Source organism: Dendropsophus ebraccatus, chromosome 15 (assembly GCF_027789765.1).
Source record: "Dendropsophus ebraccatus isolate aDenEbr1 chromosome 15, aDenEbr1.pat, whole genome shotgun sequence".
Taxonomy (NCBI): domain Eukaryota; kingdom Metazoa; phylum Chordata; class Amphibia; order Anura; family Hylidae; genus Dendropsophus; species Dendropsophus ebraccatus.
Window position 1 is genome coordinate 12,915,734 of NC_091468.1, and position 72,089 is coordinate 12,987,822.

The following is a 72,089-nucleotide window of genomic DNA, read 5'->3' on the forward strand; positions in this document are numbered from 1 at the left end:
CTATTATGTACTATTAGTATTATTATGCACCATGGATTAGTCTGAGATTAATGGGCCAAAGTGTCCAAAAATAATATCACCATCTATACTGTGCCAAAATAATACCGCCATATATATTGTGTATATATACCATGAACAAATTCTAAGACCATGTATACTGTGCCCAAATAATACCACCATATATATTGTGCCAAAATAATACTGCCATATATATTGTGTATATATACCAGCATGAACAAATTCTAAGACCATGTATACTGTGCCCAAATAATACCACCATATATACTATGTACAAATTCTAGCACCACATATACTATGCACAAATACCACCACCATCTATATTGTGCCCAAACAATACTACTATATTTACTGTGTATATATACCGCATATACAAATTCTGGCACCATATATACATGCACATATACCACTTGTATATTCTACATACACACAAAGTCTACGACATATATACTGTGCACAATACCTTCATATATATAATGAACAAATAATGCTACCATCTATATTGTGCACAAATAAAACTACTGCATGTACCCAGCACAATTAAAGCAATATATAGAAATAATTGCATCATATATACTATACACATATAATACCAACATACTGTATACATAAGGTACTACACACAAGCAATATTACCGTATATACTATGTACCAAGACTTTAATCTGTCATGAACAAATACAACCATACACTGACTTTACTGTGCATAATTAATACCACTTTATATACTGTGCAGTAATAACACCATACAGTATATACTCTGCACAAATAACACTTTCACATGCAGAGTGTACAATACTACCATATGTATCATGCACAAATACTACCGTATATACCATGCACAAATAATACTACCGTATATACCATGCACGAATACTACCATATACAGTATACCATGCACAAATAATACTACCGTATATACCATGCACAAATAATACTACCGTATATACCATGCACAAAGAATACTACCGTATATACCATGCACAAATACTACCATATACAGTATACCATGCACAAATAATACTACGATATATACTATGCACAAATAGCACTACCATATATACCATGCAGAAATAATACCATATATACCGTGTATACTGTGTGTATATTACCACTGTTTAAACTGTATACAAATAACATCACAATATATAAAATGGGTGAATAATACTACCATAGACAACGCTACAGTCCATACCACGTACAAGTAATACCAACACATACTGTATACTGTGCAGAAATAATGCTACCATATATACCATGTACATATACCCCCATGTATACGGGAAGGGTGTTGTTATTTTTGATAGCTGGCCCAGCAGACAAATACGATATGAAATCATACAGAATAATATCAATATAATGAAGCCAAAGGGCGCTGACATTCCCATCTCCAGTCAGTCTATTATTTCCAGCAGTCGGTCCTGCGACGGCCGCCGCTCTTCTTACGCCTGATTTCTGGTGTAACCTTTACAAGACGCGGCAGCTGCTGCACAGAGGGAGCGAAACGCGTCTCACACTTCTCTCCCCCAGCAGAGTATACAGCCAGCCGCAAATACAACTGCTACCAAGTGTATAGAGCCGGGTCTGGTCGGATGTGAGGAGGCTGCAAGGACTGATGATCCTCCAATCAGCTCACACCACACTGCTGATCCTCCAATCAGCTCACACCACACTGCTGATCCTCCAATCAGCTCACCACCACACTACACTGCTGATCCTCCAATCACCACACTACACTGCTGATCCTCCAATCAGCTCACACCACACTGCTGATCCTCCAATCAGCTCACCACCACACTACACTGCTGATCCTCCAATCACCACACTACACTGCTGATCCTCCAATCAGCTCACACCACACTGCTGATCCTCCAATCACCACACTACACTGCTGATCCTCCAATCAGCTCACACCACACTACACTGCTGATCCTCCAATCACCACACTACACTGCTGATCCTCCAATCAGCTCACACCACACTGCTGATCCTCCAATCATCTCATAACCACACTGCACTGCTGATCCTTCAATCAGCTCACCACCACACTACACTGCTGATCCTCCAATCACCACACTACACTGCTGATCCTCCAATCAGCTCACACCACACTGCTGATCCTCCAATCACCACACTACACTGCTGATCCTCCAATCAGCTCACACCACACTGCTGATCCTCCAATCATCTCATAACCACACTGCACTGCTGATCCTTCAATCAGCTCACCACTACACTACAATGCTGATCCTCCAATTAATACACCATTGCTCTACACTACAGATCCTTCTGTGGCTCTTCAGATGTACTACCAGGGACTTACTGTCTGCTTGTACTACCAGGGACTTACTGTCTGCTTGTACTACCAGGGACTTACTGTCTGCTTGTACTACCAGGGACTTACTGTCTGCTTGTACTACCAGGGAGTTACTGGCTGCTTCTTTATCCCCATTCGGTGGCAGTTGCTCCGGTCCATGCGGCAGCACTAGGAGCAATCACATGGGGGGAATCACATGACCTGCCGCACAAGCTTCATGTAGACCCTTCAGCCTATCAGTAGTCTGTGATACTGAGCCAAGCAGGGCTCTGGTCTCACTCCTGACATTTATTCTGTAATGGCCTCCACACTCCACCTGTCAATCAAATCTGACTTATTTAATTCATTATATTCTATAGTGCAAATCAGCCAGATCTTGTGGCTGGTCAGGGAGTGAAGTGCCCTGCTGAGTGCTTCACCCAGCTCCTGATTGCAGTGGGTCTCTTTTCTGTTGCCCCTCTTTTGTCTTTGGGCTTTGTTTGTACCTCTCTGTCAGTCACTCAGTCACCGGGGTCTCTGGCAGCAATGTTCCCCCTGCCTTGTGAGGCAGATATATAGTGCACAGCGATGAGACCAGTGTAGCCCGCTGATAATGGAGTTCCCCTTAAGTAGCATCCCCTAATGTCACATTGTTATGGCAATCTCTCACTATTGCTATGGGAGGGACCCAGTAACAGCTCCCCGGGGGTCACCTGTACCAGACTATATACAGGAGGGGGGAGGCCGCAGGGACCCAGTAACAGCTCCCCGGGGGTCACCTGTACCAGACTATATACAGGAGGGAGGAGGCCGCAGGGACCCAGTAACAGCTCCCCGGGGGTCACCTGTACCAGACTATATACAGGAGGGGGGGAGGAGGCCGCAGGGACCCAGTAACAGCTCCCCGGGGGTTACCTGTACCAGACTATATACAGGAGGGGGAGGCCGCAGGGACCCAGTAACAGCTCCCCGGGGGTCACCTGTACCAGACTATATACAGGAGGGAGGAGGCCGCAGGGACCCAGTAACAGCTCCCCGGGGGTCACCTGTACCAGACTATATACAGGAGGGGGGAGGCCGCAGGGACCCAGTAACAGCTCCCCGGGGGTCACCTGTACCAGACTATATACAGGAGGGGGAGGCCGCAGGGACCCAGTAACAGCTCCCCGGGGGTCACCTGTACCAGACTATATACAGGAGGGGGGAGGAGGCCGCAGGGACCAGTAACAGCTCCCCGGGGGTCACCTGTACCAGACTATATACAGGAGGGAGGAGGCCGCAGGGACCCAGTAACAGCTCCCCGGGGGTCACCTGTACCAGACTATATACAGGAGGGAGGAGGCCGCAGGGACCCAGTAACAGCTCCCCGGGGGTCACCTGTACCAGACTATATACAGGAGGGAGGAGGCCGCAGGGACCCAGTAACAGCTCCCCGGGGGTCACGTGTACCAGACTATATACAGGAGGGGGGGAGGAGGCCGCAGGGACCCAGTAACAGCTCCCCGGGGGTTACCTGTACCAGACTATACACAGGAGAGGGGAGGCCGCAGGGACCCAGTAACAGCTCCCCGGGGGTCACCTGTACCAGACTATATACAGGAGGGAGGAGGCCGCAGGGACCCAGTAACAGCTCCCCGGGGGTCACCTGTACCAGACTATATACAGGAGGGAGGAGGCCGCAGGGACCCAGTAACAGCTCCCCGGGGGTCACCTGTACCAGACTATATACAGGAGGGGGGAGGCCGCAGGGACCCAGTAACAGCTCCCCGGGGGTTACCTGTACCAGACTATATACAGGAGGGGGAGGCCGCAGGGACCCAGTAACAGCTCCCCGGGGGTTACCTGTACCAGACTATATACAGGAGGGGGGAGGCCGCAGGGACCAGTAACAGCTCCCCGGGGGTCACCTGTACCAGACTATATACAGGAGGGGGGGGGGGGGGGGCCGCAGGGACCCAGTAACAGCTCCCCGGGGGTCACCTGTACCAGACTATATACAGGAGGGAGGAGGCCGCAGGGACCCAGTAACAGCTCCCCGGGGGTCACCTGTACCAGACTATATACAGGAGGGAGGAGGCCGCAGGGACCAGTAACAGCTCCCCGGGGGTCACCTGTACCAGACTATATACAGGAGGGGGAGGCCGCAGGGACCCAGTAACAGCTCCCCGGGGGTCACCTGTACCAGACTATATACAGGAGGGAGGAGGCCGCAGGGACCCAGTAACAGCTCCCCGGGGGTCACCTGTACCAGACTATATACAGGAGGGGGGGGAGGCCGCAGGGACCCAGTAACAGCTCCCCGGGGGTCACCTGTACCAGACTATATACAGGAGGGGGGAGGAGGCCGCAGGGACCCAGTAACAGCTCCCCGGGGGTCACCTGTACCAGACTATATACAGGAGGGGGGAGGAGGCCGCAGGGACCAGTAACAGCTCCCCGGGGGTCACCTGTACCAGACTATATACAGGAGGGGGGAGGCCGCAGGGACCCTGAATTCCCCGCACACCAGTCTGTTATTATAGGGGGCTCCCGCAACCAGTGCAAACGATTCCCATAATAACAAGATATTAAGTAATTCATTAAGCTGCTAAGTGCTGCCCGAAGCTATGAAGAAATCTACAAGAGGTATACAGTATAATATATATACTATACAGTAATATACACTATATACAGCATAATATATACTATACAGTAATATACACTATATACAGCATAATATACACTATATACAGCATAACATACACTATACACAGCATAACATACACTATATACAGAATAATATACACTATACAGCATAATATACAATATAGAGTATAATATACAGCATAATATATAAAATACAGTATAATATACAGCATAACATAGGATATAGAGTGTAATACAGGATGTAACTCAGGATCAGTAATGTATGTACACAGTGACCCCACCAGCAGAATAGTGAGTGCAGCTCTGGAGTATAATATAGGATGTAACTCAGGATCAGTAATGTAATATATGTACACAGTGACCACACAAGCAGAATAGTGAGTGCAGCTCCGGAGTATAATATAAGATGTAACTCAGGATCAGTAATGTAATATATGTACACAGTGACCCCACCAGCAGAATAGTGAGTGCAGCTCTGGAGTATAATACAGGATGTAACTCAGGATCAGTAAAGTAATATATGTACACAGTGACCCCACCAGCAGAATAGTGAGTGCAGCTCTGGAGGACAATACCGGCTGCAGCTCAGGGTCCATCTCAGTGTGGTGGACTGTGGGTGAATGATATTTTGGGGTTCTCTTGTACATTATTACCAGCAGCAGGTCAGTAAGATCCCTCCTTATATCTATAGTGTATGATATATGGGCTGTATACCTCTCCAGGGACGGCCGTACATACACTGCAGGACTGGGCTGTGCACAGAGTATATACATGGCCCCTGTAGCCTGTGGTAATGGGATGGGCATGTGTCCCAGCTCTACAATGGTGGACAGTGCTGGGTAACCTGATCCGTCCCACATCCAGCAGTAATATAACTCTGCTGCTATTCGGAGGTTACATTACTGCCGGATCCTGTATCACAGCTGCAATCTATTAACCCTGCGCGCTGACTCCATAAAAACTCTACAGTAAGGGGCCATGTGGGCAGCAGCTATAGACCCTCCTGTATATACTGCAATGCATGCTGTATACACCGCCCTGGCTGCTGCAGAACATCTTGTGCTGCACAATGCTCAGCTATGTCCCTATACAGAACATATATATATAATATATACAGTCCATGTGTGGGGAGGCAGCCAGATATGAGGAAATGTGTCTCCTATTACTGATGGCGACCGGTGAGATTTCCCATCAGCAACACCAGAGCTGCCATCTGCACCATACTGGTGGGCAATCCCCCAACCCGATCACCAGCTAGTGTAACACTACAACTCCCATCATGCCTAAATAGCCAAAGGCCGATACATCCAGAGCCATGTGTCAGATACATCCAGTCATCTAGGAGTCGGATTAGATACATCCAGTCATCTATGAGTCGGATACATCCAGAAATCTATATACTGGATACATTATTATTTATATGTTGGATACATCCATTCATCTATATATCAGATACATCCAGTAATCCCCATCTTGGATACATTGTTATCTACATGTTGGATACATCCATTGATCTATATGTTTGATACATCCAGCTCTCCCTATCTCGGCTACATCCATCTCTCCCTATCTCGGCTACATCCAGCTCTCCCTATCATGGATACATCCAGCTCTCCCTATCTCGGCTACATCCAGCTCTCCCTATCATGGATACATCCAGCTCTCCCTATCATGGATACATCCAGCTCTCCCTATCTCGGCTACATCCAGCTCTCCCTATCATGGATACATCCAGCTCTCCCTATCATGGATACATCCAGCTCTCCCTATCTCGGCTACATCCAGCTCTCCCTATCTCGGCTACATCCAGCTCTCCCTATCATGGATACATCCAGCTCTCCCTATCTAGGCTACATCCAGCTCTCCCCATCTTGCATACATCCAGCTCTCCCTATCTCGGCTACATCCAGCTCTCCCCATCTTGCATACATCCAGCTCTCCCTATCTCGGCTACATCCAGCTCTCCCTATCTTTAGGCAGGAGTTGCTGATCGCCCATCACACAGCTGGCACACCCCTCACATGGCACAGACATGGCAGCTATAACCTTGGCAGTGACAGGTGAGGGGCTGGTCCAGCCCGGGGTGCAGCTCTGTACACTGCGATCCTTGTGCCATCTCTGTGCCCCCGTATTGTGCTCCCGTATTGTGCCCCCGTATTGTGCCCGCACCTCACAGAATGGGGATTTATAGCAGTGACAGGCGGCTGCTGTGTGAGGACTGCGGCATCCCCCGCCCCTCTCCCCGGTGTCTCCCCCGGTTACCTGCAGTCAGTGTGTGTGGCCCCGGGCCCCCGTGCCCCATCCTCGTCCGCTCACCGCTCAGGACGTTACATTGTATCAGTGTCACCCGGCAGCAGCAGCAGCGACGTGCTACTCACCGCTGATTGGCCAGCACAACAAAGAAGGGCGGGGCCACAGGAGACAGGATGAGCGGAGAGTGTACTGGGGAGGGGCGGGGCTACGGGCTGGGAGGAACAGCGGAGACGAGTCTGTAGTAATGGTCACATGACTATCAGATAGCGGCAATTTCCTTTCTTAAAGGGGCGCTCCTACCTTATACGTGTATGGAATAACCACAGGAGATGTACACCTCTGGGACCCTTAACTTAAAGGGATATTCCTAGCTCATTGCTAGAGGACTCTGCCCCCACCTTAAAGGAGTATTCTTATGCACACACACAATTTAAAGGAGTATTACTCTCTTATTGTTTGAAGATGGCATCAAATTATGACCTCTGCCTTAAAGGGGTACTCACATAAAGAAGCCAGGCTGTGCCATCCCCCCTAAGTAGTATTTCTATCTCATTGCTGCGATATAACCACCACTTTAAAGGGGTATTCTTATCTAATATGCTAATTATGACTCAGAAAAGGAGTATTCCTCTCTCATTGCTAGGCTATCACGTCAGTTTATGACCCCCACCTTAAAGGGGTTATTTAGCGCTACAAAAACATGGCCCCTTTTCCCCCTCTGGATCACACCTAGTATGCGCTTCTCCCACTCAGACCCTCTAAATCACAATGCCCATTTAAAGGGATATTTCGATCCAAATATGTTCTGTTTCAGAAATAACGTTATTGAACCCGGGAGCCCTTTAAGTCCCATGACTATATACTGGGAATAGTGGTTTATGGCCAATGTCTGGGGTAGGAGTTCACTTACCCACCTACAACCAGATATGCAGATAGACAAGGTCAATATTTAAAGGGACTTTACACTGAAACCTGAAGCTGCATGTAAACAATACGGGAGCGGGGGTCGTGTTGTCGCAGTCATGTGACATAGTGGGATGAGCGCATCATCAATCAGCGCATTCATGTGTACGTTATGTCACAAGTGACCATTGGTTCAGATGGTGGTTTATGTTGGACTACCCCTTTAAGAGCAATATGCCATAACATTAGAAGATGGGAAGAACTTTGCATTTATAAGTTTGCAGTACAGCATGACTGCCCCCTGTAGGCAGCAAGTGGAATATGAGAAACAGAAAGCAGATCATCATTACTGCAGGGAAAACAATGAATTATTATGATGCTGCCATTGACTTTAATAGGTGATCATGGTCCTCAAGGTATATAGCCACCCTGTATATAGCAGGGATATGGATGGACTGGTGTCAGGACTGACAATGGCGCAGAATCTCTGATACACAGGGCTGCAGCCAATGGTGGGAGAGAATCTCAGAGTTGTGGCCCCCACGGTGATTGCTGGATGCACATACACACTTCCTTAAAGGGATTGTCTGATTATACTCAAAGGTGCTTTCCCACAAACAGCACTTATCACTTATCCACAGGTGAATAGAGTTGTCAGGGGGCCTGGGCCTAGGGCGGCAGTTTTCCAGCAGGGGTTGTCCAGCAAAAAAATTTTTCTTTCAAATCAACTGCTGTCAGAAAGTTATATAGATTTGTAATTTACTTCTATTAAAAAATCTCAAGTCTTTCCATACTTATCAGCTGCTGTATGTCCTGCAGGAAGTGTTGTTTTATTTTCAGTCTGACACAGTGCTCTCTGCAAACTCAGGAACTCTGTCTCGGTTTTCTATGAATCCCCATAGAAAACCTCTACTGCTCTGGACAGTTCCTGTCTCGGCCAGAGATGGCAGCAAAGAGCAGTGAGTCAGACTGAAAATAAAACAACACTTCCTGCAGGACATACAGCAGCTGATAAGTATGGAAAGACTTGAGATTTTTTAATAGAAGTAAATTACAAATATCTGGCATTTTCTGGCACCAGTTGATCTGCTCTTAGATCTGTTATCTATATATGAGGATGGAGGGAATACACAGTGTCCTCTCCTGACTCCTCCGGGTGCGGGGAAGCCCAGCGTGTTGTAATGTGATGTTACTGAAGCAACCAGTGGAAAAGAGAAGCAGCTTCTTCCACATGTGGGATGAGCACATTACCAAACACTGTTACTATGACCGTAACTTCTACCGGGCTACTGTAACCTATGGGGTGGGCATGCCTCCCAGGTGCTAGGAGGGAGCAGGGGCAGATACATGCTAAAACCAGAGGGAAAAGCAGTAAACTTATTCTATGTTGTACCCACCGCAGCTAACATGCTGAACCAATGTGGACTCTTTCAGCACATTAAATCCTAGCAGATTGTGAGGTTGTAATTACACACATTGCAAACTAGGAGGCCCAAGAGCACATTCACATCCTAGCTGATTGTATGGATGTAATTACACACATTGCACACTAGGGGGCCCTAAAGCACATTCACATCCCAGCTGATTGTATGGATGTAATTACACACATTGCACACTAGGGGGCCCAAGAGCACATTCACATCCTAGCTGATTGTATGGATGTAATTACAAACATTGCACACTAGGGGGCCCAAGAGCACATTCACATCCTAGCTGATTGTATGGATGTAATTACACACATTGCACACTAGGGGGCCCAAGAGCACATTCACATCCTAGCTGATTGTATGGATGTAATTACACACATTGCACACTAGGGGGCCCAAGAGCACATTAACATCCCAGCTGATTGCATGGCTGCAATTACACACATTGCACACTAGGGGGCCCAAGAGCACCACTTTTCTGTTAAATGGGATTTAGTAACAATGTACAAACTTTGAGGCTGGATTCACACATGGCAGTTGTTTTTTTTGTTTTTTTTTGGAAACTGTCATAGCAATTTTTGATCCCAAAGCAGAACTGGATTCAAAGTGATGGGTAAAATAAAGGAAGCGCTTATATGTCTCCTACAGGCCGGATCCGCTCCCGGCTGACACCCGATGGCGGTCATAGGGTAGCTTCACATGTACTGAGTTTGCAGTGTATTTCACACTGCAAGTTACACAAGTTACGATACTCTACACTGTCATTGCCTATGGCTCCACGGAAGATTTTCACTCCGATGCAGCCACTACCACTTAAAGGGGAACTATCAGCAGGTTAGATTAATCTTACCTGCTTATATCCCCCTATTGCGCACAGGGTGCTGAGGAGGAAGATATGTCTCTTACCTTCCTCCTCGGTACTGTTCCCATGCTGTTAGCAGTGTAATCCTTGGTCCGGAGCACCATTAGGAGCACTGCCCCGCCCCCATCATGCACTCACAGATCAACACTCTGGGGGCGGACCCCACTAGTCGGATATATTTACTCCCTTCCCTGTGGATAAGTGATAAAGGAAATCTGACATCAATTCTTGCTGCCCCCAATATAAGAGCTGCATCATATCTCATGTATCTCATCTTCCTATATAAAAGCTGTATCATATCTCATGTATCTCATCTCCCTATATAAAAGATGTATCATATCTCATGTATCTCATCTCCCTATGTAAAAGCTGTATTGTATCTCATGTATCCAATCTTCCAATGTAAAAGCTGTATCATATCTCTTGTATCCGATCTCCCAATATAAGAGCTGTATCATATCTCTTGTATCCGATCTCCCAATATAAGAGCTGTATCATATCTCTTGTATCTGATCTCCCAATATAAGAGCTGTAACATATCTCATGTATCCGATCCCCCAATATAAGAGCTGTATTGTATCTCATGTATCCAATCTCCCTATATAAGAGCTGTATCATATCACCCATTCTAGCTCTGATCACCCGATATAGGGTGACTTTTTGGGGGACACTGTACATCCTCTGTCCCCCTATAGAGCTACATCTTCTCAGGGTCTGAATACAGCAAACCCTGCTCCTCCATAGACTTGCTCATATATCTTCCCTATGTCCTGATAATGATAATGGAGACACCGACAAGGTCACTGAAGGAGAAGTCATCATAATGTGACACTGACAGATCCAGCACACAGCGCTCTCCATGCATCTCCATTACCCCCCTCCCTGACCCCTCACATCTTATGTCTGACATTGGGGGATGATAACAATAACACTGCCTCTGCCCCCCTGCATCATATCAGCTCTGTCTCCTGATTGTGTATGTCTCCTTGATTTCTAAATGGCTAAAAATACTGAATAGACTGTACATATAGGGGATGTATAGACTGTGTATTGTAGGCATGTATGGACTGTATATTGTAGGGATGTACAGATGTTGCTATTGGTTACACCCTTCGTAAAAGCCTGTGCTTTTAAGTGTGAGTGGTGATGTAGTAGTACCAGAGTTTCGCCACAAGATGTCGTTGTTGCAAGTATGTATACTCAGTTATTACACAGCTGTAGTACAGAAGGGTAATTGTTTGTTTTTGTACCACATGGATCTGTAGGCCAATGAGAGTTCTTTCTTCTTCTCACCTATCATCTCTCTTTACTTCTCACATACGCACTCCTCACCCACTCACAGCACACCTTACATGCGCTGTAGGAAGGAAGTCACATGGGTAGAGGAAGTGTAGGGTCTTTTGTCTTTAGACTCTGTAGAGGAAGGACACAAGCCAGAACGCGCTCTACAGCGGTCCACTTGGGGGGAAGGGACATCTATAAGGGGAGAGGGGTCCATCTATAAGGGGGTGGCAACATAGGGGGAGAGGGGGCCATCTATAAGGGGGGCAGGTGAAATAGGGGGTGAGGGGGCCATCTAAAAGCGGGGGAGAGGGGGCCATCTATAAGGGGAGGGCAACATAGGGGGAGAGGGGGCCATCTATAAGTGGGGGCAACATAGGGGGAGAGGGGGCCTATAAGGAGACAACATAGGGGGAAAGGGGGCCATCTATAGGGGTAAACATATGGGGAGAGGGGGCCATCTATAAGGGGACAACATAGGAGGAGAGGGGACCTATAAGGGGACAACATAGGGGAGAGGGAGCCTATAAGGGGGGGGGCAAAATAGGGAGCCATCCAAAAGGGGACAACATAGGGGGGGCCTTCTATAAGGGGGACAACACAGGGGGCCTTCTATAGGGGACATGCATAGGGGACAACACAGGGGGGGGGGGCATCTATAAGGGGACAACATAGGTGGCCATCTCTAAGGGAGACAACACAGGAGGGCATTCTATTAGGGGGACAACATAAGGGGGGCATGTATAAGGGGGACAAAACAGGGGGGGCATCTATAATGGGGATTACATGGGGGGGCGTATATAATAGGGCATGCATAGAGGGGGACATCTACTATAGTGGACTACACAGAGGGGCCATCTATAAGGCGGGGCTACAGAGAGGAGGGCCATATACTATAGGGGATGCACAGAGGGTGTCATCTTCTATAGTGGGACTACACAGAGGGGGGCTCTCAAGTAGATGCACATGGAGCCATCTATATGGAAGACTGAACAAGGGGCCACCTATAAGGTGGCTACCAAGAGGGGGGCATATACTATAAGGGGGTCCCATAGACTCAGCCTACCCACTAAATGAGGGTGTAAAGGGGCCAATACAGATGTGCAGTTTGTATAGAGATGAGGATGGTGCAGAGTCAGGAGTCTAATATGTCTGTCTGGCAGATTCTGTGGATTTGTGGCTCGGAGAAGTTCTCATAATGGCCCAGGGCAGATGGAGAAAATGAAAAGGGAAGAACGCCGATCAGAGAAAACGTCTCCTGTGAGTTACCTGATATAACTGCACTGTAATTTATATGGTGTACAGAACCTGTGTAGAGCTGGGTCTACCGGTATATAACTATATGAGGTGATATTGGTCTTTTTGAAGTGGATTTTATTCAGTAGCAGTGGCGACATTAGTCAGTATGTGGTGGTATTAGTCAGTATGCGGTGGTGTTAGTCAGTATGCAGTGACATTAGTCAGTATGTGGTAGTATTAGTCAGTATGCGGTAGTATTAGTCAGTATGTGGTGGTATAAGTATGCGGTGGTATTAGTCAGTATGCGGTGGTATTAGTCAGTATGTGGTGGTATTAGTCAGTATGTGGTGGTATTAGTCAGTATGCAGTGGTATTAGCAAGTATGCAGTGGTATTAGTCAGTATGCAGTGTTATTAGTCAGTATGCAGTAGTATTAGTCAGTATAAAGTGGCATTAGTCAGTATGCGGTGGTGTTAGTCAGTATGCAGTGACATTAGTCAGTATGTGGTAGTATTAGTCAGTATGCGGTAGTATTAGTCAGTATGTGGTGGTATTAGTATGCGGTGGTATTAGTCAGTATGCAGTGGTATTAGTCAGTATGTGGTGGTATTAGTCAGTATGTGGTGGTATTAGTCAGTATGCAGTGGTATTAGCAAGTATGCAGTGGTATTAGTCAGTATGCAGTGTTATTAGTCAGTATGCAGTAGTATTAGTCAGTATAAAGTGGCATTAGTCAGTATGCGGTGGTATAAGTCAGTATGCGGTGGTATAAGTCAGTATATGGTGGTATTAGTCAGTATGTGGTGGTATTAGTCAGTATGTGGTGACATTAGTCAGAATGTGGGGGTATTAGTCAGTATGTGGTGACATTAGTCAGTATGTGGTGGTGTTAAACCCAGCACGGTGACCGGGGCCGGAGGCAGTCTGCCTCTGTACACTGTGTAGTGATGACAACCTGTAACTGCGGCTCAGCTACACAGTACAGAGACAGAAGCTTCTGACCCCATTTACTGTGTTATTATCTATAATTCCACTCATGGCCGTGATGATACAACATGTAGCCGTGCTGCGCTCACAACATCCTCTCATAACTTATCACCGCGCGGCGAGTGGGCCTGTGCGCTCTGGAATGCCAGGGCTGATTTTCAGTCCCAGTCTGGCCCTGATTTAGGGGATGTATGGACTGTATATTGTAGGGGATGTATGGACTGTATATTGTAGGGGATGTATGGACTGTATATTGTAGGGGATGTATGGACTGTATATTGTAGGGGATGTATGGACTGTATATTGTAGGGGATGTATGGACTGTATATTGTAGGGGATGTATGGACTGTATATTGTAGGGGATGTATGGACTGTATATTGTAGGGGATGTATGGACTGTATATTGTAGGGGATGTATGGACTGTATATTGTAGGGGATGTATGGACTGTATATTGTAGGGGATGTATGGACTGTATATTTGAGGGGATGTATGGACTGTATATTTGAGGGGATGTATGGACTGTATATTGTAGGGGATGTATGGACTGTATATTGTAGGGGATGTATGGACTGTATATTGTAGGGGATGTATGGACTGTATATTGTAGGGGATGTATGGACTGTATATTGTAGGGGATGTATGGACTGTATATTGTAGGGGATGTATGGACTGTATATTGTAGGGGATGTATGGACTGTATATTGTAGGGGATGTATGGACTGTATATTGTAGGGGATGTATGGACTGTATATTGTAGGGGATGTATGGACTGTATATTTGAGGGGATGTATGGACTGTATATTGTAGGGGATGTATGGACTGTATATTGTAGGGGATGTATGGACTGTATATTTGAGGGGATGTATGGACTGTATATTTGAGGGGATGTATGGACTTTATAATGTACATTCTTTTTTTGTACTGCAGGAATTCTTCTGTCACAGCATTAGTTATGTGTACAGTTTGGTGAAATGTTATGTGCTGTTTAGTGGCATTAGTTTCATATATGGTGGTGTTATTTATGCGTATAATATGGCATCATTAGTTAAAGGGGTAAGAAATTATTCACAAAAACACACACTACAAAGTTATACAACATTGTAATGTATGCTATGTATGTGAATGGCCCCCTTCCCCGTGTTCCCCGACCCCGCCCGTGGACCCGGAAGTGTAGTGCAATATATATACCTGATTCGTGTCGACCCCCGTCCGCATTTCTTCTGACAGTGATGTAATCTTCGGGAGGCCGGCCGACCCGCTCCTGCCGTCCCCCCTCTGCCGCGTCATCAGCTGCTCAGCCGCGATTGGCTGAGAATAACTGTGCTCAGCCAATCGCGGCTGAGCACAGTTATGACGCGGCAGAGGGGGGACGGCAGGAGCGGGTCGGCCGGCCTCCCGAAGATTACATCACTGTCAGAAGAAATGCGGACGGGGGTCGACACGAATCAGGTATGTATATTGCACTACACTTCCGGGTCCACGGGCGGGGGTCGGGGAACACGGGAAGGGGGCCATTCACATACATAGCATACATTACAAAGTTGTATAACTTTGTAATGTGTGTTATTTTGTGAATAATTTCTTAGCACTACACTACCCCTTTAAGTGTACAATATGAGGGTAATATTTACGCACCTAAAATATATCATCATTCTGTGTACTGTATAGTATAGTTAGTCATGTGTACAGTATGGCAGTATTATTATTATTCCTGTGTACTGTATAATAGTATTAGCTGTGTACTGTATCTCCTACTTAGTGTACTGTTTGGCTGTTAGCTATGTATATAGTATAGTGGCATTAATCATGGGTACAGTATGGCAACAGTATTTAATTATACTGTATAGTGACCCTATATATTCACTTATGGACTTACAGACTTATGACACCCCCATCCATTCACACAATGCAGGGTATGACCCTGATACTCACCGGGGTGCTGTTACTGTGCACGTTCCCTGCTCTTCATCAGGTACCCTCCATCTATATAAGATCTGCTGTGAAATCCTCAGGCGGAGAGAAGGTACAGCAGGATAAATGGTGGTGTTGTGTCTACAGGTCTGTTACCAGGCTGTGCCCCGCGGGGAGATCTCCAGCAGCAAATGTTTTATATGGAAGGATTGTAATTAGAATATTACAAAGGAAGATCCATTCTCTGGGGAATCTCTGATTGTTATGAATATTTCCTAATAAAGTATAACAATAAATAAAAGCTGAGTATGGCTATGTTCACATGATGTTTTTCCTTTCTGTATTTTAGTTTTTTAAAGGACGTCCATCATTTTGAGCTTTGTACGTCCGTCATTACAACGACGGATGTTGGTACATTATTCTGTTTCAGATAGACTGATTGCTGTTTGAATGTCTTTTATTAAAAGTCCATTGAATTCAATAGTAAGGACGGTAAAAAAAATAAAAACTGTGTGCAAACAACTAAAAAGAAGCGTTGCAAAGAACATTTGCAAACTAGATTTGCATTTCCAGGAAAATACATAGTGCTTGAAAAGAGCGCACCTTTACCAGAGAAACTTGGGTCCCATACCTTTAAGAGCGACTTGGGTCCCTTTAAGAGTAACTTGGGTCCCGTCCCTTTAAGAGCTACATGGATCCCTTTAAGAGCTACATGATCCCTTTAGGAGCGACTTGGATCCCTTTAAGAACGACCTGGGTCCCTGGGACCCAGGTCGCTCTTAAAGGGACCCAGGTCGCTCTTTAAAGGGAATCATTTCGCTCATAAAGGGACCCAAGTCGCTCTTAAAGGGACCCAGGTCGCTCTTAAAGGGACCCAGGTCGCTCTTAAAGTGACCCAGGTCGCTCTTAAAGGGACCCAGGTCGCTCTTAAAGGGACCTATTTCGCTCTTAAAGGGACCTATTTTACTCTTAAAGGGACCCAGGTTGCTCTTAAAGGGACATATTTCGCTCTTAAAGGGACCCATATTGCTCTTAAAGGGACATATTTCGCTCTTAAAGGGACCCAGGTCGCTCTTAAAGGGACCCAGGTCACTCTTAAAGGGACCCAGGTTGCTCTTAAAGGGACCCATTTTGCCCTTAAAGGGACATATTTTGCTCTTAAAGGGACCAAGGTCACTCTTAAAGGGACCGATTTAACTCTTAAAGGGACATATTTCGCTCTTAAAGGAACCAAGGTCGCTCTTAAAGGGACCGATTTATCTCTTAAAGGGACATATTTCGCTCTTAAAGGGACTGATTTTGCTCTTAAAGGTACACATTTAGCTCTTAAAGGGACATATTTTGCTCTTAAAGGGACCAAGGTCGCTCTTAAAGGGACCGATTTTGCTCTTAAAGGGACATATTTCGCTCTTAAAAGGACCCAGGTCGCTCTTAAAGGGACCCATTTTGTTCTTAAAGGGACCCAGGTTGCTCTTAAAGGGACATATTTCGTTCTTAAAGGGACCCAGGTTGCTCTTAAAGGGACATATTTCGCTCTTAAAGGGACCCAGGTCGCTCTTAAAGGGACACAGGTCGCTCTTAAAGGGACCTAGGTTGCTCTTAAAGGGACCCATTTTGCCCTTAAAGGGACATATTTCGCTCTTAAAGGGACCAAAGTCGCTCTTAAAGGGACCGATTTTGCTCTTAAAGGGACATATTTCGCTCTAAAAGGGACATATTTCGCTCTTAAAGGGACCCATTTTGCTCTTAAAGGGGCCCAGGTTGCTCTTAAAGGGACATATTTCGCTCTTAAAGGGACCCAGGTCGCTCTTAAAGGGACCCAGGTCGCTCTTAAAGGGACCCAGGTTGCTCTTAAAGGGACCCATTTTGCCCTTAAAGGGACATATTTTGCTCTTAAAGGGACCGATTTATCTCTTAAAGGGACATATTTCGCTCTTAAAGGGACCCATTTTGCTCTTAAAGGGACACATTTAGCTCTTAAAGGGACATATTTCGCTCTTAAAGGGACCCAGGTTGCTCTTAAAGGGACCCATTTTGCCCTTAAAGGGACATATTTCACTCTTAAAGGGACCAAAGTCGCTCTTAAAGTGACCGATTTTGCTCTTAAAGGGACATATTTCGCTCTTAAAGGGACATATTTCGCTCTTAAAGGGAACCATTTTGCTCTTAAAGGGACTCAGGTCGCTCTTAAAGGGACCCAGGTCGCTCTTAAAGGGACATATTTTGCTCTTAAAGGGACCCAGGTTGCTCTTAAAGGGACCCATTTTTCTCTTAAAGGGACATATTTCGCTCTTAAAGGGACCCAGGTCGCTCTTAAAGGGACCAAGGTCGCTCTTAAAGGGACCCATTTTGCTCTTAACCCTTTAAGGACATGGCCCATTTTCGTTTTTACGTTTTCGGTTTTTCCTCCTTGTGCATAAAAGGCCATAGCACTTGCATTTTTCCACCTAGAAACCCACATGACCCCTTATTTTTTGCATCACTAATTGTACTTTGCAATTACAGGCTGAATTTTTGCATAAAGTACACTGCGAAACCAGAAAAAAATTCAAAGTGTGGTGAAATTGAAAAAAAAAACGCATTTCTTTTATTTGGGGGAAATGTGTTTTTACGCCATTCGCCCTGGGGTAAAACTGACTTGTTATGCATGTTCCTCAAGTCGTTACGATTAAAACGATATATAACATGTATAACTTATATTGTATCTGATGGCCTGTAAAAAATTCAAACCGTTGTTAACAAATATACGTTCCTTAAAATCGCTCCATTCCCAGGCTTATAGCACTTTTATCCTTTGGTCTATGGGGCTGTGCGAGGTGTCATTTTTTGCGCCATGATGTGATCTTTCTATCGGTACCTTGATTGCCCATATACGTCTTTTTGATCGCTTTTTATTAAATTTTTTCTGGATTTGATGCGACCAAAAATGCGCAATTTTGCACTTTGGGATTTTTTTGCGCTGACGCCGTTTACCGTACGAGATCAGGAATGTGATTAATTAATAGTTTGGGGTGATTACGCACGCGGCGATACCAAACATGTTTATTTATTTATTTATTTGTTTACTTTTATTTAAAACCTGGGAAAAGGGGGTGACTCAGACTTTTATTAGGGGAGGGGGATTTTTACTATTAACAACACTTTATTTTTTTTTTTTACACATATACTAGAAGCCCCCCTGGGGGACTTCTAGTATATACACTGTGATCTCTCATTGAGATCTCTGCAGCATAGATATGCTGCAGAGATCCATGAGATCGGCACTCGTTTGCTTTCGGCTGCTGCAGCCGAAAACGAACGAGTGCCGAGCCAAGGACGGCGCCATCTTGGACGCGTCCCCGGCCGGCATCAGTAACGGAGATCGCTCCTCCGGGACAAGGTCCCGGAGGAGCGATCTCCCCCACTAGACACCAGGGAAACGTTGCCTCCGGTAATCGGAGGCAGCTGTCAACTTTGACAGCTGCCTCCGATTAGCTAATTAGCGGGCACGGCGATCAGACCGTGCCCGCTAATAGCAGCGGTCCCGGGCTACACGCGGCACCCGGGATCGCGGCACTTCAAAGCGGGGCCGTCGCGCGGCCCCGCTTTGAAGTGCAAGTGAGGACATAGGACGTACCGGTACGTCCTATGTCCTTAAGAGGTTAAAGGGACATATTTCGGTCTTAAAGGGACCAAGGTCGCTCTTAAAGGGACCGATTTTTGCTCTTAAAGGGACATATTTCTCTCTTAAAGGGACCCAGGTTGCTCTTAAAGGGACCCAGTTCGCTCTTAAAGGGACATATTTCGCTCTTAAAGGGACCCATTTTGCCCTTAAAGGGACATATTTCGCTCTTAAAGGGACCAAGGTCGCTCTTAAAGGACATATTTCGCTCTTATAGGAACCCAGGTCACTCTTAAAGGGACCCAGGTTGCTCTTAAAGGGACATATTTCACTCTTAAAGGGACCCAGTTCGAGCGAAACGGGTCTCTTTAAGAGCGAAATATTTCCTTTAAAGGGACCCAGATCACTCTTAAAGGGACCCATTTCGCTCTTAAAGGGACCCAGGTCACTCTTAAAGGGACATATTTCGCTCTTAAAGGGACCCATTTACCCCCTCAAGGGACCCAGATCGCTCTTAAAGGGACCCAGGTCGCTCTTACAGGTACTTAGTTTGCTCTTAAAGGGACCTATTTAGAGCGGCTTGGGTCCCTTTAAGAGCGACTTGGGTACCGTTCCTTTAAGATCGGCTTGGATACCGTCCCTTTAAGAGCAGCTTGGATCCCCTACCTGCTACATGGCTGCCTTAGCTCTGCTATTTTACTGACTGACCTCTGCTACTTATAATGGTAAAGACAATTGCTCGGTTACCATGACAATCTTCCTCATGTCAGGGAGACAAAATGGTTAAGGACCTTCCATATATTATATCTTCTATTGGCCAATAGTGGACATGTGACTGTGGATGGTGTGATACAATGCATGACGAGACCTTAGAGTTTCTATTGGCTGCTATATTTCAGCTATTTGCATATGTGCTGTGATTGGCTGTCAGTGGTTAGAGTGTGGCCATTATTTGCAATGGGCCATTATTTTCTATGGGAAATTTGGGGTCTTTAAACGTAAATTTCTTAAAAACGACAAATCCGATCGAAACGAAAAATAGATAGCACACCACACACCGCCGGGGGCTTCGAAACGCAGTTTGAACGGAGTCTGTGCGCAAAGCGGTTCGGGCTGTATTACGCGCAGAAAAATGGCTGGAAGAAGAAACGGAAGAAGAAGAAGAAGAATACGGATTACAATATAGGGATTTTCAAGCACTATAATAAGTGTCATGAATTATTTTGAAATCCGCGCAGACATATCTGTAATTTAATACAGTGTGCATTAGGCGGCCGTCATTTCATTGACTTAAATTAAAATGGTAATAACGGACGTCACTTTAAAAAGAAAAAGCATACGCCTTTTCACGTTTCTTTTTTTTTTTTTTTTTTTTTTTAACTTAGTGTAAACGTTACCAAACCTTTAAATGCCATTAAACCTTTCAACATCTAAATCAGTAGGGGGTTTGATATAAAGTGTGTCTGCCATTTACATTTATTATTTTTTTTCCAGTTATCATACTTTATAACAAAGCTATACTTAATTGTAACCAGGTCTAGTCTCCAGAAGGCAGCTATATACCAGCTATACTTACTGTATCCAGGTCCAGTCTCCTGAAGGCAGCTATATAACAGCTATACTTACTGTATCCAGGTCCAGTCTCCTGAAGGCAGCTATATAACAGCTATACTTACTGTATCCAGGTCCAGTCTCCTGATTGCAGCTATATAACAGCTATGCTTACTGTATCCAGGTCCAGTCTCCTGAAGGCTGCTATATAACAGCTATACTTACTGTATCCAGGTCCAGTCTCCTGAAGGCAGCAATATAACAGCTATACTTACTGTATCCAGGTCCAGTCTCCTGAAGGCAGCTATATAACAGCTATACTTACTGTATCCAGGTCCAGTCTCCTGAAGGCAGCTTAATAACAGCTATACTTACTGTATCCAGGTCCAGTCTCCTGATTGCAGCTATATAACAGCTATGCTTACTGTATCCAGGTCCAGTCTCCTGAAGGCAGCTATATAACAGCTATACTTACTGTATCCAGGTCCAGTCTCCTGAAGGCAGTTATATAACAGCTATACTTACTGTATCCAGGTCCAGTCTCCTGAAGGCTGCTATATAACAGCTATACTTACTGTATCCAGGTCCAGTCTCCTGAAGGCAGCAATATAACAGCTATACTTACTGTATCCAGGTCCAGTGTCCTGAAGGCTGCTATATAACAGCTATACTTACTATATCCAGGTCCAGTCTCCTGAAAGCAGCGATATATCAGCTATACTTACTGTATCTAGGTCCAGTCTCCTAAAGCTTTTCAGTCTTGTAATAGTTGAAAAAAAAAGAGACTAAACACAGAAAGTCCTTGCCATTTGCGCACAGAGAGAAGGCAGTCATGTGATTGATGGACACATTGAGCCGTGACTGTCCGTACTGCCCGAAAATCCTGTGTTTGGTCTCTTTTTTCATACAGCACAAAACTTTGGGGGCATTCACACATTCAGTAAAACATGGAACCTATGGAGGGGTAAGCTGCGTAGTGAAGTGAATCAGAACCATCATGTATCAATATGATGCCGGCAGCAGGGAAAGTGTTTGAGCCTTCGTGGCACTGTAATGACACTGCTATTTTTCATCACACAGAGCTGCTCCTGTCCAGGGTCTGTGTCTGGTATAGCCGATCAGATACACTCAGGTCAATGGGTCTGAGCTGCAATACCTGACTCCTCATGAGCCTCCTCACACGTCATACACAGCTCCGGTTTCTGTGTATTGCACCTACAATGCATTCAGAAAATATTCTGACCCTTTGACGTTTTTGCAGATACAAATATTCTAGTAAAGTCTTTGGTCATCTCTGAGATGTTTCTGCATTTTGGAGTCACCTGTGGTAAATTCAGCTGATTGGACAGGATTTGGAGAGACTCTTTCTATTTATAAGGTTGTAGTGTCCAGGAATCCAAGTTTCACTGATGGATTCTTCTCCTAGTTCAGTCGGCCCCTGAAGGTATTTTTTTGTATTGGGATCCTGTATTATAATTTTAAATTTGCTGTATTCACATTTGCCCACAAGATGCCACCACTGAGTATTGCCTTATTCTGCACAGTATCGCCTTATGCTAGCTTTATTCTAGAAAATTCCCTCCAATGAGATGTTGAGTCACCTCACAGTTTCTCTACCAATGGGGAATTGGCCCAGGTTTAGCCATTAAATAGGAAAGTGTTTAGTCAGTCTGGGGCTTAGTCTGTAAGTTCCGAAGTTGTCAAGTTCTGCATTCCCAGAGAGAGTTTACCTCAGGGCCTGGTACCTTTTTTTATCCAGTTTCTACCAGTGCAAGCCACAGAAGCATGTATTGCTAAAACCCTAAGAGGGGCAAATACTACCCAAGGGACCTAAGTTCTATAAAAGTATTCATCAGGAAGTCCTTCAGCTGTCCAGCCTTTCCCCAGTGGTTGGCAAAGAGCAGTTAAAGCCGATGTACCCCACTGAACCTTTGCTCGATCTCCTCGGGAAGCCTTGAGGGATTAGCTACACCCAGTTGTTCAAGCCCGGGGCCCATGTTCCTGGATCTGGCACTTCATGATCTCTTCCAGCATGAAGCGATATTCTCTAAAACTTGAGTACGGGTTTCTTCTATCAAGTCTCAAGTAAAAGGGTCCCGTTGGTAGCCCCCTATCAACTCTACAAAGTCTTCTAACTAAAAACCTACCAAAGGGACTGTCCTTATTCAAGCCTAACCTATCCAAAGTATTTTAAAGGGAACTGGCAATCACACTCAAGCGCAGACAGCTTATTCTAAACTTGTGCAAAGTATTAAGCTGTACTGTCACTTTAAGAAACATTCCAGTAAAGTGTGCCAGTGGTTAAGCGGTACTATTACCAGCCCTAGCTACCACCACCTGACTACCCTGGGTTACTGGGGAAGAAGAACATTGGCAAGAGAGGAAACCAAGAACCCAATAGTAACTCTGAGCTCAGAGCAGATGGGAGATACTTCCAGATGATCAGCCATAAGTGCAGCCATATGGATGTAATGGTCCAGAAAGAAGCCGCCCCTCAGTAAAAAATGGCTGAAAGCTGCCGGGGGGTTGCTAAAATAGAAAGTATGAAACCAAGATTGAACATTTTGGTCTTAATTCTAAGCGTCAAGTCTGGAAGAAACAAGGCCCTGGCCATCACCTGCCAAATAACACCCCTACAGTGAAACATGGTGGGGAAAACAATGTATTGGGGGGTTTAGGAGACTGGTCAGTGTTGAGGGACAGCTGAATATGGATATTCTCAATGAAAACCTGATCCAGAGGGCTCTGGACCTGAGGCTTGGTTTAACTTTCTACAAGACAATGACCCTAAACACACAGCGGGGACCACACAAGTCTGTCAGTGTCCTTCAGTGGCCCGCATACAGCCCTGACCTGAACCCAATGGAATATCCCTGGAGAGTCCTGATAACGGCCCTCTCCAACCTGACATGTATATGGGACGCATCTGATTTTACCAACTAAGCTTCATGGGAAAACCCTTTTATGTACAAGAGAAAACATTTTTTAATAACTGACTTCTATGCAGGATAGGATTGACTGAAGTTACAGGCCCAAAGCCTGAGGCTCCACTACTGAGAGATTGTGATGACATCCAATTTGTTAGATTTAGTGTGATGGACCCAAATAAGCATCTGCATCAATATTAACACAGTACCTGGCTTAAATACAAGGGACACCACAGTAGAACCCAGTATATAAATATATTTGCTGCCATATAACCCATTACCCCATAACGTTCCAGTTCCGGGTCTTTGTTGGGAGATGTCCCTTCCCGGCAGTGTAATCTCAGCATGACGTTCTCTTGTCCTGTAATCATATTCCATGTAATCTTTATTGAGGTACAATGTGATATTTACCCTCCACCGTGTACTGTATCTATGGACTATGTCATGCTGTAAACCTGTGTAATGTGGACAGAGTCCAATGAAGGAGACCTAAAATCATTGGCCTCCAACTGCGCATCGCTATGTGTAATAGTGATGCGCGGCCGACGGCTAATGATTCAACAAACAGTGTACATCACCTATCCACGCTCCCGGTCTTCTCCTGCGCTCTGCTTCCTCCCTGGTCCTGCGAGCTGCAGCTTTAGAGCAGCCTGTCTCAGCTGACAGGTCACTCAGCCAATCACTGGCTGTAGAGCGGGATCGGGGAGGAAGCAGAGAGCAGAAGACCGAGAACATGGACAGGTAATGTAAACTGTTTGGGCAAAGACTGCATGGACATCACTAACGATGTCCGTGCAACCCTTGCTAAGTGATTATCGGGCCATGTAATAGGCCCAATAAACAAGCTCGTATACAGTATTGATTGGGCCTTCATCGGAGCCTATGGCTCCGTTCAACCTTGTTTCTATTGGAGGTTGTGACCCTCACCTAGCAGGCATTTCCACCTTCCTGGTGGTATATACAGTACACCAGTTGACCAAATAAACCAAACTGCGTAATGTATATACCGTTTATATTAACCAGCTTCTAAGTAATTGTCACAACGCAAAGACGTTCCAGCTCACTGACCAGGAAGCAGAGATGGAACCCGCCCTTTAAAGGATAAGGGGCAGCTTTAAAAAGCTTGACAGACTGCATTTCCATCACAGTAGTCAGCGGAGTCCATTGGACAGAATGAAGAACGCATCTGTGCTGCTCGAAACGCTTCACTGTTAACACTTTTTTTTTTATTTTTAATTTCTTAAAGGAGAAGTTTTTAAAATCTGGCAGCCGGCAGGGGCGGGGGGAATTTCGATCAGAAGTATGAACATATATCTCCCGGTGCCCAGGGTAAGCAGTGGGACTGGCCTTGGGGCTCCCACCAGGCTCCAGGATCTCTGGCGCTGACACATCATGACCCGGCTGATGGACTGGCTGCTCAGCCAATCACTGACTAGGGCGGGATGCTGCTCCAGTCACTGATTGGCTGAGAAGCTGGTCCATCAGCTGGGACAGGCATTTTCGTCATCGCAGTTCAGGGTAAAAAGCCTTACAGCGGGGGTCCCGAGGCCGGTCCTGACGGTCACGGGGAGAGGTAAGTTCATACTCCGGATCAGATTCCCCCCTGCTGGCTTCCAGATTTTAAAAATGCTCGGACTTCTCCTTTAAAGGATTTTCTACGAGTGCTGGATACCTGTTTCCGAACATGGAGTCTCTTGGAGGCCATTGGTGTCCATCATGTGATGGCTGTGATCACACCTGTGTTGTGCCCTCCAGCAGCGCCGGATCCAAACGTTGCGGATCACAGACTGTTTGTCCCCTTCTGGTCAGGGATATATTATATCAACACACAGAAGCCACGTACATTCTAGGGAGGCGCAGATAATTTGTTTTTGCAGGAAGGTCCTGAAATTTATCAAAGCATAAAGTGGAAAAGCGTCCAACGAAGAAACACAATGTTATCTAACAGGAGCCAAGGGGGCATCGCAACGCAATAACACTCACATCGCATCAGGTTACAGCCATGGATCAGTAGATGGGATGCTGGCAGCAGAGGGGAGCCCATAGGGCAATGTACAAGTGCGATGCTGGGAAATCACCAGTAGAATAAACCGAGATAATCCAGTGTCGGAAGTGATTAAACCTTCAGCCTCTCATCTAGAGGCGTCTGACAGGAGCCGCGGCTCAGAGCTTTGTTGTCGCATTCTCTTCTGCTATATATTAGGTATCCCAGTTCTGGAAGCAGAGGCCTAGCGAAAGGCCGGTGCAAAGTACGGCCCGTTCCATAGGACAAAATCTCTTCTTGTATTGTGTATATTACACAAGGACACAGCCAAATCATATATATGTACAGGGTGGTCCAAAAGTAGGTGGACAGCATGTGTAATAGGGTTATGAAGGGGGAGATTTATCAAACTTGGTGTAAAGTGAAACTGGCCCAGTTGCCCCTAGCAACCAATCAGATTCCACCTTTCATTCCTCACAGACTCTTTAGAAAATGAAAAGTGGAATCTGATTGGTTGCTAGGGCCCATGACTCATTGGTCTCTCTTTTTAACACCCGTTTTCCCAATTCTCTCGATGCGACTCAGTGACCCCAGCAACCCTTGTTGCTCCTCTTCACACCCTATACTATAGGACCCCATTATGCCCACCAAACAGTAGACACCGACCTTTGTTCTCACTCTATAGGCCCTACTACACAAGACAATTATCGGCCGTATTCGGACGATAATTGTCTCGTGTAATAGAAGGCAATGATCAGCCGACATGAACGATGGAATAGGAGCGGTGGCGGCAGCAGACCGCTATCTGCTGCCCGGATGATCAAGCGATCACCCGGGCAGCCCCCCCGCAGCTCCCTGCGGCCCCCCTGTACTCTGCTGACCTGCGCAATAGTGGCGGCAGCTAGCAGGGGGAAAAAAAGCGAGCGCTGACAACACTCGTTCGCTCCTCTCAGTCGCCCCATGTAATAGGGGCTTCAGTGATCCTGTGTACTTTTAATCCCAGACCAGTAATAACTATCCCCATGTAACATGAGCGTCCTCTTTGCGATTAACTGAGGGCCCCAATAATTGTCCCCCTTTTTACCTTACAAGCTGGGAACGTCCTAAAAGGACTATGGAAAACGTATGTATATTAACGCAGACAACTGAGGATGTGACTGTGAGCAGGAAATAAATAGAAAGAATTCATAAATAAAAATTTTTATTTTAGAGCAGAAATGTGCAGAACCATAAAGTAAAAGAAAAAAGAAAAAAAGTATTACAGTAAGATAATGTATGAAAATATAAGAAAAAAAAAAAAAAAAGCATAATAAAACGTATTCTACTACATAAAGACGATTGCTTTTCTATATACAAAAAGTATTCACTATACGAAAAATGACGGACTTTAAATGTCACATATAAAACAAGTGAATAGAAAACCACTGACCTAAAAGCTACAAATACATTCAAATGAACAGAGCACATTCTCCAACGTATGGCCGTCATGTCACTGTGCAGAACAGGAGTGCAACCGTATGAAGGGACAATGACCCTACCAGGATACGCACAGCCAGTATCCACCACTGACATGAGGATAGATTGATAAAAATGCTGAACAGATCGGTGTATTACTTACATCATTTTGTTCAGCCGTTCTTGTAATATGCAGGAGAATAGGATTTTTGCCACACCCCTCCCCCAACTGCTGACTGACTACACATCATGGATAACGGCCAATCAGCAGATGGTGGGCGGAGTTTGTTTCTCATGAATATCTAGGACTACTGAGCCCATGCACATAATGGAGAGGACTACTTATTGTCCATGTTATTCAGAACAGTGACAGTATAAAAACACATCCCTCTTATTTGGTCCCCTTTATAAACATTAAAGCAGCATCAGAAAAGAAATGCATGACAAGAAACATGGCTCTAGAGGTGATCGAGTGATCAGGTCGACAATTTACAGGGGCTCTAGCAAACAGGCATTGTCTATAGTGAAGAGGGTTCCCTCGACAAACTAATGATAAATCTCAAGTGATTAGCTGTAATCATGTGTCAGAAATGTGTAAATTACTTTTATTAAAAAAAAATCTTGTCTTCCAGTACTTATCAGCTGCTGTAGGTCCTGCAGGAAGTGGTGTATTATTCCCAGTCTGACATAGTGCTCTCTGCTGCCACCTCTGTCCATGTCAGGAACAAATCCCCCTAGAAAACCTCTCCTGCTCTGGACAGTTCCTGACATGGACAGAGGTGGCAGCAGAGAGCACTGTGTCAGACTGGGAAGAATAAATCAAAGCAAATGACCCAAAAGTAGTTCCCAGGGAATACCTACATATTAATGGCAAGGGAATTCTACCTAGGTGGTATATGGGCATGTCCGTATATAACACAGAAGCTGATCACACCGTCTTGATGCCTATGGCAGATGTTTCAGAAAGCAACGCTCCCTCCCTGAAAGCAAAAGTCAAGTTGGCTTTCCCTTATCTTTACCTTAAAGCAGGATTAGATGATGTGGGTATATACGGGTATTTACGGCTTCTGTCAGCCTTTGACCTTCTTTCCTTATGTTACCTTGTGGGATGAGAGCAGGGAGAGGACAGCTTATGAGCAATGCTCATACCTTATCTATATTACCCAGACCTGGATAGTAGTTAAACAAACAGAAGAAAACTATATAGGTCTGTATACAAAGGCTACTACATTATACATATACCTTTCAGATGTTTCCCTGGCTGCTCAACAATAGACAGAAACTAAAAAGCTGCCAGGGGTCTACTTTGGAAGCCCCTGTTCAGTTCATAGAGGCCTCCCTAATTTTCAGGGCCCTTCTAGAGAGAAGGTATGGACTGCACTTGCTTGAGATTTGCTTTTGTCAATGCATCCTGAACAGTCGCTTATCTGTAATAAGTCAGGGGTAAGGAAACCTTGGCTCTCCAGCTGTTGCAAAACTACAACTCTCATCATGCCTGGACAGCCAAAGCAAGCTTTGGCTGCTCAGGCATGATGGGAGTTGTAGTTTTGCATCAGCTGGAGAGACAAGGTTCCCTACCCCTGTGAAAAAAGTCATGAGGATATGGCAGAATAACAAGTGTTGGGGGAATTTCCCCTTTAAGCTTTGGTTTTACCAGTATAAATCTGTTCCATTTAGGTAAAACAGCAAATGTACACTGCACTCTGCTTCCCCAGTCCTGGTAATTCCTACATTATCCTCAATGGAGGACACCATTCATAAATGATGTAAAAAAAAATTACAACACATCACATTTTTACACTTTGCTTCCATATCAGGTTAGAGCTGCCACTTGTGCTAATGGTGACGTTCTTTTTTTTTATATTTTTTCTTACCTCCTGTAAAGCCATAAAGACGAACTTTACAGGACATTTAACATTTTATTTTTCTCAGTTGCTTATTTTTGTATGCAACTTTTTCTTCCTAGAACAGCGCCACCCCTGTCTACTGGTCATGTGTGGTATTACAACTCTATTCCATTCGCTTTAACAGAACTGAGCTGCAAAATCCCCACACCCAAACTGAGGACATGAACATGACTGATGAAAGAATCGGGTGGACCCCATTATATATCAATTAGGTCCATTTTGCACCCATCATAAAATGGAACTGGCAAATAGTTACTATGAGAAGCCACAACAGTCGTGTGAACACAGCCTTATGGCCCTATTATGGCGCGTTTACATGTAACGATTATCGTGCGAATTTGCCCGATAACGGTCAAATTCGAACCATAATCGTACGTGTAAACGTAGCGAACGATCAAACGACGATCGAGAAATCGTTCATTTTGATCTTTGAACATGTTCTCAAACCGTCGTTGATCGTTCGCAAAAAATTCGCAGATCGTTCCGTGTGAACAGTCGTTGGCCGATTTAACCAATGTGTGAGATAGGCTTAAGCGATCGCAAAAAGAGTTTTCCGTACGATATATTGTACCGTCTAAACACTGATCGTTATGAAAAAAAAAAATCGTTAATTGTACGATTGGGCCAATTATCGTTTCGTGTAAACGCAGCATTAGACTGAAATATTATCTTTAGGGAAATCTGTTCATGTGTTGTTGATCGCATCTTGTAAGAGACCATAAAATCATTGCTAATCATTGGCAATTGTGTATGTACACACTGATCACTCTCGATTACGATTGTTCGTATACTAATATATTAGAGCATACAAACTACATAACTATTGTTCCACATATTGTGGTGAATGATTTCAGGTCGTTCTCAGAACTGCTCGTTCGCTTAGGCTGGGTTCACATTGCGTTTTTGCAATCAGTTTTTTTTTTTTTCATGCTTTTCATGTTTTATGCAAAAAAAAAAAAAAAAAAGGAGGAAGGAAAAAAACGGATGCACATAAATGCATCTGTGTTTTTTTCAGTTTTTTTTTTTTTTGCATAAAATGCATACTAAAACGGATTGCAAAAAAACGCAGTGTGAACCCAGCCTTGGTCGAACAGTAGTGCTGACTTGACTACAGACTGCTAAGATCCAGCAGCTATCCAGCGATCACATTTACTAGGACTGGAGCATATGTGGCCCCTTCCGAGGCTATATACACAGTGCTCATAGAGTGTCATGTATACAGCCATAAGGCGGGCAGGGACAGTAATAAACCGCCTGTCTTCTCTATAGTGAGTCCCACCATCTTTGATATCGGGCTTCCCCTCTGTTGTAGCTTCAATGTTTCTATGCAGCTGCAAACCCTGCAGAGTTGCCTAGAAAGGTCCCTGTCATCTGCCAGATGTGTTACAGGCCGCAGCTGGTTAGCAATAAGAGCCATAAACATGAAACAGTACGCTTACATCCAAAGCATTGAGACACTTCTGTAGAGACGTTAAAATTTAAAGGTGGACGTGTGGAAGTATTTATAACAGATCCTGATAAATATGAGCTGTGGTCCCAGATCCTTATAAAGAAGGTGTCTGACGTCAACCTAATACAGGCCGAGTGTCTGCACCATAGCGGCAGGGTGCAAACCCCCTCACTAGCCGATCTCTTATAAAGAGGTGTATAATAAGGACTAGGTATCTAAACCTACCTATAAATTGGGATACACAGGGAACAATGCAGAGTCCTATTACAGCCACTGGCCTATTGCTTGATATATTACAGTACAAAAGGAATGAATTGATAACAATGACTGACAGTAATACATCAATGTGAACGTTCCCCAATACTGGGGTATAACCCTGGCACATGTGACTATGATCCCAGTCACTGACCTCATTTGTAAATTAAAGCTCCAGTATAATGTCCCCTCATTGACAGTACAGAGTCTGTGCCATGGCAGAGACCACCATGTACAGTACCCGTCCCTCATACAGCAACTATACAATCATATACAGAAATTCTCCATCTAAAACCATTGTTAGAAAATCTGATTAATAAAGCAATGGAAAACCAGGATTTAACAGGGACACATCATCCTGATACCATCAGATTTTTCTTCCTCTAATTGCAAACTTTATTTCATCCTTTGTACAATATTATAGGGGCAGCCATATTGCCTGAGCATCTTGGGCAGCATTATTAATCAGATTTTTCTAAGTTTACATATAGATGGAGAAACCATTTTGAAAGGGGTTACCCAGGATTAGAAATCCAAAATGCAGCGTCACCCTCGTTCTCAGGCTGTGTGTAGTATTACAAATCAGTTCCATTCACTTCATTGGAATAGAGTTGCAATACCACACACAAACTGAGGACAAGATTGGCACTGTTTCTGGAAGTGCTTATGTTTTCTTATACCAGATATCCCCTTTTAAAGGAGTACTCCGGTGAAAATCTGTGTCTTATTAACTGGTGTCAGAAAGTTATATAGATTATTAATTTACTTCTATTTAAAAATCTCCAGGCTTCCAGTACTTATCAGCTGCTGTATGTCCTGCAGGAAGTGGTATATTCTTTCCGGTGCTCTCTGCTGACATCTCTGTTTGAGGCCGGCAACTGTCCAATGAAGAAAAGGTATGGTATGGGGATTTGCTGCTGCTCTGGACAGTTCCTGACATGGATAGAGAGCACTGTGTCAGACAGGAAAGAATACACCACTTGCTGCAGGACATACAGCAGCTCATACATATGGGAAGACTTGTGTAATTTACTTCTATTTAAAAATCTCATCTATAACACTTTCTGAAACCAGTTCATTTGAGAGAAAAAAAAAAATAACATTATCGCCCGAGTACCCCTTTAAGCCTGAAAGCTCACATTGCTTTTGTTGCAGTTTTTAGTGCCACAACCAGAAGTGGATTTAGAAGGAAGGAAACATAAGCTTTTCCTTTACAGCCCCGTTCCTTTAGAAGTGGCTCCTAGCTTTAGCTTAAACTGCATGTGCGTTTCCAGCATTAGTAGTGTCTGTCTTGCAAGGCAGCAACATCTTGAGGTGTCCCCTTTAACAGACAGTGAAACGCTACAATTGTCAGCTGCTGATGTACAAAAATAAAAACACATATGCATCATAGCATAAAAGGCAAAAACAGTTAAAAATAAAAAATAAAATTAAATGTGGATGAGTTTATAAGTTACTGCTCCATGCAGTATAATCATCATCATGAAGGTTCTTGTTCTGCCCGTCAAACGGTAAAAACCTCTCGAAAAGAGGCAATAAAATAAATACTAGGAGGTCCAATAAATACAGTGTGCTAAATACGAGTCTCATGGCTGGACACCGCCTCTCTGGGGGATGGTCTGGCTGCAGGCTACAGCTGTGTAGATGACTGTATACTAGGCGCCGGTTCTACAGGACTGTCTACAGGTACCTGGTGGAAAAGGAGAGGAAATACATGTGAGGAAATACAGTGACAGCCACATGCAAACAGTTTTTACTCCAATGCATCTGGAATTAAAGCAACTTTGTAAATAGTTGTAATTAAAAGTCTCCTACTGTTTTGTGTCCTAGAGACCTATGCGTCTCCATGGTAACAGACTACAAACAAAAACTCTGTGTAGTCTGACTGTACAGTCATACTATGTCCCTGAAGAAATGGAGGACTGATAGAAAGGTTTATATAAGATAAGATAATATAATATACCGTACTATGGAGACACATAGGTGTGCCGTACGTGGAACAGGACACGGTTCCAAAAAAGGGCAGCGGCTTCCCTGCGCCGACGCCGTTCTATCCATGTGAGAATGTTAAAGGGAATTTACTGCTGGTCCATTTGCTTTAAGGTCCTATTACACACACAGATTTATCTGACAGATTATTGAAGTCAAAGCCAGGAAAAGACTAAAACAGAGAACAGGTCATAAAGGAAAGACTGAGATTTCCCCTCTTTTTAAATCCATTCCTGGCTTTGGCTTCAATAATCTGTCAGATAAATCTCTCTGCACAAGAGGGCCTTATGTTGGACTATATTTATCCTCTTAAATAAAAGGTGCTTTCCATCACTGTAATATAGAGCACACGGTGACGGCTGGAGTGTGTAGATTTTTTTAATAACATTTTTCGCCCTGCACAAAGTACAGTTGATATCACATCCATACATACAGACACATGACCCCGGCAGCTCTCAGCGCTGGAGAAGAGAGAGAACGAGGCCATCGTGGAAGTCGTTTCTATACTCCTATAGAGCTGCCTCTCAGTTGGTCTCTATCCCAGAACAAAGTGGCCGATAACTTTGGATAGTAAATGATGAAATACAATGGGATACTTACAGACTTGACATCAGACTTTGTTAGTCCAGAATTTATGTTGTGTCTCCGCAGGTCGGACTTAATAAGAGCTGTAAGTAAAAGACAATGTATTATAGCTAACACTTTACAGCACTCACAGACCCCAAGGTGCCCCAAGTGCTTCACTTCACAAAGCTGTGGAGAAATGGTGAAGAGCGTCAGACCCATCATTCTTACAGTACTAGATATAAGAGGCATTGCAGGAGCAATTGCAGTAGCAGAGGTTTCCGACAACTTTAGGGTAGAATTTGAGTATGAAACTGGTGAGGGGGGCAGACTGCTGACTGAAGGGGCCACAGTCTCCTCAATGCATATAGGGCAGTACATTGGGTGGTAGTTTTAGCTGCACTGTAAGGGCCCTATTCCACCGGACGATTATCGTTTGCATAATCGTTAACGATTTCAAACGACCACTATTGCGAAAGACCTGAAAACGTTCACTCATTTCCATGGAACGAGAATCGTTACTTATGATCGTAATTGCCATCGTTTTTTCTTTGCTATTGTGTTCGTATCTATTGCGAACGTCGTCTTATTCAATGCGAACGATTTGCAAATGTTTTGTGAACGCTAAAAATAGGTCTAGGTCTTAAAAAGCGATCAACGATTTCTCGTTCGGTCGTTAATCAATGACTGCATTTCAACCGAACGATTATCGTTTAGAGTCAAACGATTTAACGATAATCTGAACGATAATCGTCCGGTGGAATAGGGCCCTAACCTATTCACTTCAATGAGACAAGGTGCAGACAGGTATGGCTGCTACCAAACGTACAGAGAGGTGCTGGGGAGGGTGTGTGTGTGTGTAAGGGTATGGACTAAGCCTATAGGGGGGAATTTATGGTACAATCCCATAGTCCTTGCCCCCAGACAACCCCTTTATTTGATTACTTTGCTGTACCTTTAATGTCTACCGGTAACTATGTATAGCATACAGTCTAAGGCTATGTTCACACTATGTAAGAGACCCGGCGGGGTCACAGAACGGCCGGATCATCTCGGCCGGTACTTAAGTATCGGCCAGATGATCTTTCCGGCCGCAGAGCTCTGATGTTAGTGCATCAGCGCACGTCCGCATCAGAACTTCCCATAGCGCACAGTGAAGCGAGCAGCCGGAGCTGCTCGCTTCACTGTGTGAACTGACAGGTCTTTCTGTACGGTGTGTATACGTTCCAGCCGGGATCCCATATCAGATAAGGTTATGTGGCGCTCCACAAAAAGTATGGCCGTTGTTGCTGTACTTTTACGTAGTGTGAACATAGCCTAATAGTAAAAGGTATGACCTGCTCCCACTCACATTCTCTGTAAACATCTCTCCCCTACAATGATTTATGGTAAAGGCGTTCTGCGAGAATGCTGATGCTATGTAAAGTTTCTTGTTACTTATTTACTGAGCAGACATGCAAGACACGAAATGAATGCGCCAAAAACAGCGAACACAGCATAAGCAGCGCTGCCGGGAGCCTGACGTGTTAACCCTTAGTAATGTATGGGGGTAGGGGGTAGACTGAGATGAATAGGCAAAACTTGGTTAAAAAGAGATCTGGGGGGGGAATGCTCCCAGGATGCTTTGCACCGCTACACACCCTTACTACTGATCCACTCATATCATAGACATCCTTTTACATTAAGCCATGTCCTCCGGCGACTATTTCCAGCCATAGAGGAAAACAAACAGAGGGGAGGAAACAATAGGCGTCAGATGAGGTCTGGATTCCACACTGATCTCTTATTGAAAGATCCTCTAGGATACAGTGACGAACCACAATGCAGGGGTGTAAGGTGTCCCTATAGGTCCATATTACATAGTCATAAACACCATCTTCCAGTGTAGGGTTCCCATGTATGGCGCTATATTAAATGCTAGGGGATATAGGGGATCTGCACACATGGGAACAGTAGAGCTTCACAGAAGGCTGTGGTGCCATACGGCCTTGTATAACAACCAGAAAGTCTATATCGGATGACTTACATATAATAGCTGTCAGCTGCTGTACCTTTATTGACATTCCCATAGATGAGATTTAAGGCCGATATTATTTCCATATAAATGAAATAAATCCCAATAAGCTCACCAGAGTTACAACAATCAATGAGGTGAGGGACATGTCAAAAGATTTGATTGGTCAAGGTCTGGGTGAAAAGACCCAGTCAGAAGTCAGATTCTATAGAACGTCCATGGACCCATGGAGGGATTGAGAGAGGGGCGCTCAGATGAGTACTTCCCCATGCTCATTCTAGTGGTTGGCGAGGGTCTAGCATCCAGACAGTGACTGAGCAAAAATGTACGACATGTCAATAGTTTTTTTTGTGGTTGTTTAAAATGATACCAGTGAGTACAATTGTGCAGATATGGTCCCCTGATGCACAGCATGAATCTACTGTGCAGCTTCCTTTAGGCTACCAGCCACGTCAGGAAAAAAGTAGTTTTGTTCCCCCGCAGGATGACAGGAGGGGGGGGCAACTAGTCTGTCTGTCAATCATCCCTGCAGAGCGTGCTGACAGGTAGAGAGCCGTGACTAGTCACAAGTGGCTTCCCGCCCAGATGACATTGCTGGCCCTATCTCGTCATTATGCAGAGGATCCTTCTCTGATATGAGAGGTGACAGACGATGTGTATGGAGGACCTTTACTTCTTTTACCATTTAAAACACATTCATGCTCAGCCAAGTGGAACATCCATGCAGACAGACAAAAAACAATTCCATATAGGAGTGCAATACCTCAACTACACTGTGTGTTAACTCACTGTAGAGAAGTGTTTTATAATGCAGACCATTGCATGTCTGCTTACTTAGCTGGAACCAAGTTCCCTGGATACAGACTGGCCGTGCATACCCCAACCTGGCTCTACCAGTTTCAGTATGACGTAGGATACAAGGGCGGCACCATCTCTTCACAGTTTTCTCTAAAAGCCCAAGAACACATGCCAGAGATTCATGGAATTGCCATTGTAGTTTCTAATGTACTCACACTTTCAGCTGAAACTCTGCGCCCTTCCGCAGTCATGTGACCACTCTATGCCCTTCAATTACCCTGCGTCTTATTGTTCACACAACAGGTGGACTCAGGCGACCCTTCTGCTGTCCGGTCTTGTCACTACCTTGGGCTATACAGCTATAACTTACATATTCTAGCAATGAGAAGTGATCATAAAACTACGGGAATGGAAATAAGCGCAAAGCTGATCAAAAGTGCAAGACACGGAACCTGCAACGTCATCTCCTTCACTGTAAGATGGTGTGTCCCTTTAGCTGTTGCAACACTACCAATACCATCATGTCCTGACATAGGAGGAGTGGCTGTTTTGCAATAGCTGAGGAGTCACAGGGTAAGGAATACAAGATCTAAAACACAAATGTCAAACTCAGGCCCTCCAGCTGTTACACAACTACAACTCCCATCTTGCATAGACAGCTCTGGCTATCCGGGCATGATAGGGATTGTAATTTTGCAACAGCTGGAAGGTCTAAGTTTGACACCCCTTTAGATTGTTCAGTGGCCCATAGGAGACAGCAGTGGTCCTATTCCGCGGAGCAGCGGCCAACACACCGTCGCCATTGGGGTTTTTGGTTCATGCAGAAAGGCAACAATCAGCATTGTGCACGAGGGCTGAGCGTTACCTGTCTGCATGAGCTATTACACAAAACCATTATTGGACAGGACAATAAAGTATGACCAAAAATCGCTTTGTGTAATAGGACCCTCAATCATTTTTAATTAATCGGTGGTTATTGCATATTTTAATGTGATATATTGGGAATTGTGACGTACATGAATGTCGTGGTATAAAAACAGGTCGGTCACTTAGCAACACAAAGTCAACAGAGACTGCATGTCTGACATTGTTCTCAGATTCCTAGAAAGTCCAATGTAACTAGCAGCCACCTGCATCAGACCAGAGTCAGGAGCCGGATTTACACAAGCTGCTGTGTGTACGGACGACGGTGTGAGTGGATGACCTGAGTGCGAACGGCAGTGTGAGCAGCCGATGTTTGTGTGTGGAGGGTGGTGTGAACGACTGACCCGCTATCATCTATTGTAGGACAGTGTGAAGTTACCCAGTCTCTTCACTATACAAACATACGACACCTGTTTACCTTTCCTTACTCTCCACTTTCTCCAAGTAATAATCCAGGGAAACCTTCGCTATCGCTTCACCCACACAGGAAATACCAGCTGGAGAATCACCCAGGGATCCTGGATAGGCAGAAGTCTTACCTTTCCCCTGATAAACCTGCTCACCTCCAGGCTGGAGCCCTGCCCAGAACTGGCACAAAGCCTAGAAATGTACAGGACTATTTTATATCAACAAACCAACACCCCCGACGGATGACTTAAGTGGGTGATCCAGATAAGAAACACCATTTTTGTTCTCTATTAGGAAATTCTGAGTCACTAGCGGAAAGTCTCCTGGTCAGGATCCTCTAAGCTCTCTTTCTCGCTCTCTCAAGCACTTGTCCTGCATTACACACAACCTATTGATATGAATATACACTGTGTAATGCATTATGTTACCTATGGTGGCGCTGCAGGGAAACTGAACACCTCCTGCCAGGTTTCCCTACTCATTATATAGCAGCTCTCCGCTGTGGAATCCCGCAGTTTCTCTATGGGTAGGCTCGGACACATCCGCTTCCGTCGCTCTATGCTCAAAGGATTGACACGTCAATTCTTTGTGCGGAGAGCAATCGAACTGGAGGCGCACAAGCCCACCCATAGAGAGACTGTGTGACATTGAGGCATACAGGATTCTGCGGCGAAGAGCTCCTCAGTGGAATCCTGACGCTTCTGCTCAGTGTGAACATAACCTAAGTTGGGAGCAGCTGCCCTTATACTTTGTTTCCCTTCCCCCCTACCATTCGTATTTGCAGACTCCATATCATAAATGAAGAATGAGATAAGAGAAAGGCAAAAGAGGTGCAGTCCTAAGAAAGTGGGGGATTTGAGGAGACATTTCGTTCTCGGTTTTATTATTTGGAAGTGTGAGCAGTTCTGGCCTCAACTAGGAGTATTCTAGCTAAACCATTTATCCGTTTACCATGTATCAGCGCAGGTGAAGCACCTGGTTTCTGCCTCATACTTGGCCGCGTGGAATGAAACTATTATATGTACAGGCAATCCTTAGAGGGGTTTTCCAGCTTTATATGGATAAAACGTAATCATTGTGTAACTTCCTCGCCAGTTTTTTCATTCCTCGCCAGTGAATAGTACGGGCTACGTGCAGTAGATCAATGAGGCGTCTGTCACATCCAATAACTTGTCACATGTTGTGGAGACATCACAGGTTTTACTCAGTCAGGGTCTAAGAGCTCAAACCCCCATCAATCACTAGTTTATAATAGCAGCAAACCATGTGATCTCAAGTGTTCAGGGTGAAAAGTCCCCTTTAATTACACTGTTACAATCCGACTCTGCTACATCGCTACATTCACCACAATGGCTGGCAGGTACAGACTCACTGAACAAATATTTGCTTTCATCGACCTGAATGGGCAATTACACCCATGTGAAAGTAGGTTACAGGACAAGAAAAAAAACAAAGGTTGAGGTAATAAAGAGCATTCTCAACACTTCCTACAAAAATCAGGACTGACACAGGAGAACCTGCAAGGGAATGTAATAAAGGAGTAATCCCAACAAATGGGGGGGGGGGGGGGGCGCTCATCTCAGCTTCGGTTTATGAGGCCCAGGTGTCAAATCTGCGGATGGGAAGTGAAGTTTTGCAACAGCTGGAGGACAGCAGGTTTGTGCAAGGTTATGTGCACACTGAGTAATTTAGAAGGAAAGTCTGTCGCGTAATCCGTTGCTTACGTCTCTGCCCGTGTCATAGACTCCATTCTATGCACGGGCGGATTCCTTCCTCCGTCCAAAGAACGATCAAGTTAATTCTTTGGACGGAGGAAGGAATCCGCCCGTGCATAGAATGGAGTCTATGACACGGGCAGAGATGCACGCGCCCGCTCGTGGACATAGGCAACGGATTACGTGACGGACTTTCCGTCTAAATTACTCAGTGTGCACAAACCCTCCGGGATAATATATAGACAGTCACTTTCCATTCACCATAGATGGAATGGTAAGCGTCAATGGGATATTCCCACGTACCGCATCCCATGCAGATTTCACTACCTGACCTCAAAGTAATTTGCCAGTAACGACCAATCACAGGCCCAGTTTCATATTTCCAGCACTTAAGATATAAAAGCTGAGCTGAGATTGGTTGCCAATACACCAGTCTGGTTTAACACAGACCAATTAACCTTGGCCAAGGGTGTAATATTGGTGGCGGGCTCAGCACATCTGAATGTACACTGAGGAGGAAGGTATGTGACTTATCTTCCTCCTCTGCGCCGGTCCCGCGCTGTTAGTCGGGGCAAACTCCGCTCCGGGGTGCTTTTGCGTCATCCGCTCCATTGATCATCATTAGAAGGGACAGGTCAGATGAAGCAGCAGTGCTCCTAAGGGTGCTCTGGAACGGAGTTTACCCCAACTAGCAGCACGGGACCGGACCATATACCTGTCTCCTCAGCGTCCCCAGTGCTATAGAGGGCCATCAGCTGGTTAGATTTAATTATGAATCTCTTATGTATTTATGGTAATGAGAGTCGCTCCTGATACGTCCTCCTACAAGAGCCGAATATTGCTCCAGTCATTGTGTACAACCATCAGGACTCACCAAAACTAACCAGCAACTCACCTGTTAAAATGATTCCGACAAACATCCAGGCGCAGAGGAAGATGTTGCCGGCCTGAGGCCCGAAGTCTGTAGTCAGCCTTCCTTGTGCCAGAGTAAACAGGATTCCAAACAGCTGCAAGGAGAGAGGAAGAATAAACCACAGCACTATTATCACTAAGGGGAGAGTGACAGCACGTCCGCAGGCATTACCAGCATGTGGGGAAGTCACCGACTAATACCTGTGTTACATACAAAGTAGGGGCAAGGCGGATCAAGGCCCCCTAAGTGACCTGTCCCATATACCCTATTAAAGGTACAGCTACATCTTCTACTACAATTATCATGTTACTATTAGAACAATATCAGCACTGAACAAGCAGGGAGAGTAGACGTCCTCTGACCTGAGAGCTAGACGATCTGCACATACAGTTCTATATGAGAAGGAAGACTCTACATAATGTAGTAAAGCTGTATAAAATGCAGTAATTGCAAATTTACCCCACGTTATAGTCATGTAGAAACAGACTGCACTATATTCCTTTATACAGCGTCCGTCTGACCAGGTGACATCCAGGAGAGTACAGACAGACAGAAAGCAGACTGTATACATCAATAATAACTTGTCATTATAGAATGGCCGCAGTCTTACCCAAGAATAGCAGTCTACGAGGACAAGCTGGTAATATAATGAATAAGCCTCATTCTTCTGCAAGACCAAAAAGTGGGGACAGAACAGCCCAACTGAGCGTGCCGGGAATGGATATATAGCTGGGAAAAGGGCAGGGAAACTAAACTAAAAGCAGCCAGTTAAAAGGGACTGTCCATGCAGGACTGAAAACAAGATATAGGACTCAGTATCTACTGATTATTTCCTATCTTGCTTTGAAGCCCTCTCAGCCATTCAGTGGCAGGGATGAGACCCCGCTACAGCCACTGAATGGCTGAGCGGGCTTAAAACATCATGTCAGGAAGCGTCCAGAGACCGGGGCAGCGCGATGCTGGACCCAGCACTGGAACCGGTGAGGTAAGTGATTGTCGTTGCTTTCTTCCACCCCCTCCCTGGCCATAGTGAAAAAATCCCTCCTGGGCGGAGTACTCCTTTCACTATGGCTGGGGAGGGGGTGGATGAAAGCAACAAAGACCACTTACCTCCCGAGACTCCACAGACTCTTGTTTTGCATATTTAAATTTTTTGGGGGCATCAGTGGAGACTCTAGATTGAGTACTTCATTGGAGTTTTTTTCACGGTTCTCCTTGAGTTCAGTGATTACTGTGTTTTGTTTATCTACCTGGGCAGAAGCATTGAGCAGTCCTGATGACGTTCCTTCTGATTCTGGGTATGTGATCTCAGCAGCAAACTCAAATCCCAGAGGAAGATATCCCGTCATAAAGAATCTAATAGAAAAGAAAGAAAAAAAAAAATGCGATATAAAGGATGACTGTATTACAATGCTGGTATGGTTTAGGTATGTGCTGCAAAACTACAACTCCCAGCATGCCCAGACAGCCAAGGGCATGCCGGGTGGTATAGTTTTGCAATAGCCGCAGAGCCACAGGTTGAGGACATGTGACTCGACAAGACACACAACAAGACAAGGTGCCATAATGGGCCCCGACACCTGGAACATTATGACCTGTAATTTTCCATGTACTCCGCATGCAGCACATTAAAGTCACACCAAAGCCCACGAGCTGCAGTTACACCACACTGTATATTATATGGGGGGGGGTACACATATTTGTGTAGGTGTCCCACATCAAAGCAATACTTATGTGCCATACCTTCCAGGATGACAAAGAATTGCTAACATTCCTGCTTATAGCACATGCTAGTATCCGAACACCATTGTGTAGTTTACATATAGAACTGCCTAATGTATGTTAAAATTATGGCTTATATAATACTCCACAGCTGAATTCACAATGCTGCAGGATTTCTGCCCAAAATCTCCCAGGATTGCTTCCTAACTGAATTTATATCTGTGCACAGCATACTCTGGTGATCTACAACAGAATAGTGAGTGCAGCTCTGGAGTATAATACAGGATGCAACCCAGGATCAGTAATGTAATGCATGTACACAGTGAGCCCACCAGCAGAATAGTGAGTGCAGCTCTGGAGTATAGATGATCAATGTGAAATCACTAATAAATTAATAATGACCATTGTTATCATTTGACAAAATTTTCAATCACAGACACATTGTTAACATTTTCTGCAACTGCTTCTTTAAAGGGGTACTCCATTCAAAACATGTTTTGTTATGTTGCTGCCCATGGTGAGACTAACAATTCCTTCCATACTTGTTATTATCTAATCAGTCTCCTTCCTCCAGTTCTCAGCTGAAGACACAAAAATCTGTGGGTGAGCCTCTCTCTCCCCTCCCTTCTAAGACTGATGTAAACTTGTAGCTTCTTTTTAATGCCGGGAGGGATAACCACAGTTATTTTATAAGCAACTTCACCTCAGATTAACCCTCTTAGCATTATAAAGCTACAATGTTGCAGATAAAGCCTGCCAGGGACCAGTTTACATCAGCCATCTCAGAAGGAAGGGGGGAGGAGGGGGAGACAGACGGAAAAGCTCACACACAGATTTTTCTCTTTTCAGCAGAAAGCAGCAGCTGAATAGGAGGCTGAATAGATAACAACAAGTATGGAAGGAATGGTTATACTCACCATGGGCAGCAACATATCAAAAGTTATGTTTGAGTGGAATACCCCTATAAGAATACCAAGTCCACCGATTACATTAAAACTTTATGGACAGCAGATTGTCTCTTACCCAAGGGCGCCTCCTGTCACAAACACAACAACGAGGTTCCCGAGATTCAGGGTGAAGGTGAAGACCAGCATCCCGACAAATGATAGGATGTAGACGATCAGCGTGGTCTGCCTGCAAGAAGTCAACACTCAGCATTAGTGGTGGCAATACAGACTGGAATAGGTACGGGTCCAAACCCTTCATTTTAGAATAGACCACACACAGGTGGAGGTCACCTACTTGTATGTTTTGCTATAGTCCAGCCACACTCCACAAATAACAGAACCAACCATTCCAGCTATAACCAGGGTGAGACCAATCCTTCCAGCATTTACTTCTTCCCCCTGTTAGGAAAACAGATGGCAGATTCATTTCTGGTTGTTCCCCCCTTTCTAGAAAGAAGTCACTGTCACCAGGTATTCAACAAGTATCACTTCACCTGCCAGTGGTTTTAATGTTATGGCTGATCATTGTATTCCACATGAGATTTTTTTTTTTTTCCTAATCTGCAAATATCAGCCAAATATAAGTATCTATACTGCTCTCCCATCCCCCTTTTTCAACCATCCACCACGGCTGCACCATTAACAGAGGTGGGTCAGCCAGTAATATCCTGGAAACGGCACCCACCAAAGATGGAGGTAAGAAACTTACCTTCACCCTCAGTGCCCCGTACCCTGTAGGGAGATATCTGCAGCTTAGATACTTCTGGGAAATGATAGTCATTAAGGGTGCGTTCACACCTACCGGATCCGCAGCGAATTTCACGCTGCAGATTCGCAGCAAGATCCTCTGCGGATCCAGTCCCATTCATTCCAAGGATCCGGTAGGTGTGAACGCACCCTAAGGGTACAAACACACATGCTGTATCCGCAGAGAGTTTCTTGCTGCGTATTCGCAGCTAGACTCGCTGAGGATCCTGGCCCTATGCTCTCAAGAGCAGACAAACTCGCAGTTTGTCCGCAGCCCACCCCGTTAACCCCCCGGCCGCCGGTGACTATAAGTCACCTGATCCCGGCTCCGGCTTCCTCCACTGATTCCCGGCACGTCCTGTTAGGCCAATCAGCGAATACGCAGCGAGAAACTTGCTGTGGATACGGCAAGTGCGTTTGTACCCTAAAGGGAAACTAACAGACCCTGTATATGACACTTACCTCATAGTGAAACGTGATCATCTGATTTAGCAGCGTGGACACAGAATAAAAGGAGCCTGTCATAATTCCTGAAATTAAAAGAAATAAAAATGGGGGACATGTATCATCTGGCGTATATTTGATTTTCGGCGGAAAGTGCTGATTTGCAAATATTTTATTGGCAAAATGGCCGTTTTGCGAATAAAATATACTCATAGGCCGCGCGATTCATTATTATTTTCTCTTAAAGTTATGCCGAAAACCTGGCGTAGGTTTTCGGCCGTTCGCACTGGATTTATGTAGAGGCAGTCCGCCTCTACATAAATCTTGGTAGCGCCGGAGATGCGGGGACATTTTTAAGTCCGGCGTAATAAACGTCGGACTTAATAAATGTCCCCCAATATCTTATCTTCCGTTCTAACAAATAATACAAGACTATATGCCAAGGTTACAGAGAAGGAGCCATGACACTACAGATATCAAATAGTGACTCATCGGAGATGAATGGCCAGATCAGACCAGTCGCCCTACACTTCCCTATAACAAGGGACGTCAGATATTTACTGTAAGGGTTATAGGAACATGTACAGATCTGCACTCAGCTGAAGAGGCTACTACACATCAGGCTAAAGTGGGCTAAACTCATCAACTTCAGTGTAACATGCATGGCGGCCTCCAAGTTCTCCCCTTATAGATGATGGCAGGGGAGATAGAGTGGTCAGGAATGGAGGATTTTAACGGCCTATGCCGAAAGGAACGGGCAGCCGATATCCACCATAGCCAACCCTTTCCACCCCCAGAAACAATGAGGCCTTCTGCAGTTCCTTGCACAGCCATGTGGCTGGGGTTCTGTTGTACAGGGTAACACTCAAGGGGCTGAAGCTTCCTCAAGGCCCTATTACACAGAGCAATAATTGTCTGAATCAGTCTGTAACAGAGACAATGATCAGCGGCTAATGATTAAATAGGACAGGCTGCTCAGCCAATCACTGTCTGGGACCACCGCGGCCAGTGATTGGCTGAGCAGCCTGTCAGCTCAAAGAAGCTGTGGTGCGGGGAAGCATGCAGGGGGCAAGAGAAGACTGGGAGCAGGTAGCGTATTAACAGTTTAGGGCCAACAATAATTTTGCGACATGTTGAAAGACACTGGTTATCAATTTCTCATTTGTTGCTATAACACGGGCATATTATCGTTCATTTTCGGCCATTACAGTGAGTTTTTAAAAATATAATCGCGCTGTGTAATAGGGCCTTTAGTGTTATCCCAGAGGGGATTAGTTGGTTTACAGTCCCAGCAATTTTTTTTTTATTTTTTTTGCAATACTGCTGTTTTTGGAAGTTCTAGCAATTCCTGACAGCCACAGAAGCGTCACTGCACATAACATGATTCATCTCAGCGCTATAACAATGAGCATCGCCTCTCCCCTCTGTTACCATAGCTGATCAGCAGCAGCACAAAGGGGATGTTCTTGAAGAGGTTGAGTATGGATTGCTTGTAGGAGTAGTCCTCAGGAGCGGAGCCCTTCAGAGCCGCCTGAGACTGACTTGGTGGGATCTTCGGTTTCTCTTTAAAGACTGAAATGGAAATCAAGATAATAAAGATCAGTAGAATCAGACTGCATTTATATAGGACAGGCTTCATCTCCATAAGCAGCATCAAATGATGGTATCAGAGAGGTCACATGTCTGACAGCAGAGATAAACTGTTGTCTGTTGTCAAGGACAACCAGCAGAAGCAGATAAGTAACCCCATATGTGCCAGAACCATCAAAACAAATAAAACAAAGTGATATAGCTGCAAAGTTTACGGATAGTATATCCCCTCAAAGGTTCTCTGTATATTGTCCCATAAAATCTAAAGAGTGGTGTCAAATAGGGCCCCAAAGTTAGCCCTGCCCATTACAGTGTGTGTGTATGGAGAACTATATACCTGGACACCACCATCATCACACTCCCAGGTAAAGTATCAATACCTCTTCAGATGTGTGTGTGTGTGTACACGGCCATAATCCACATGTAGTAATCCCAGATAATGACAGATTAACCTAAATACACTGGATCATACAAACCTTTATCTGCACCACCCATAGGAATGACAGGAAGACAAGTTAGTTTTTTGTCAATGGGGACTCAAGGAGGAGCAATATACATGTGGTGGCAATGCTGCTGTAGCATAGGCAGGGTGTAGCCCGTCCATTTTTTCAGGTCATCCAATGATCCCTGAACAGGAAGCAATGTGACCTATAACCTCAGTCCACTCCCAACACTACATACTGTTGCCCACTATACCAGTGTCCCCTAACCGGAGGCTATCCAGCTGTCGCAAAACTACAACTCCCATCATGCCCTGACAGCCACATGTAGGGGAGCACTGCTATATACAGTAGGCAGGATTGCTATTTGAAGGGGTTATCCAGGATTAAAGAACACATAGCATCTTTATTCCAAAAACAGCACCACCCCTTTCCCCAGGTTGAGTGTGGTATTACAACTTACCTCATTCACTTCAATGAAAGTGAGCTGCAATACCACACACAAACTGAGGACAGAAGTGGTGCTGTTTTTGGAAGGGAAAAAAAATCTTTGTTTTTCCAAACCCTGGATAACCCCTTTAAATGTGACACCTGATGGCCTCAGATGACTTCGGGAAATTTCCATCCCCTTTATACATTGCGTCACACAGACCCTGGAGTTGTGTATTATGTGATGAGTAATAGGACTCAATGTCCTAGATGTATACTGTGTCCTAATACATCAATATGGCTCCTCTCCTATATACAGGTGTCTGTATGCTGTATCCTACCACCCAGACACTAGTAGCTCGCTCCGGTGTCCTAATACATCCACATTGCTCCCTTCCTATATACAGGTGTGTGTATACTGTATCCTACCACCCAGCAGTTAATAGCCGCCTACTGTGTCCGAATACATCCCTTATGGCTTATGTACTATATACAGGTATCTGTATACTATATCCTACCACCCAGAGGCTAGTAGCTCGCTCCTGTGCCCTAATACATCCACATGGCTTATGTACTATATACAGGTGTCTGTATACTGTATCCTACCACCCAGACACTAGTAGCCAGCTCCTGTGTCATAATACCCATCCATGCCTAGTACAAATAACATGGTGCACAGAGCTGTGGAGTGGCGGCTTTTGGACATGAACCGGCTCCATGTGCCGTGACCACTGATACTTCCCTGTAAATACAGAAGAGCTACGAGCTGTCAGGCCACATAGGGCTGTGTGTACACTGGGCTTGTTACAGGCAGATTCCAGGCCGGGTTCAGGTAACAGAGGAAATTGCTTAATCTGTAACGTCAGCCGGGATATCTGATCCTGGATCACTGCCACACGCCTCCTGCATGCGAGAACACTGTTTACACCTCTCACGTGGGCCCACACTCACATAGCCCGGAGACATAGGCTGTATCAGTGTACGGTTATATGCAGAACTGTATACACTGCATAGGAGCATGTTCAGACAGATGTTCCATAGCTTATAAAGTAGCAGGAATAGATGAGAGCCCTAAACTACACAGTAGCAGCTTTCTTATGTGCTTGGATGCCTTACATGGCCCCAGCCCATCGGATACATCAAAGATCTTGCTAAACAAGTTGTATAAGGCCACGTGGCATCAATGTAATAAACTACCGTAATATCATGTAATAAACCATAAAACACAAAACACATTTAATGGATGGATTATAAAAGTTTTGATAAGTATTCAGTGTTTACACCCCCCATTGATCACTAGGACAATCTAGATTTGTAATTTACTTCTTCCAGTACTTATCAGCTTCTGTATGTAATGCAGAAAGTGATGTATTCGCTTCAGCCTCCACCTCTGTCCATGTCAGGAGAGGTTTTCTATGGGGATTTGCTGCTGCTCTGGACAGTTCCTGACATGGACAGAGGTAGCAGCAGAGAGTACAGAGTCAGAATGAAAAGAAAACAACATTTCCTGCAGGACATACAGCAGCTGATAAGTACTGGAAGACTGGAGATTTTTCATTTACAAATCTATAAAACTTTCTGACACCACTTGATTTTAAAGGGAAAAAAAACAAACACTGGAGTACCCGTTTAAAAAGTGTCCATTGTAATCATATACAGGCTCAGTAGAGGAAACCGAGGGAGGATCATGGTCACATGCTTCTCTGTGCTTGGCTACATTATGCTATGGATCATCGTGCACAGTGCTGAGCAGGACAGCACAGCAGGGGGTGTATGTATTCTTATAGGAGCCCTGCAGAGCACTAAGTGATTACAGCACAAGTTTTTACTACAGTACAATAAAGTAGCCAACCCCTTTAACAGCAGAAGAACAAGGAGCGTTTTCTAAGAATCTGCATCTCAGCGGAGGAGAAGTCATTACACAATTCCTGAGCACTAGAAGTTGTTTTATCAGATGATGAATCATCACAAACAAGGTCCGGGCTCCGCTCCAGTGCTTTCAGCTTGGAGCTGGTTACATCACAGACCATGAACCTACGACACATCTCAATGTGGGACACCGGCTGCTAGAATGGGAACCAGGAGTCCATAGGGCTAATACGGCTATCGTTTACGGAATGCCAACCGTGCCCGCTGACGTCCCTGCATCCATCAGCTGCTCACATGGCAAGGGGACTGATGAGGGGTGAGGATTTCTGGTAGTCAGTTATCAGTCCTATGTAATATTCTGTATCCTATAAGCACAGTGGGCAGCCCCATTCCACAAGATTGTTGGAATATAAGTTACAAAGTTGGAGGGCAACTAAGAGTTTTATAGGGCAACACTCCCCAACTTACAGGTGTTGCAAGACTACTACTCCCATCATGTCCAGAATGTAGGTGACCCAACATCAGGAGTGTCAAACTCCAAGCCCCACAAGCTGGTGCAAAATTCCAATTCCCATCATGCCTGGACAGCCAAAGCTTTAGCATGATGGGAAGTGTAGTTTTTTAACAGCTGGAGAGCCTGGAGTTTGACACCTGTGCCATACATGCTTTCTATAGGGCAGCAATCCCCAACATGATGGGAATGATAGTTTTGTAATAAAGAAAATTGCTCTGGTAGGATTGTCTGAGAGGGAGAGGAGGATTCTCACCATGCCTAGGAAGAGAGAAACAATGCAATGCTTCGACTATTACATTGGCTGACAGGTCAGTACGTCCTGACCAAGATGCTGAAGTACAGACAGTTTGGCTTACAGGAGGCCTGCACATACTGTGGCTGCTGCACATCATGGTCCACGCTGTCACACATTATATCCCTTGGGCTCCGTGCACACGGAGCAAAACAGGCGAAATCCCACCAGCCTCTGTGTCATAATGACAGTCTATAGGAGGCTCGCGCCTCTCCCATAGACTGTCATTATGGCTGGCAGGATTCCGCCTGTTTTGCTCCGTGTGCAGAGCCTTATAGAGGATGAGCGCTCACACTCACCTGCAATAGTCAGGAAGAAGAGAAGCGTGGACACCGCAGCTGTGCCGTAGAACATGATGCTGATATTATGTGACGTCACTGTGTCATCGTTCGTCTTGGGGACCAACACAGGAGGGAGAAGGAACCCGATGGCGGTGCCGAACTGTGGAGCAAATAAAAGAGATTGTAAGGACACATAACAAATATATAATATGATTATAAACTACAAAGACTGCGCTGCTAATGTGCCTCATCTGTGCACTATTCTAGTGGTCATGCTCTGCTATGACGGTACTCTTATTATAACATCTTATTGGCAGTAGCGGATAAGAGGCACTCAGCAGATGAGAGGAGGTCCGGAGAGGCTCTCGTGAGTCCAGGATCTATCTACAGAACATTTCAGACGTCATGCGGTTCCTCTTTGCCCAACAAGTATTTATACAGAAGGCCACGAGCTTCATATATATATATAATATTTATGCACAGAAGTCATGGTGAAAGATTACTGCAAGAAATGTAAAAAGTGACATGTGACTTATTGATAGGTATCTATAGTACACATGTTGGTTAAGCCGCCTGATCACGTGGGACACCTGGGTATCACAGCCATATAGACTAATACGTCATAAGGGCTGGAGGTATCTTGGGAGGACCACCACTTTAAAGGGGTACTCCAGTTTTCTTCTTTTAAATCAATTGGTTTCAAAAAGTTATGTTGATTTATAATTTACATCTATTTAAAAATCTGTCAGTACTTATCAGCTGCTGCATGTCCTGCAGGAAGTGGTGTATTCTTTCCAGTCTGACACAGTGCTCGCTGCTGCCACCTCTGTCCATGTCAGGCACTGTCCAGAGCAGGAGCAAATCCTTATAGAAAAACTCTCCTGCTCTGGACAGTTCCTGACATGGACAGAGGTGGCAGCAGAGAGCACTGTGTCATACTGGAAAGAATACACCACTTCCTGCAGGACATACAGCAGCTGATAAGTACTGAAAGACTGGAGATTTTTAAATAGAAGTAAATAACAAAATCAATATAACTTTCTGAAAACCAGTTGATTTGAAAGAAAGATTTTCGCCGGAGCACTTTAAGCCTGGACCGCACATTAAATGTTTCTCCCCTGTCTATAGGGTTGGAGATAACTAGCTGACCTGTGGGAATCCAAGCGCTCGCACTCCCACAATCACATAAAAGGACATCAATTGTCCTCCATGTGGGCATGCTCAGCCACCGCTCCATTCTCTATAGGGCTTTTGGCAGGTGCCTCAGACAATGAATAGAGGTGGCTGAGCGTGCCCACTGCTGCTGCTGCTCTATTCACTCAGGACAACTTGTCTCTATTGTCATAACCGATTAAGGTCCCAGCAGTCAGACCCCAATGACCAGGTTATAACTTATCCTGTCAATCACAGGATAACCCTTTTAACACAGACATAAGGAACTTCTGGATTTATCTCCGGTCACCCAGGCTTCGAGGGGTGGTCCACTTGGGACATCTATAGTCATTAGGTCATCTGTTGTCCTACTAGAATAAGCCGGAGTGGAGAACTGCTACAAAGAGAGAACATGTCCAACTAGGACCTAGCTAGTCCGGCACAGAGCCGATGCAGGTTCTCAGTAGCCGAGCATGCGGCCTTGTAGGAAACATAGGAACACTGGCTGTAGTGGCATAGACGCTGCTCTTCTTCAGCATCCTCCATCACTATAATAGTTTACTTTGCCATCTGCTCGGTGCCATCCTCTCACAGCTGAGGGGTTTTAGAAGTGTTCCCCGCTGGGTGGTAAATACCATAGATTATACAGACGGGTGGGTACAGTAAGGGTCTGTATGGCAAATCCTGCCACCCTGAGGAATAAGGGACAACTAGCGACCGATGCCAGATGGAAATCCTTCACAGCTAATGCCGCCTGGTCACACAGCACTGAGCGCCCGTATCCCCCAGGACTTACAGGAAGGTCTGGTCACAAAGCACTAAGCGCCTATATCCCCCAGGACTTACAGGAGGGTCTGGTCACACAGCACTGAGCGCCCGTATCCCCCAGGACTTACAGGAAGGTCTGGTCACACAGCACTGAGCGCCCGTATCCCCCAGGACTTACAGGAGGGTCTGGTCACACAGCACTGAGCGCCCGTATCCCCCAGGACTTACAGGAGGGTCTGGTCACACAGCACTGAGCGCCCGTATCCCCCAGGACTTACAGGAGGGTCTGGTCACACAGCACTGAGCGCCCGTATCCCCCAGGACTTACAGGAGGGTCTGGTCACACAGCACTGAGCGCCCGTATCCCCCAGGACTTACAGGAGGGTCTGGTCACACAGCACTGAGCGCCCATATCCCTCAGGACGGTCGGGTCACAAAGCATGAGGTCGGTCTGCATCTGACAACGCACAATTATTAGATGTAGATTGGCTATGTTCACACTTAGGTATTTTTAATGTCAAGAACAGTGTTCAATACAGTTGTGGAAATAATTGCCAGTTGACACACAGTATGGATATCCTCAGCGCCATACACACAGGATAGATGGCACAGCATGCCCACCCCTCCACGCACACACACACACAGTATACAGCGTGCCCCCCCTTCACCCACACACACACAGTATACAGCGTGCCCCCCCTCCACGCACACACAGTATACAGCGTGCCTCCCCCTCCATACACACAGTATACAGCACACCCCTCCACATACACAGTATACAGCGTGCCCCCCCTCCACGCACACACAGTATACAGCGTGCCCCCCCTCCACGCACACACAGTATACAGCGTGCCCCCCCTACACGCACACACAGTATACAGCGTGCCTCCCGCTCCATACACACAGTATACAGCACACCCCTCCACATACACAGTATACAGCGCGCCCCCCCTCCATACACACAGTATACAGCGCGCCCCCCCTCCATACACACAGTATACAGCGCGCCCCCCCTCCATACACACAGTATACAGCGCGCCCCCCCTCCATACACACAGTATACAGCGCGCCCCCCCCTCCATACACACAGTATACAGCGCGCCCCCCCTCCATACACACAGTATACAGCGCACCCCCCCTCCATACACACAGTATACAGCGCGCCCCCCCTCCATACACACAGTATACAGCATGCCCCCCCTCCATACACACAGTATACAGCACACCCCTCCATACACACAGTATACAGCATGCCCCCCTCCATACACACAGTATACAGCATGCCCCCCCTCCATACACACAGTATACAGCACACCCCTCCATACACACAGTATACAGCATGCCCCCCTCCATACACACAGTATACAGCATGCCCCCCTCCATACACACAGTATACAGCATGCCCCCCTCCATACACACAGTATACAGCATGCCCCCCCTCCATACACACAGTATACAGCACGCCCCCCCTCCATACACACAGTATACAGCATGCCCCCCCTCCATACACACAGTATACAGCATGCCCCCCCTCCATACACACAGTATACAGCATGCCCCCCCTCCATACACACAGTATACAGCGCGCCCCCCCTCCACACACACAGTATACAGCGAGCCCCTCCATACACACAGTATACAGCATGCCCCCCTCCATACACACAGTATACAGCAGCCCCCCCCCCCTCCATACACACAGTATACAGCACCCCCCCCCACACACACACACACACAGTATACAGCACCCCCCCCCCCACACACACACACAGGGTCACGTGACAGTACCTGGTTGCCCAGCACGGCGGTGGCACAGGCAGTGGACACCTCTTTGGGTCCGAACCAGACGGAGGCCACGTGGGAGGGCAGCCCGAGGATGAAGACCTGCGCCACCGAGCACAGCACCTGCGCCAGCACGGTGACCGGGAAGAGGTCGGGCCGGGCGCTGGCGCACTTCACCCAGGCTCCCAGGCAGTTGAGTCCGGCTCCGAGCAGCGCGGTGAGCCGCAGCCCCCGGGTGTCCAGCAGCCAGGTGGCCGGGAAGATGAGCGGGATGTAGGCCACCATGTAGACCATGGACAGCCAGTCTATGTCCTGGTTGGAGACGCGGTAGAAGTCGGTGAAGATGCTGGCGAGGATGCTGTACTGGATCCACTGGAAGGCGTTCACCAGCGAGTACAGGGAGAAGACGGCCAGCACCGCGAACCGCCGCCGGTACAGCCGGGTCTCCAGCACCGCCGCCGCCGCCCCTCCGCCCAGCAGCATGGCTTGTGTCTCATCCTGCCCCGCGCTGGGGCTCACACACACCGTCACCACCTCTCCGTTACTGCTCGGGCTGGCCAGGCCGTCCCCGCCCACCTCCTTGCCCAGGGTGAGCCCATTGTGGTGATGGCTGAGCTCCGTGGACACCATAGTACCGGGAATACGGAGAACTGGCGGGGACACTGTGCATCCCTCAGCCCGGCCGGCGTGCACTGTGTGAAGGAGACAACTGACAGCTACTAGTCATCCCCACATGACAGCCGGCACCGAGCGACCAATCAGGAAAGAATCGTGACATCCGCTCAGCCAATCAGGAATTAACTTCTATACGTTATCGTCCCGCCCCGCCCTCAGATAATAGCAATATGACAGGGGATGAAGGAAGAATGAAGAATGGGCGGGGATAAGGGGGGCATGTGACCTGGTGTGCTTCTGTTGTATGAGCCGTTAGTAGAGACCACCAATCAGATTACTGCTATCATTTCTAACCAGCCACTGACCTGATCTGTGATTGGCTGTTGCTGCATTTTCATTACATACCAATAAGGAGGCTGCCTTTATTGTCTAATTATAATTACAGCAGAATGTAATTGGCTGCTATTAGGAGGCCGTTATGTTCATTCATTTATATTTACCATATGTTTCCATACTAAATAAAATAATTCCAGGCATGCTTTAACTCTGGCCAATTACATAACCTTCAACAGATGTCTACCTGTTATAGCCCTTTAAGCCCCTCCCACTGCAGCAAATTTTTATTTTTCATTAAAGTTTGTTCCTTTTTATCTTCCAAGAGCCATAACTTTTTTCATTTTCACATAAGGGCTTGTTTTTTGTGGGATTAGAAAATCATATCTGAAACATTCAAAAAACGGAGCCTTCCTTGTCCAGATTTGTGTGGTTTTTGTGCTTAAGAGAAGAGAAGAAAGCAGCTATATTTTTCTAATTCTGGATAACCCCTTTAATGGCATCCTTAAAATTACCATAAAACATAACAAAAAACAAAGCCAAGACCGATCCAGACGGAATGGACTAGGGGTGTTATAAAAACGACAAACATGCTATACTCGCCTCCCCAGTCTTTCTGTTCTGACATGCCAGCACTTCTGTCCCCACTGCTGGTCCCCACTCTTTCCGGGGTCCTGTGATGTCCCAACCAGAAACAACCTGCCCTGGTAGCCAATGAGGGGCCACAGTGATGGTGCTGATTAGCCGAGCCGGCAGGTCCTGTGAGGTCAGGATGTCAGTTTGGAGACCTGCAGAGGAATGAGATCATTTGCTGCAGAGGACTGAGGAATGAGTATAGCAGCACTCTCTCACTGGGGAGCAATGAAGAGATTACCTCCACAGTCCTGTCCCCTGATGTAAGCCCCAGCCTAAAGTGGATCTACTATGATTTGGAAGGTGAGGGAGACTTCCTGGGTCAGAGTACAGGGCTGTAGACCCCGCTATGAAGGCCATGCCCCTCCCCCACTCCCCCTCCCACCCAGTACAGGGAGCTCTTACACCAAAGCAATGCTGTTACACCAATGCTCTTCATCTTCTCAGTTCCATATCCCCCCGCCCCGTCCCATCTCTGCTCCCAGCTACAGAATGAAGCAGGGGAGGCATACTCACTCACTCAAAAAATGTTATGAGCTCAGTATAAAAGGAAGCTTTTCCCTTACACAATCTTTTTCAGCACTTACTTGTCCTTACAAGTGGTTAGATTCCTTCACTAATACCTTTCCAAATGAACATGAGATGACTAACCGAGCGCAGCCTGGATGGCTTCCATGTTATCAAACTAAAGGAGACCTGAAAGAAGAAAGTAACAATAGGTATATACTGAGATATTACAGGATATGCTATGCCTGAGGCTGCACTACTGAGACTTTTCTTTTCTTCTATCAGGTGCCTTGTTTTATTAGAGATAGAGATTCAGTCATCATCTACATCATGGGTCTCCAAACTGCGGCCCTCCAGCTGTTGCGAAACCACAATTCCCATCATGCCTGGACAGCAAAAGCTGTGGATTTGGCTGTCCAGGCATGATGGGAAATGTAGTTTTGCAACAGCTGGAGGGCCGCAGTTTGGAGACCCATGATCTACATCAATATCTACATCCTGCCTGGTTCCATTGTGACTGATATGTAAAGATTGATCGCAGCGAGATTACGTGTGAACGTACCCTTTTATATTAGCAAAGTGAATGAAGCACTAGTACATTGCTTTTTTTAATATGAATAGACCAGTGCAGGGATGCCAGTGCCGCGGTCCTTTTTATGAACTGTGGTCTGGTTCCCGCGTATGGTGCAAGTCTATTACCGAGCACCAGCCAGCCATGAAGCACTGGAGGCGGGTTTGACTGCCCCCAGTGTGACGAAACCCCTTTCCCTCTGTGACGCCGCTCCATTAGAATCAATTGAGCCACGTCATAGAGCGGAGGGCAGACCATCACACTGGGGGGCCGGTCCACAGTTCATAAAAAGGACCACGGCACCAGCTTTTCTGCACTGGTCTATTCATACAGCAACAACAACAAAAAAGCGATGTACTAGTGGTTCATTCGCTTTAACATATTGTTTTCATTATGGGGCATCGAGAGCAGAATGATGGGGGAAACAAAATATGAAAAAGTGTGCATTGGATTTATGGATATTTAAAATCGCATCGGGTCTCCTTGACAACACGTCCTCTGACAGATGGAAGACCATCAGGCCTAATGTATCTGAATGATAAATAATGCATATGGCCCTCTAAGAGACCGTAGGATTGGAATCCAATAGAATAAATACAGTCCCCATACTAACCAGTAGGGAGGAGCAAAGCAAATCCGGTGAATCAAAATTCGCTGCGAATCACGCTGTCAATTCTTTCCAATTTGTTAGGAACATTGCAAAAAAAAACAAAATGACAACTGTACATACTGCCTGGAATGTCACTAGGCGGGAGAGAGGGATTAACCATAATCACTACCGCCCGTCCAATCAGCTGCAGGCCCCTCTGTGATGTCAGCATTTTCCACTCTATATAAGGAGGTTCCGTAATGGAGGTGCCAGTCAGCTGTGTGTGGGGGAGAGAGCAGGATGGCAGCAGGCAGTTAGAGCAGAGCAGGGAGAGACTAACAGAGAGATATAGGGACAGAGAGGAGAGGAATGGCCGAAATTACACGAGTGACTGGCTGATTGACTTTTTTTAAATTGTGATTTTCCGATTTTTGACATTTTTACAACAACATGCTTTACCAAATGTTCCCTTCTGTAATAGTCCCAGTATTATAGTATTCATTGACCCAAAATTTGCGATGCTCGCGAAATGAATTTCCGGCTGCTTTGCTTCACTGACCAGTACAGAGTCAGAATAAAAAGTGTATTAAGTGTAATAAAAAGATATTTATGAAGCTAACGGGTCTCTGCTTATCAATCATCCCCGCAGGCCGCATTTGTAGATAGAGGGAGACAAACTGACATACTAATGACTAGTTCCGCCTCTCTCCCGGCCTTACACGTTGGAATAAAAACCATTTTCCCTGCATGTAACACTGAAGACACGGCTGCTATGGTAGGGAAGCTGTGTAGGACATCTATTTGGTGCATCTGGGAGCTATATCAGTAAGATCGGACTGATTGGTTCCCTTTAGTATTTGATACAGCAATGTTTGTTTGCAGTTACAGAGGTCGGACATTTCCTGTAGTTCTTGACCAGGTTTGCAGACACTGCAGCAGGGATTGTGTCCCCCTCCTCCATACATATCTTCTCCAGATCTTTCAGGTTTCGGGGCTGTCACTGGGTAACATTGAGTTTCAGCTCCCTCCAAAGTTTTTCTATTGGGTTCAGGTGTGGACACTGGCTAGGCCGCTCCAGGACCTTGAAATGCTTCTTACGGAGCCGCTCCTTAGTTGCCCTGGCTGCGTGTTTCAGGTCATTGTCATGCTGGAAGACCCAGTGGGTAATAGCCCCTGTTGTCACCCCCAATGGGGTCAATGGCAAGTCCTAGTCTGGGATCTTTTTTCATCTTCTTTGCATCCCCACCCCCCTCTTCTGACAATGGGTGGGGCTACCACTGCCAGCCAGGCACAATGACATCACTGCATCATGCCAACCCGCATGGGAATCACATTCCTGTGTCCCATAGACTGCAACCCTGGCTATAGCATTCAGCTATATCTGTAGGAAACAGTGGCAGTCACCTGGAGACCTGGGGCATTGGGCCAAAAAATTGAAGGTTGTACCAGCATTGTGACCACATCGATACTCTGGTCACAGCTATGATCACCAGCTTCCTAGGCTGCGTCCATATCGTCACTCTTTAACGCCATGGGGGACATTTATTAAGTCCGACGTTTTTTACGCCGGACTTAAAAATGTCCCAGCATCTCCGGCGCTACGGCGGACTGCCTCTACATAAATCCTGTGCGCTCCGGGGGGCGCACGGCCGAAAACCTACGCCACCTGAAAGAGTCTGCACCCTCCGTTCCGCCCCCTTCACACCCCCTCCCCGCCCCCCAGCGGAAAGTGCTGTTTTGCGAATATTTTATTAGCAAATCGGCCATTTGCGAATAAAATAATGCGCAAATCGGCACTTTCCGCCGAAAAACCCCTGTACGCCCGTTGATACATGTCCCCCCATGTGTGTCAGTAACCCAAGAACCTGCAGCAATTCTCGTCAGCTATGCAGCACGTGGTCTGACCATATGTGACATATCTGTAGTGTTCTCTATCTGTTATCAGCCATGTGATGGGGTTCTCCTGAGAGCGCACAGTATCTGCTGACACTACGAGGATGGTAATGGCACTGGAAAACAGAGCACTTCAGAGAAACTTATCACAATCCCCAGTAACCGCATGATCCAGACCGGCTGTGACCGCGCTACCTCCACTTATCTGCACCAGCGCCCCCGGCCTTCTTCCTGCCACATCTGCTCCTTATTGATTGAGATGTGCTCAAATCTCCAGAAAGTAGACATGTGTCACTCTCTAGTAGAGATGAGCGAACCGGGTTCAGGTTCGAGTCCATCCGAACCCGATTGTTCGGTATTTGATTAGCTGGGGCTGCTGAACTTGGATAAAGCTCTAAGGTTGTCTGGAAAACATGGATACAGCCAATGACTATTTCCATGATTTCCACATAGCCTTAGGGCTTTATCCAACTTCAGCAGCCACCGCTAATCAAATGGCAAACGATCGGGTTCGGATGGACTCCAGCATGCTCCAGGTTCGCTCATCTCTAGTCCCTAGTCATTCATTTTCTAATTTCTATGACAGTGAAACCTTGGATTACAAGTAACTTGGTCTGAGAGCGTTTTGCAAGACAAGCTAATAATTTAAAGGGAAAAAAAAGTGTAGATTGGTAAACAAGCAAAATTTGGTAATGCAAGCCCCCCTGTGTCCCTGTCCTGATACTATACTGCAGGGGTACTCAACAACTTTTAGTGAAGGTCCACTTACCGGGGTCTATTGTCAGGTGAAGGTCCGAGCTGAACATCAGTAAGAAACGTGTGTTGTTACTTTTCACAAACGTTCAACTATTTACATACAGAATTGATTATTACTGGGAAAACTGGCCCCCCTGTTGCTCCCCCAGTAGTATATAGCCTCCCTGTGAGCTCTCCCACTGTAGTATATAGCCCCTGTGCGCTCTCCCCCTGTAGTATATAGTCCTCCTGTAGTATATAGCCCCCCTGTGACCTCTCCCCCTGAAGTATATAGCCCCCTGTGCTCACCCCTGTAGTATATAGCCCCCCTTTGACCTCTCCCCCTGTAGTATATAGCCCCCCTGTGACCTCTCCCCCTGTAGTATATAGCCCCCTGTGAGCTCCCCCCAGTTATATATAGCCCCCCTGTGACCTCTCCTTCTGTAGTATATAGCCCCCGTGCACTCTCCCCCTGTAGTATATAGCCCCCTGTGAGCTCCCCCAAGTAGTATATAGCCCCCCTGTGACCTCTTCCCCTGTAGTATATAGCCCCCTGTGACCTCTCCTCCTGTAGTATATAGCCCCCTCTGAGCTCCCCCCTGTAGTATATAGCCCCCCTGTGACCTCTCCTCCTGTAGTATATAGCCCCCTCTGAGCTCCCCCCAGTAGTATATAGCCCCCCTGTGACCTCTTCCCCTGTAGTATATAGCCCCCTGTGAGCTCCCCCCAGTAGTATATAGCCCCCTGTGAGCTCCCCCCATTAGTATATAACCCACCTGTGTGCTCTCCCGCGTAGTATATAGCCCATCTGTGTGCTCTCCCCCTGTAGTATATAGCCCCCCTGTGACCTCACCCCTGTAGTATATAGCCCCCCTGTGACCTCTCCCCCCAGTAGTATATAGCCCCCCTGTGCGCTCTCCCCCTGTAGTACATAGACCCCCTTGAGCTCCCCCCTGTAGTATATAGACCCCCCCCCAGTAGTATATAGCCCCGAGACAAAAAAACAAACAAATCACAACTCACCTAGCACCTCGCTCCCCCGCCGCACGGCCCGCTTCTTCTTTTCTCATGTCGGTCCGGCCCCCGGCTTATTCGCGCTCTCTGGGGATATCCCGGAGATTCCCCAGCAGAGCGCGCACCAGAGACCTCAGTGTATGCCGCTGGCCTGTACTTCCGGGAAGTTCAGGCCGGCGGCATACACTGAGCTCACAGGTGCGCGCTCTGCTGGGGAATCCCAGGACATCCCTACAGAGCGCGTATCAGCCGGGGGCCGGACCGACACTGCCCCCAGCCCCACAGGCGTACTGACATCTAAGGACAGTAAGCCTATGGGGCGGGAGGCAGAGCGGTGGGGAGAGGGACACATGGGAGCCGGGGCGGTTGGGAGGTCTGACCAGGGGTCCGGACAGCCGGCCTCCGCGGTCCGGGTTCGGACCGCGGTCCGCCAATTGAGGACCCCTGCTATACTGCGTAGAAAGCCCTCTCATTTTACCCACTGCTACCTAATCAACTCTGCCGGTGATCAGACATCTTCCGGCTCTCCTCTGCTGCCAGTCCGGCTCACCGCTGCTTCCCTTGACCCCTGGATTAACCCCTTCACTGATAGCTACTCCAGGCAGCCGGCACTAGTACCTAAGGAGTTGTGTGCAGTGGGAGAGTTAACTGATTAACCCCTTCTTTACTGATGCAGTCTTCCTTATTGGTACCGAACACCTTACCCACCTTGTTTTTGGGTTGTGGAACGAATCATCTGCGTTTCAATTATTTCTTATGGGAAAATTTGCTTTGATATACAAGTGATTTGGATTACAAGCAGGTTCCTGGAACTAATTATGCTCCTAATCCAAGGTTTTCCTTCATGTTAATAATCATCTATTACTCATTTATATACGTTACAGGTGAGTGCCCCAAGTTTTCTTTCCATTTATAGAGTTTTCCAGCAGGATCATAATCTCATCAAAATCTCAAGGAATCCGTGAGATTATTTCTGCAGGTCAGTGCATTGGAATGCCAAGTATGTTTTACTACTTTTTAATCGGTCTGTAGCAGTTTTTGTTGGTACAATTTTAGGCTATGTTCACACAACGTATCTTTTGCATTAATCACGGCCATTGTTGCAATTTTGCAACAACAGCTGTGATTTATGCAGAAGATATGTTGTATATGAATAAATGGAATCCTGGCCGGAGTGTATACACATAGTATACGCTCCGGACGAGATTTCAATGGGCTGCATGAAAAATTGACTTAACGACTGCACAGACATGTCAGTTCACACAATGGAGCGTGCGGCTCTGGCCGCACACTTCATTGTGTGCAACGGTGAATTGGGATGCGGGCGCGCACTGTAGTACCAGCAGGGATGATCTTAACTGACACCGCCCGCTCTGTGACACGGCCAGGTCACAGAACGGCCTGTGTCTTATATCGTGTGAACATGGCTTTAGGAAAGAAATAATATTTTGATCGCATATACAGTGGTTTAAGAGCGTTTTGGTTTAAGAGCTCCCTGTACTGGGTGGGAGGGGGAGCAGGGAAGGGGCATGGTCTACATAGCGGGGTCTACAGCCCTGTACTCTGACCCACGAAATCTCCCCTTTACCTTCCAAATCATAGCAGATCCACTTCAGGCTGGGGCTTACATCAGTGGACAGGACTGTGGAGGTAATCTCTCCATAGCTGTAACCCCTCTCTCCCCGGACAGAGAGCGCTGCATGTGTGTGCCCACATCTCCCTGCTCATTCCTTCATGCTCCCTGCAGTCTCTGTCAGCCCTTGTGTTTCCCATCCTCTCCATTACTGTACAGTAACTTATAATATCACAGATTCTGATGTTTCTGAATGTTTGTTTCATTTGTTTTACATGTTATTCAGAATAATAAATCATTATTTTTGGGGTGTGGAACCAATTATCTGCATTTCTATGATTTCTTATGGGAAAATTTGCTTTGGTATAAGAGTGGATTTGGATTACAAGCACAGTCCCAGAACGAATTATACTCATAATCCAAAGCACCACTGTACATTTTTTGGGAGATAAATAGGCAAAATAATGCAATGCTGATAGAGACTTTGTTTTTTTAATATGTATTAAAAATTGTGTATTTGTTCTTTTTTTGTTTTGTTCCTTTTTAGTTAGTAATCCCAGGGGACTTGAACAACAATTACTTGATACAATCCATTGCATTATTTCCTTCCCTAGGTTCCCAGCTGCCATCTTAAAGGGGAACTATCAGCAGTTAGACAAATCTAACCTGCTGATATGTCCCTATTGCGCAGTAGATGCAGATGAGTAAGGGCCCTATTCCACGGGACGACTATTGTTCAGATAATCGTTAAAAAGTTTGGAACTAAGCGATAAATCGTTGATTGCTTAAAGGGGTGGTGCGGCGCTTAACTTTAATTCACAAAATAACACACATTAAAAAGTTATAAAACTTTGTAATGTGTGGTATGTATGTGAATGGCCCCCTTCCCCTTGTTCCCCCCCACCCATGATAGACCCGGAAGTGTTGGTGCATTATACTTACCGCATTCATATCGACCCCCGGCCGCCATCTTGTGACAATGAGGTCATCTTTGGGAGTCCGGCCGGACCGCTCCAACCGTCCCTCATGCCGGCCCCCCTCTGCCGCGTCATCAACTGCTCAACCGCAATTGCCTGAGCGTGTATAACTTTGTAATGTGTGTTATTTTGTGAATTAAAGTTTAACGCCGCACTACCCTTTTAATGAGACCTGGACCTAATTTTTATCATTGCTCGTTCGCAAATCGTTTGCATGGAATAAGACGTCATTCAGTCGTTCGCAGTAGCGACGAACGCAATAGCGCCAACAAGACGACCGCAAGGACGATTATAAGTAACCATCATCCATGTAATTGGGTGAACGATTTCAGGTCGTTCGTAATAGTGGTCGTTTAAGATTGTTTATTGTTAACGATTAACCTACCGATAATCGTCCCGTGGAATAGGGCCCTTCTTTATTCTCGACACCATTCCCTTGCTGTTTATGGTTTAATCTTCAGTCCGGAGTAGCGTTACGAGCACTGCCCCGCCTTCATAGCTGCTTCATCTGCTCAGTTGATCATCATTAGAAGGAGTGAGACAGATCAGCTGTATGGGGGCAAGGAGGAAGGTAAGAGACACACCTTCCTCCTCATAGCGCCGTGCACAATAGGGACATATCAGCAGGTTAGATATGAATAAGGGAATGTATGGCCTTTCTTATAATGGTTAGAGCCAAATACTGAGACATTCTTTTCCAACCTGTTTCTATTTTCTGACTGTAATTTCATTTTTGTACATTGTTATGGGGGGGCGGACATCTTGTCTGTTTTTTACGTCACACATTGACGACAATAGACAACAGACTCTGTGCCCTTAAGATGAATCTGAAACAATACTGTGTGTGCTCTGTGACCTGTAAAGAGGTCATTCCGCAGGGAGCTACTATTGTCTTATACTGGTGCCATCTATCTACTGGTGTCACCTGACGCTGCAATGCTGTACAGATCACTTTCCAGCAGCCTTCTCCTTATCATCACAGACACAACAGGAAGCCTCTGCTTAGTTTTAGAAAGTGGTGAGAATGAAAACCACAAGAGTCACAATTATTTTAAAATATAGATTTAAAAAAAGAAAAATTCCTTAAACACTACATTGATTTAAACAATAGACCATTTTGGTGGCTAGAGATGAGCAATGGATTATGTGAAGATCAGGAGGAAGTTAAACTTAGATTTGATTAGAGTAGAGATGGAGTGGGCTTTGAGAACGCTCATTCATCTGAACCCAAACACTATGCATTTGATTACCGATGGCTGAAGAATTTAGATGGAGCCCTAGGGAGTCCTATGGCCTATGGGTGTATATGTTTTCCAGGATTCAATAGGTCTGCACCCAATTTCTTCAGCCACTGGTAATCAAATGTAAAAGCGTTCAGGGTCAAATGAATACAAGCGTGCTTGAGGTTGGTTCCATCTCTACTCTTAAGTCTAGCTTCCATCTGAGGCTGCATTCACACGTTCCGGAAAGTTGTCCGTGCTCACGGATCCGTGCGCACTGACAATTTTACAGCCCATTGCTTTCTATGGGGATATTCAGATGTTCGGTGATTTCACGGATCCGTGATCCGTTCCGTTAAAAAATAGGACATGTCATTACTCGGAACGGAGTAACCAAGCAATAACCAAGCAGTAACCTAGCAACCAATCAGATTCCACCTTTCTTTTCTCACAGATTCTTTGGAAAATAAAAGGTGGAATCTGATTGGTTGCTAGGGCCAACTGGGCCAATTCTACTTTAGGGTGGGTTCATACTGAGGAATTCTCGCGGATAATGTCCTCGGAATTCCGCTGTCTGTCCGCGCGCCTTTCCGCCGGCTCCATAGACACCATTCTATGGGCCGGCGTGTTCCGCTATCCGCCGAAAGAAGTGACAAGTCTTTCGGAGGTGGCAGAAAGGTGCGTGGACAGACAGCGGAATTCCACGGACATTATCCGCGAGAATTCCTCAGTATGAACCCACCCTTACACCAGTTTGATAAATCTCCCCCATTGCATATATTGCTTGTACCATTAATTTTAAATGGTATGTGTCACCTAGATTTACTTTTACTGATTGGAGTCAAATACTAAAAATTGTTCTTTTATTTTATACTTTTTCTATTTTATGACTGTAATTTTTTATTATTTCACTTTTTTTACATTTTTATGGGGGCTGCCATCTTACTTGAGCTGTTTTTAACAGCATTTAGTAACATGCTTTACAGCAAGACTCATGAACATAGATGACAATAGACAGACTCAGTTCCCTTGAGATGAATGTAAAACATCATTAAGCGCACTCTGTGACCTGTGAAGAGGTCATTCCACAGGGAGCTGCTATCGTCTTCTCTATCTACTGGGGTCACATGATGCTGTAATACTGTACAGATCACTTTACAGCAGCCTCCTCTTAAAACTACTGACCCAACAGCTTAGTTTTACACTTACTGGTGAGAACGAAAACTGCAAGATCTTAGGATTATTTTATAATAAAGATTTTATAATAAAATTTGAAAAAATTTCATCAAAAATTCTTAAAAAATACTTTTAACATAAAAATTATATTTAAACAGTGGGTTGCTAACCGATGACACATTCCCTTTAAGTTTTCCAATTGTCTATAAAAAAAAAAATGTACACGATGTGAAGAAGACAAAAGATGGTGGAGAAATTAGTTGAACATCTCCAGAAAAAAATGACTACAAATAAATATATAAAATAATAAGATTTGTTTATACATTTTATATTGGATTACTGAGAAAGTCTGGACATCCTAAAATAATGATGATTATCCAGTTGTAGGTTTCCACGGAGAGGCTTATGTTTCACTTCCATGGTGACAAGACTCATTGTCCAGTGCACGGGTAACACTAGACAGATTATCTACTGATCATCCCTGTGACAAGCTCACCAAATGGCTGACAACGCAGAAAGATTGCAAGAACTCTATGAGAAGAGAGAGAGCTGGTGTATGGTTGAGAGACACCCCACCCAGTACTGGTGCAGACGGGAGAGGAGACATTACTCTCAACACCTTCAAAGTGTCATCAATGAGAGGCCGAAGCCAACCATGGAGTCTAGAAGCACATGGACCGATATAACTCCAAGACATAGGGAGAAAAAGCACTTCCCCGGTGCAGGTAAGTGGATCTATAAGCTGGAGTCCATTAATATAACTTACTTTGGTGGTCTTAGGGATTATATAGTCCCAGCCTAAGCTGGATAAGCAGTAGATGTAATAGGTGGCCACCAAGGGCAAAGCTGAAGAAGTGGGCAAATGTATAGGTTGTAAAGAAAAAAAAGAAAAGCTGTGTCCAAGCTAGATCCCAGAGAACCATGGCAATAGATAGAGGTCCACTTTAGCCGTTGAGGGCTTGTCTCCAGTGGTCAAAGGAGCTGTTGAAACATAATAGAATGACCAGAAGGTCCTGCATCGAGAAATGCACATGTGTAGGGCGTCCATGTGTTGGGGATGGAGAGAAATGGCTTAAAGAAATCGTCAAACCAGTAAAAGTTATATTAGGATAACTGTCTCATCGCTGGGGGGGGGGGGGGGAGGGGTCTGACTGCTGGAACCCCACGTGATCTCAAGACCTGGGACAGGAATCTCTTGTTAGAATGGGGCAGCAGGCACCCACTACATTTATTCTCTATCCGAGTGATGATGCCCCCAAACACGTTGGAGATGGTCCTACATGTCTGCCCCATACACATTGGATGAACTTACATGTCTGCCCCCATACACATTGGAGATGGTCCTACATATCTGCCCCCATACACATTGGATGGGCCTACATATCTGCCTCCATACACATTGGAGATGGTCCTACATGTCTGCCCCCATACACATTGGAGATGGTCCTACATGTCTGCCCCCATACACATTGGATGGACCTACATGTCTGCCTCCATACACATTGGATGGACCAACATGTCTGCCCTCATACACATTGGAAGAACGAACATGTCTGCCTCCATACACATTGGATGGACCTACATGTCTGCCCCCATACACATTGGATGGACCTACATGTCTGCCTCCATACACATTGGATGGACCTACATGTCTGCCCCCATACACATTGGATGGACCTACATGTCTGCCCCCATACACATTGGATGGACCTACATGTCTGCCCCCATACACATTGGATGGACCTACATGTCTGCCTCCATACACATTGGATGGACCTACATGTATGCCCGCATACACATTGGATGGACCTACATGTCTGCCCCCATACACATTGGATGGACCTACATGTCTGCCCCCATACACATTGGAAGAACCTACATGTCTGCCCCCATACACATTGGATGGACCTACATGTCTGCCCCCATACACATTGGATGGACCTACATGTCTGCCCCCATACACATTGGAAGAACCTACATGTCTGCCCCCATACACATTGGATGGACCTACATGTCTGCCCCCATACACATTGGATGGACCTACATGTCTGCCCCCATACACATTGGATGGACCTACCTGTCTGCCCCCATACACATTGGATGAACCTACATGTCTGCCCCCATACACATTGGATGGACCTACATGTCTGCCCCCATACACATTGGATGGACCTACATATCTGCCCCCATACACATTGGAGATGGTCTTACATGTCTGCCCCCATACACATTGGATGGACCTACATATCTGCCTCCATACACATTGGATGGACCTACATGTCTGCCCCCATACACATTGGATGGACCTACATGTCTGCCTCCATACACATTGGATGGACCTACATGTCTGCCCCCATACACATTGGATGGACCTACATGTCTGCCCCCATACACATTGAATGGACCTACATGTCTGCCCCCATACACATTGGATGGACCTACATGTCTTCCTCCATACACATTGGATGGACCTACATGTCTGCCCCCATACACATTGGATGGACCTACATGTCTGCCCCCATACACATTGAATGGACCTACATGTCTGCCCCCATACACATTGGATGGACCTACATGTCTGCCCCCATACACATTGGATGGACCTACATGTCTGCCCCCATACACATTGGATGGACCTACATGTCTGCCCCCATACACATTGAATGGACCTACATGTCTGCCCCCATACACATTGGATGGACCTACATGTCTGCCGCCATACACATTGGATGGACCTACATGTCTGCCCCCATACACATTGGATGGACCTACATGTCTGCCCCCATACACATTGGATGGACCTACATGTCTGCCCCCATACACATTGGATGGACCTACATGTCTGCCCCCATACACATTGGAAGAACCTACATGTCTGCCCCCATACACATTGGATGGACCTACATGTCTGCCCCCATACACATTGGATGGACCTACATGTCTGCCCCCATACACATTGGATGGACCTACATGTCTGCCCCCATACACATTGGAAGAACCTACATGTCTGCCCCCATACACATTGGATGGACCTACATGTCTGCCCCCATACACATTGGATGGACCTACATGTCTGCCCCCATACACATTGGATGGACCTACATATCTGCCCCCATACACATTGGAGATGGTCTTACATGTCTGCCCCCATACACATTGGATGGACCTACATATCTGCCTCCATACACATTGGATGGACCTACATGTCTGCCCCCATACACATTGGATGGACCTACATGTCTGCCTCCATACACATTGGATGGACCTACATGTCTGCCCCCATACACATTGGATGGACCTACATGTCTGCCCCCATACACATTGAATGGACCTACATGTCTGCCCCCATACACATTGGATGGACCTACATGTCTTCCTCCATACACATTGGATGGACCTACATGTCTGCCCCCATACACATTGGATGGACCTACATGTCTGCCCCCATACACATTGAATGGACCTACATGTCTGCCCCCATACACATTGGATGGACCTACATGTCTGCCCCCATACACATTGGATGTACCTACATGTCTGCCCCCATACACATTGGATGGACCTACATGTCTGCCCCCATACACATTGAATGGACCTACATGTCTGCCCCCATACACATTGGATGGACCTACATGTCTGCCCCCATACACATTGGATGGACCTACATGTCTGCCCCCATACACATTGGATGGACCTACATGTCTGCCCCCATACACATTGGATGGACCTACATGTCTGCCCCCATACACATTGGATGGACCTACATGTCTGCCCCCATACACATTGGAAGAACCTACATGTCTGCCCCCATACACATTGGATGGACCTACATGTCTGCCCCCATACACATTGGATGGACCTACATGTCTGCCCCCATACACATTGGAAGAACGAACATGTCTGCCCCCATACACATTGGATGGACCTACATGTCTGCCCCCATACACATTGGATGGACCTACATGTCTGCCCCCATACACATTGGATGGACCTACATGTCTGCCCCCATACACATTGGATGAACCTACATGTCTGCCCCCATACACATTGGATGGACCTACATGTCTGCCCCCATACACATTGGATGGACCTACATGTCTGCCCCCATACACATTGGATGGACCTACATGTCTGCCCCCATACACATTGGAAGAACCTACATGTCTGCCCCCATACACATTGGATGGACCTACATGTCTGCCCCCATACACATTGGATGGACCTACATGTCTGCCCCCATACACATTGGAAGAACGTACATGTCTGCCCCCATACACATTGGATGGACCTACATGTCTGCCCCCATACACATTGGATGGACCTACATGTCTGCCCCCATACACATTGGATGGACCTACATGTCTGCCCCCATACACATTGGATGAACCTACATGTCTGCCCCCATACACATTGGATGGACCTACATGTCTGCCCCCATACACATTGGATGGACCTACATGTCTGCCCCCATACACATTGGATGAACCTACATGTCTGCCCCCATACACATTGGATGAACCTACATGTCTGCCCCCATACACATTGGATGGACCTACATGTCTGCCCCCATACACATTGGATGGACCTACATGTCTGCCCCCATACACATTGGATGGACCTACATGTCTGCCCCCATACACATTGGATGGAGTTACATGTCTGCCCCCATACACATTGGATGGACCTACATGTCTGCCCCCATACACATTGGATGGACCTACATGTCTGCCCCCATACACATTGAATGAACTTACATGTCTAGGGTGGTGGAGCAAATTCCAAAACCAATGCCTTGGGCACCGATAGAGCCTGTCCCGGAGCCATTCACTGCTCATTCTGCACCATCCACAGACACCAGTACATAGCTCATGGAGAGGTAGCTGCCCTATCGGACCTGCAGGGGAAGCATGGATCTTACAGACATTAGGGCTGAATCTTAAGGAAATGCAATACATGTAAAGGAAGCCCATAGCCATAAGAATGCTTGTTATAAATTCCAGCAAAAAAGGAGCTGTCCACAATTAGCATTACATGTATGGCGCTAAATCAGTCAGTTACGGATGACAGAAATTAGTTCCGTCTTTATAGTGGATTAAGTCATCACAGATTACATGCCACAGTCAGTTATCCTACAAGAATATACATGTGGAGCGATGCACACATCTTCTATGGGGATGCACTTTGTGGCTGTTGCAAACATCTATGCATCGGCATCCCATAGTGAAAACTGTTTAGACCCAGAGTAGGGAACCTTGGCTCTCCAGCTGTTGCAAAACTACAACTACAAGCTAAAGCTTTGGCTGTCCAAGCATGATGGGAGTTGCAGTTTTGCAACAGCTGAAGAGCCAAGGTTCCCTATATCTATCCTATAATATAGTGATCTACTTTTACATGTCTACAGCTCCCACGCAGACCTATGTGTCTCAATAGTACAGTCTACTCCTATATTACATTGGATACATTTTTCTATCTGTCCTATCTGTCCTCTATTTCTTCAGGGACATAGTATGACTGTATAGTCAGACTACATAGAGTTTTTGTTTGTAGTCTGTTACCATGGAGACGCATAGGTCTCAATAGCCCACAAAACAGTAGGAGACGTTTAATTACAAAGTTGCTTCAGCTTTAATCCTAGACTATATATATATGTATATATATATATATATATATATATATATATATATATATATATAGAGAGAGAGAGAGAGAGAGAGAGAGAGAGAGAGAGAGAGAGAGAGAGAGAGAGAGAGAGAGAGGTGGCATTGACTTCCGCTCCACAGAAAAGCACAGTAGCTTAAAGGGTCATTCATGGAGGTTTGTTGTGTTACATGCTTATTATCCTGTCACCATCAGCACAATGTATACAGGCGGATACTTGTATCTACAGACTGGTTATTCCATTCTCAGTGCTACCATAATAGTAGAAGAAGAGCCCGTGGAGTCTCATTTAAGAGTCTCGAAACACAGGACTAGCCAGATGTCCCTCTGGGAAGGTCCCAGCCACGGGGCAGGTTTGGCTGGTCTCCCAGAGATCAGCGATCTGTTTCTCTTATACCATAATAGTAGGCCATGGGTCATGCGTCCTATAACTTCCTGCAGCTACCAGGGCCGTCTTAACAGTATTATGGGCCCCTGGGCAGAGGTGCGAATTGGCCCCCCCAACCGCCACCATCAAATCCCCCACATCTTTGCATATAGTGCCCCCCATAGTAGCCAATCCCCCCCATATAGTGCCCCCCATAGTAGCCAATCCCCCCATATAGTGCCCCCCATAGTAGCCAGTGCCCACATAGTAGCCAGTGCCCCCCATAGTAGTCAGTGCCCCTCATAGTAGCCAGTGCCCCCCATAGTAGCCAGTGCCCCCCATAGTAGCCAGTGGCCCCCATAGTAGCCAGTGCCCCCCATAGTAGCCAGTGCCCCCCATAGTAGCCAGTGCCCCCCACAGTAGCCAGTGATCCCCATAGTAGCCAGTGCCCCCCACAGTAGCCAGTGCCCCCATAGTAGCCAGTGTCTCCCATAGTAGCCAGTGCCCCCATAGTAGCCAGTGCCTCCCATAGTAGTCAGTGCCCCTCATAGTAGCCAGTGCCCCCCATAGTAGCCAGTGCCCCCCATAGTAGCCAGTGCCCCCATAGTAGCCAGTGCCCCCCATAGTAGCCAGTGCCCCCACAGTAGCCAGTGCCCCCCACAGTAGCCAGTGCCCCCCATAGTAGCCAGTGCCCCCCATAGTAGCCAGTGCCCCCCACAGTAGCCAGTGCCCCCATAGTAGCCAGTGTCCCCCATAGTAGCCAGTGCCCCCCATAGTAGCCAGTGCCCCCCCAGTAGCCAGTGGCCCACATAGTAGCCAGTGCCCCCCATAGTAGCCAGTGCCCCCATAGTAGCCAGTCCCCCCCCATAGTAGCCAGTGCCCCCCATAGTAGCCAGTGCCCCCATAGTAGCCAGTGCCCCCATAGTAGCCAGTTCCCCGATAGTAGCCAGTGCCCCCCATAGTAGCCAGTGACCC

At 46.1% G+C, this 72,089-nt stretch overlaps 2 protein-coding genes across 5 annotated transcripts in view; both read right to left on the reverse strand.

Moving 5' to 3' along the window:
- The window catches only part of VASH2 (vasohibin 2), a 57,243-nt gene extending 49,935 nt beyond the window's left edge, over positions 1-7,308 (reverse strand). Inside the window, exon 1 of one of the 4 annotated variants that reach the window (XM_069954316.1) lies at positions 7,222-7,308. The gene's annotated coding sequence lies outside the window, so the exon portion shown is untranslated. Of the gene's footprint in view, positions 1-2,340; positions 2,370-2,421; positions 2,494-7,128; positions 7,193-7,221 lie in introns of those variants that run through there. The other 3 variants (XM_069954319.1, XM_069954317.1, XM_069954318.1) reach the window with 3 other exon arrangements.
- A 23,052-nt stretch (positions 7,309-30,360) lies between these two features.
- FLVCR1 (FLVCR choline and heme transporter 1) lies at positions 30,361-54,075 on the reverse strand. Its single transcript, XM_069954990.1, has 10 exons — positions 53,260-54,075; positions 49,573-49,714; positions 45,571-45,711; positions 44,158-44,225; positions 43,244-43,347; positions 43,025-43,135; positions 41,530-41,635; positions 40,262-40,373; positions 33,544-33,611; positions 30,361-32,644 (listed from the first exon to the last, which is right to left on the reverse strand). Exons 1-10 carry the CDS (start codon positions 53,881-53,883, stop codon positions 32,585-32,587), a joined length of 1,536 nt encoding a protein of 511 aa, XP_069811091.1. The 5' UTR covers positions 53,884-54,075; the 3' UTR covers positions 30,361-32,584.
- Positions 54,076-72,089: the final 18,014 nt, after the last annotated feature.

Coding starts and splice junctions, on each gene's coding strand:
- FLVCR1 (XM_069954990.1), bottom strand. CDS start 53,883: ATGGTGTCCACGGAGCTCAGCCATCACCACAATGGGCTCACCCTGGGC. Junction 41,636..43,024: donor GTGACAGGAGGCGCCCTTGG/GTAAGAGACAAT, acceptor CTTTTCTATTAG/ATTCTTTATGACGGGATATC. Junction 33,612..40,261: donor TGTCGGAATCATTTTAACAG/GTGAGTTGCTGG, acceptor TTTTACTTACAG/CTCTTATTAAGTCCGACCTG.